Source organism: Eucalyptus grandis, chromosome 4 (assembly GCF_016545825.1).
Source record: "Eucalyptus grandis isolate ANBG69807.140 chromosome 4, ASM1654582v1, whole genome shotgun sequence".
NCBI classification, from domain to species: domain Eukaryota; kingdom Viridiplantae; phylum Streptophyta; class Magnoliopsida; order Myrtales; family Myrtaceae; genus Eucalyptus; species Eucalyptus grandis.
The window spans coordinates 37022150-37092888 of record NC_052615.1 but is presented as its reverse complement, the minus strand read 5'-3'; the positions used below and the strand labels follow the sequence as shown (position 1 = coordinate 37092888).

The 70739-nt window shown below is 38.8% G+C and overlaps 6 protein-coding genes, 1 long non-coding RNA gene and 2 pseudogenes across 11 annotated transcripts in view; 6 read left to right on the top strand and 3 right to left on the bottom strand.

The window, feature by feature from the left end:
* The window catches only part of LOC120292652 (disease resistance protein RPV1-like), a 5165-nt gene extending 1463 nt beyond the window's left edge, over positions 1-3702 (top strand). Inside the window, exons 2-4 of the mRNA XM_039310943.1 lie at positions 1-439; positions 1225-2237; positions 2346-3702. The exon at positions 1-439 is cut by the window's left edge and continues 657 nt beyond it. Of these exons, the coding sequence (XP_039166877.1) occupies positions 1-439; positions 1225-2237; positions 2346-3702 (2809 nt within the window). The remainder of the gene's footprint in view (positions 440-1224; positions 2238-2345) is intronic.
* Positions 3703-4994: 1292 nt separating this feature from the next.
* On the top strand, positions 4995-7986 carry LOC104443228 (protein SUPPRESSOR OF npr1-1, CONSTITUTIVE 1-like). The gene is made up of 2 exons (XM_039310942.1): positions 4995-7284; positions 7895-7986. The coding sequence occupies exon 1, from the start codon at positions 4995-4997 to the stop codon at positions 6540-6542; it is 1548 nt and encodes a 515-aa protein (XP_039166876.1). The 3' UTR covers positions 6543-7284; positions 7895-7986.
* Positions 7987-8144: 158 nt separating this feature from the next.
* Positions 8145-14428, top strand: LOC108953875. Of its 4 annotated transcripts, XR_005550335.1 has the most exons (12): positions 8150-8254; positions 8362-8505; positions 8765-8883; positions 8997-9135; positions 9809-9962; positions 10158-10251; positions 10537-10644; positions 10925-11044; positions 11735-11875; positions 12660-12755; positions 12853-13050; positions 13823-14428. XR_005550335.1 is itself a non-coding variant. In XM_039311120.1 (5 exons), exons 3-5 carry the CDS (start codon positions 8990-8992, stop codon positions 10380-10382), a joined length of 579 nt encoding a protein of 192 aa, XP_039167054.1. In that variant the 5' UTR covers positions 8145-8254; positions 8362-8505; positions 8765-8989; the 3' UTR covers positions 10383-10510. The 4 variants fall into 4 exon arrangements, 1 of the variants encoding a protein (XP_039167054.1); XR_005550334.1 differs by having other exon boundaries at positions 8148-8254; positions 10537-11044; XR_005550336.1 differs by lacking the exon at positions 10158-10251 and having other exon boundaries at positions 8149-8254; positions 10537-11044.
* Positions 14429-16145: 1717 nt separating this feature from the next.
* Positions 16146-18682, bottom strand: LOC120292651 (annotated as a pseudogene).
* Positions 18683-30637: 11955 nt separating this feature from the next.
* Positions 30638-36352, top strand: LOC104443232 (disease resistance protein RPV1-like). The gene is made up of 6 exons (XM_039311756.1): positions 30638-31347; positions 31542-32655; positions 33173-33457; positions 33541-35321; positions 35421-35901; positions 36268-36352. Exons 1-4 carry the CDS (start codon positions 30788-30790, stop codon positions 35185-35187), a joined length of 3606 nt encoding a protein of 1201 aa, XP_039167690.1. The 5' UTR covers positions 30638-30787; the 3' UTR covers positions 35188-35321; positions 35421-35901; positions 36268-36352.
* A 1127-nt stretch (positions 36353-37479) lies between these two features.
* Positions 37480-41384, top strand: LOC120293014. 2 transcript variants are annotated; one of them, XR_005550677.1, is made up of 4 exons: positions 37480-37725; positions 39553-39925; positions 40168-40285; positions 41227-41384. It is a non-coding gene; the product is annotated as an uncharacterized LOC120293014 (long non-coding RNA). The 2 variants fall into 2 exon arrangements; XR_005550676.1 differs by lacking the exon at positions 41227-41384 and having other exon boundaries at positions 37485-37725; positions 40168-40511.
* Positions 41385-41477: 93 nt separating this feature from the next.
* LOC104443240 lies at positions 41478-47239 on the bottom strand (annotated as a pseudogene).
* An 8045-nt stretch (positions 47240-55284) lies between these two features.
* LOC120292650 (disease resistance protein RPV1-like) lies at positions 55285-56916 on the top strand. Its single transcript, XM_039310941.1, has 3 exons — positions 55285-55844; positions 56055-56239; positions 56465-56916. The coding sequence occupies exons 1-3, from the start codon at positions 55285-55287 to the stop codon at positions 56914-56916; spliced, it is 1197 nt and encodes a 398-aa protein (XP_039166875.1).
* Positions 56917-68313: 11397 nt separating this feature from the next.
* On the bottom strand, positions 68314-69506 carry LOC104442197 (peroxisome biogenesis protein 16). The gene is given in 5 exon segments (XM_039310940.1): positions 68314-68375; positions 68477-68533; positions 68627-68705; positions 68870-69138; positions 69221-69506. Coding segments are annotated over 5 exon segments (753 nt in total).
* Positions 69507-70739: the final 1233 nt, after the last annotated feature.

Below are 70739 nucleotides of genomic sequence, written 5' to 3'. Positions count from 1 at the left end.
TGCCGGAGGGCTACCCTTAGCGCTTGAGGTTATAGGTTCATTTCTATGTGGACGGAACCAAGCATTCTGGCAAGATGCGTTAAAGAAGTTACAAATAGTACCGCATGAGAAAGTGCAGGAGAAATTGAGAATAAGTTATGACACATTAAACTATGAGGAAAAGCAGATATTTTTGGATATTGCCTATTTCTTTGGAGGATATCATTTCAAATGTGCATTCTGCATGTGGGATGCTTGTAATTTTTTTCCAAAGATGGGGCTTGAAACATTGAGTTTTATGTCACTGATAAAAATAGGAGATAATGGCATGTTGAAAATGCATGACCAACTGAGAGACCTTGGTAGGGAAATTATTCGTCAAGAAGATTACCATGCTTTTATGAATCGAAGTAGGCTATGGCTTCAAGAGGAAGCCTTGAAAATATTTCAGAGAACTAAGGTAATTGTAACCTCTATCATTGTTCTACTCTCTTTTGACATGAATTATCTTGATTGGAATAAACTGTTAGACCTCACAGCCGAGATTACTCTCCTTGTATTATTTCCTGATCTAATTAGGTAGTAATGGGCTTTGCATCTATACATGGTCGACATTTTCTATTAAGTTGGAAAAAAAAAGAAGAGAAAATGAAAACTTTTGGTTTAAACAATAAACTCCATGCCGCTTAGTGGTTACTTGTGCACTTGGTGTTAGTATTGATTGATTAAGGTATTATTCAATGTAATTATCCCGCGTGTTTCCCCCTTGAAATGACCTATTGTTGGCCTCACCTTGAGCATCAACTTCACAACTATAGAATGAATGCAAAGTGATAATGGGTCCACTTAAGCTGACTTGACGCAACATTTGTGAAGGGAATTGAAAATCTTAACATTCAGGCCCTTTTTCTCGAAGGAGATAGCTCACGGAGTGAATTCACAAATGAACAATTTGAGAAACTGCCGAACTTAAGATTCCTTACGATGACTAATGCAAAACTAATTGGAGATTCCAAAATCTTGCTTCCCAAGTTACGATGGCTTGGGTTGGACGGATGTCCTGCATCCGTGGCTATGAAATTTCATCTAGAGAAATTAGCCGTACTTTCATTATCAAGAAGTGACATTTCAGAGCACTGGGAAGGTTGGAGTTATCTCAAGGTCAGATAAAGAACATGTTGTTTTGTCTTTTATTTTTATTGACTTATTCTTGGCGAAAATTTATCAAATCATTTTGTTTTGTAGGTGGTGAAGGAATTGAAAGTTCTAGATCTTGGAGGTTGCCTTAATTTAAAAGTTACTCCTAATCTCTCGGCCTTTCGACATTTAGAGGTATTAGTCCTCAAAAAATGTGATAATCTAGAGCAAATCCACCCTTCTATTGGAGAAGCCAAGGGTCTCGTTGTTTTGGACTTGCAAAGATGTGTAAAACTTCGAGAGCTACCCCAAGAAATGGGCAAGTTGGAGGAACTGAAGGTACTTCGCATAAGGCAGACTGCTATAGAAGAAATTCCTTCATGTATAAGTTCTTTGAAAAAGTTGGAGAATCTTTATGCCAATGATTGCCAATCATTGGCTGGAATTCCCGACTCAGTTAGCCATCTAGTAAATTTGTCAATCCTTGACCTAACTAATTGCTTGAAATTATGTAGACTTCCAAAGAGCATTGGATCCCTCGTGAACTTGCAGCAGCTATACTTAAGTCGAGCGCAGTTTTCAAGAAATTTACATATCCCCAACTCAATTGGGAAGTTGGAATGGTTGACTATATTGGACTTGTCATTTTTAGGCATTTGTGAATTGCCTGAGTCCATTGGGGATTTGAAAAAATTGAAAAGATTTAGTATTAATTATTGCAAGAAACTGAGTAGTTTACCTAGTACTATTAGCAAGTTGGGCAACCTTGAAGAATTTAATTTCATAGGATGCAAGAGTCTAGGGAGGAGAATTCATATAGATGGGTTGTCTTCACTGAAGATCCTTCGATTAAGTGGGACACTCATTTATGGCTTCCACGATGGATTCAATAAGCTTTCTCGTCTTGAGAAACTAGAAGAATTAGATGCCACAGGATGCAAGAATCTACGAGAGGAAATTCTTATAAATGGGTTGTCTTCACTGAAGATCCTTCGATTAAGTGGAACAAGCGTTTTTGGCTTCCCCGACTTATTCAATAAGCTTTCTCATCTGGAGAAACTTGAAGAATTAGATCTTTGCCGAGGATGCAAGAATCTAGGAGGGGAAATTCTTATAGATGGGTTGTCTTCACTGAGGATCCTTCGATTAAGTTGGACAAGCATTTCTGGCTTCTCCAATGGATTCAATAAGCTTTCTCGTCTTGAAAAACTTGAAGAATTAGATGTCAGTGAATGCAAGAATTTAGAAGGGGAAATCCCTATAGATGGGTTGTCTTCACTGAAGATCCTTCGATTAAGTGGAACAAGCGTCTCTGGCTTCCCTAACTTATTCAATAAGCTTTCTCATCTGGAGAAACTTGAACAATTAGATGTTAGTGAATGCAAGAATTTGGAAGGGGAAATCCTTATAGATATGTTGTCTTCACTAAGGATCCTTCGATTAGGTTGGACAAACATTTCTGGCTTCTTTAATGAATTCAATAAGTTTTCTCATCTTGAGAAACTTGAAGAATTAGACGTCAGACAATGCATGAATCTAGGAGGGGAAATCCCTATAGATGAGTTGTCTTCACTGAAGATCCTTCGATTAAGTGGAACAAGCAATTTTGGCTTCCTCGATGGATTCGATAAGCTTTCTCGTATGGAGAAACTTGAAGAATTAGATGTCACAGGATGCAAGAATCTACGAGGGGAAATTCTTATAGATAGGTTGTCTTCACTAAAGATCCTTCGATTAGGTTGGACAAGCATTTCTGGCTTCTCCAATGAATTCAATAAGCTTTCTCATCTTGAGAAACTTGAAGAATTAGACGTCAGACAATGCATGAATTTGGGAGGGAAAATCCCTATAGATGGGTTGTCTTCACTGAAGATCCTTCGATTAAGTGGAACAAGCGTTTTTGGCTTTCTCGATGGATTCGATAAGCTTTCCCATTTAGAGAAACTTGAAGAATTAGATGCCACGGGATGCAAGAATCTAGGAGGGGAAATTCTTATAGATAGGTTGTCTTCATTGAGGATCCTTCGATTAGGTTGGACAAGCATTTCTGGCTTCTCCAATGAATTCAATAAGCTTTCTCATCTTACGAAACTTGAAGAATTAGATGTCAGACAATGCACGAATCTGGGAGGGGAAATCCCTATAGATGGGTTGTCTTCACTGAAGATCCTTCGATTAAGTGGAACAAGCATTTCTGGCTTTCCTGACTTATTCAATAAGCTTTCTCATCTTGAGAAACTTGAAGAATTAGATGTCAGACAATGCAAGAATTTGGAAGGGGAAATCCCTATAGATAGGTTGTCTTCATTGAAGATCCTTCGATTAAGTGGAACAAGCGTTTCTGGCTTCCCCGACTTATTCAATAAGCTTTCTCGTTTGGAAAAACTTGAAGAATTAGATGCCACAGGATGCAAGAATCTAGGAGGGAAAATTTTTCTAGATGGGTTGTCTTCACTGAGGATCCTTCGATTAGGTTGGACAAGCATTTCTAGCTTCTCCAAAGAATTCAATAAGCTTTCTCATCTTGAGAAACTTGAAGAATTAGATGTCAGACAATGCAAGAATTTGGAAGGGGAAATCCTATAGATGGGTTGTCTTCACTTTGAAGATCCTTCGATTAAGTGGAACAAGCGTTTCTGGCTTCCCCGACTTATTCAATAAGCTTTCTCGTTTGGAAAAACTTGAAGAATTAGATGCCACAGGATGCAAGAATCTAGGAGGGAAAATTTTTCTAGATGGGTTGTCTTCATTGAAGATCCTTCGATTAGGTTGGACAAGCATTTCTAGCTTCTCCAATAAATTCAATAAGCTTTCTCATCTTGAGAAACTTGAAGAATTAGATGTCAGACAATGCAAGAATTTGGAAGGGGAAATCCCTATAGATGGGTTGTCTTCACTAAAGATCTTTCGATTAAGTGGAACAAGCATTTCTGGCTTCCCCAACTTATTCAATAAACTTTCTCATCTAGAGAAACTTGAAGAATTAGATGCCACAGGATGCAAGAATCTAGAAGGGGAAATTCTTATAAATGGGTTGTCTTCATGAGGATCATTCGATTAGGTTAGACACGCATTTCTAGCTTCTCCAATGGATTCAATAAGCTTTCTTATCTTGAGAAACTTGAAGAATTAGATGTCACCGAATGCAAGAATTTGGAAGGGGAAATCCCTATAGATAGGTTGTCTTCATTGAAAATCCTTCGATTAAGTGGAACAAGCGTTTCTGGCTTCCCCGACTTATTTGATAAGCTTTCTCATCTAAATAAACTTGAAGAATTAGATGCCACAGGATGCAAGAATCTAGAAGGGGAAATTCTTATAAATGGGTTGTCTTCACTTGAGGATCATTCGATTAGGTTGGACAAGCATTTCTAGCTTCTCCAATGGATTCAATAAGCTTTCTTATCTTGAGAAACTTGAAGAATTAGATGTCACCGAATGCAAGAATTTGGAAGGGGAAATCCCTATAAATGGGTTGTCCCCACTGAAGATCCTTCGATTAAATGGAACAAGCGTTTCTGGCTTCCCCAACTTATTCAATAAGCTTTCTCATTTTGAGAAGCTTGAAGAATTAGATGTCAGTGAATGCAAGAATTTGGAAGGGAAAATCCATATAAATGGGTTATCTTCATTGAAGATCCTTCGATTAAGTGGAACAAGCGTTTCCGGCTTCCCTGACTTATTCAATAATCTTTCTCATCTAGAGAAACTTGCAGAATTAGATGCTGCAGGATGCAAGAATCTAGGAGGGGAAATTCTTATAGATAGGTTGTCTTCCTAAGGATCCTTCGATTAGGTTGGACAAGCATTTATGGTTTCTCCAATGGATTCGATAAGCTTTCTCGTCTTGAAAAACTTGAAGAATTAGATGTCGGTGAATGCGAGAATTTGGAAGGGGAAATCCTATAGATGGGTTGTCTTCCCTGAAGATCCTTCGATTGAGTGAAACAAGCGTTTCTGGCTTCCCCAAATTATTCAATAAGCTTTCTCATTTGGAGAAACTTGAAGAATTAGATGCCGCAGGATGCAAGAATTTAAGAGGGGAAATTCTTATAGATGGGTCATCTTCATTGAGAATCCTTCGATTAGGTTGGACAAACATTTCTAGCTTCTCCCATGGATTCAATAAGCTTTCTCGTCTTGAAAAACTTGAAGAATTAGATGTCAGTGAATGCAAGAATTTGGAAGGAGAAATTCCTATAGATAGGTTGTCTTCATTGAAGATCCTTCGATTAAGTGGAACAAGCATTTCTGGCTTCCCCGACTTATTCAATAAGCTTTCTTGTCTTGAGAAACTTGAACAATTAGATGCCGCAAGATGCAAGAATCTAGGAGGGGAAATTCTTATAGATGAGTTGTTTTCACTGAGGATCCTTCGATTAGGTTGGACAAGCATTTCTGGCTTCTCCAATGGATTCAATAAGCTTTCTCGTCTTGAGAAACTTGAAGAATTAGATGCCGCAGGATGCAAGAATCTTGGAGGGAAAATTCTTATAGATGGGTTGTCTTCACTAAGGATCCTTCGATTAGGTTGGACAAGCATTTCTGGCTTCTCCAATAGATTCAATAAGCTTTCTCGTCTTGAAAAACTTGAAGAATTAGATGTCAGTGAATGCAAGAATTTGGAAGGGGAAATACCTATAGATGGGTTGTCTTCACTGAAAATCCTTCGATTAAGCGGAACAAACGTTTCTGGCTTCCCTGACTTATTCAATAAGCTTTCTCGTTTGGAGAAACTTGAAGAATTAGATGCCGCAGGATGCAAGAATCTTGGAGGGGAAATTCTTATAGATGGGTTGTCTTCACTAAAGATCCTTCGATTAGGTTGGACAAACATTTCTGGCTTCTCCAATGGATTCAATAAGCTTTCTCGTCTTGAGAAACTTGAAGAATTAGATGTTAGACAATGTAAGAATCTGAGAGTGGAAATTCCTATAGATGGGTTGTCTTCACTGAAGATCATTCGATTAAGTGGAACAAGTGTTTCTGGCTTCCCCAACTTATTCAATAAGCTTTCTCGTATGGAGAAACTTGAAGAATTAGATGCCGCAAGATGCAAGAATCTAGGAGGGGAAATTTTTATAGATGGGTTGTCTTCACTAAGGATCCTTCGATTAGGTTGGACAAGCATTTCTGGCTTCTCCAATGGATTTGATAAGCTTTCTTGTCTTAAGAAACTTGAAGAATTAGATGTTAGTGAATGCAAGAATTTGGAAGCGGAAATCCCCATAGATGGGTTGTATTCACTGAAGATCCTTCGATTAAGTGGGTTAAGCGTTTCTGGCTTCCTCGATGGATTCAATAAGCTTTCTCATCTTGAAGAACTTCAATTATATGACTGCAAGATGCTTCAATCGTTGCCGCAAAGCATCGCTTATCTGCCTTCTCTGCAACTCCTTCAATTAAGAAGGTGTCGCAATCTTTGATCACTCCCACAAATTCTTGTATGCTTAACTGATTTAAGAGTCACTTGTCAACATCACACATTGCCTCAACTTTCTCATCTAGTCCACCTAAAATTGCTCGTTGTTGATTTTTGCCAACTGTTGAAATCCATGCTGGAGCTTGCCTCTAGATTGTTGGAGCTTTGTGTTTACAATTGCAATGAGTTGAAAGAGTTACCAAGTCTGTCGAGATTGGAATTCTTGTCAAAATTAGTTATTTCTCGTTGCAATGAGCTGACAGTAATCAAGGGTCTGGGAGCATCAAAATCCTTAGCTAGGTTCTTTGTACATAGATGCCGAAAGTTGTCCAACCTTGACGGCCTTGAACATCTATCGAAAAACTTAGAAAAATTGAATTTACCTGGGTGCGGATCCATTGAAACATTACCAGACCTCTCGTGCTTCGATAACCTGACATATTTGAACATTAAAGGGTTCTAAAACTTCGGATGTCAAGGGACTGGAGAAAGTCGCAAATGTCTGCAAATGAGGGATTTAGCTCCGAGCCTCAGCAAATTGTCCCCATCTGTGGAAATTCGAAGTTTTAATGGAAAGATGGGGGTCAATCTAGCATAAACTCGTGGAGATCACAGAGCTCTAGGAATCGAGGTGTTCGACTCTAAAAGATGTTCGGCGATGCGACTTATCAGAATTCCATTCGTTTATTGCACTACTGCAGCAGAGAGAAACAATTGGTCCCCGAATTCACGTTTTGCTTTGAAAGGTAAATAAGGCAGGTAACACTGTTCATTGTCCAGAACCGTTGCCAAATTTCATCAGCAGTTCCTACTTGATAACTCCATTTTGCTTGATAGCCCGAATTCTTCTACATTTGTCTTTTAAGTAGTTCGAGGAATGTTGACTCTGGTCGTGGAAGTTGACACGATGCTTCAGGGGTATCGTGCTATGGATCTTGGAAGGAGTTAATAACACATTTACAAGGAAAAGTAGAAGGATTTACCAACGTTTTAATAGATCAGAAGATTACCGATGTCTTTCAGATTTTATTGGCGTGGTTAGTAAACTACCAACTCAAAAATGATTTTACTATCGTACTCATATATTAGTTAGTGACCAATTTTTTCAAATTGTACAAGTGTAGCACTTCAATAGATCTACAAATCTGTCAATAAGTACGTAAGATACGATTTTCTGCGACTATTAAATATTTTCACCGACTAACAAGTTTCTGTTCTTAATGTATTAACCATTTGATATTAGCAACCTGTGCATGAGAAGGTTTGCTTTTTGTCTCCTTTCTTTTACATGAAACAACTAGGGCGAATTTATTCAATTTTCATGGGTGTTGTTTTCCTTCTCTTCCGTAATTCAAGGAACGAGGAAGCTGATGAAGGAATATGATATGATGCTTCGGAGAAATCACTCTCTTGATAATGCCAACGGTCAGATGTCATAGCTATCAAGAAAGATTTGCTCACCCTAGATAAGTTATTAATGACTATCACAAGCAAATCGGAGTAATAATTTTCTGGAACTACTGACCTTGAAGAACGATTTGTTTCCTCAATTAACATCTATGCGGTTTTGTTTATTCGCCTATTCAGATACTTTCAATTTCATCTTATACGTGAAGATGCTCAAATGGAAGAACAGTTACCTCAAATGAGCTATATGTACTTTTCAGGAAATCCCTCAACTAAAATTACCTCAGTCCCTTAACAATTTTTTTCGTGGTAAGTTATTACCGTGTTTTTTATACATTGTTATATTCTCTTCACAAGATTCCCTAGCCATTTTGGATTCGTGATGAGATTTATGTGTCGAATTTGACTAAAAACAGAGATTCAGGGCCTGTGGAGGTGTCTTCGGGCAACCAAAGCAGCTTCAGTGACAAGGCAGAGGACGTTGACGACATCCTCGACTTTGCATTTGCTTCCTTTAAACGTTCGCCCTTTGTAGTTCTCGAAGTTGGCCATGCAGCTCAGTAAGTTTTGACTGCACTCCTGGCTGAAATTGTCATCTGTACAACGCCCGCTAGGTCTCAATGTCCAGATTCCTAGGGGTGAGCGATTTCTGGGAAGAACCGGGAATCAGAGAACCACACCGGAGGATCTGGTTCGGTTCCCGATTCTAAAGGGACCGGTTCCGGTTCCCGGTTCCCTTTTTCTGGAACCGGTTAGGTTCAAAAAAAGCCCTGACAATTTCTCAGTTCTCTTCTCACTCAGTTCACTTCACACTCACAGTTCTCCACTGTCTGTGCCCGACGCTGCTCGCCCTTGACGAGTTCCTCGACGAATCTCCACACGGAGTCGGGCCTCAAGTCCCTCGACGAGTTCCTCTCCGGCAAGACCTACATCTCCGGGTAACACTTCAATCACTCTCTCTGTTCTTCGCGCGGGGGATCGATCGGTCGATTCGGCATCTTGGGCCCCCTTGCTTGTTCGGGATGTTTATCGGCGTCGTTTTCGATGGCAGAGATCAGCTCACGAAGGAGGAAGGACGACATCAAGGTGTACGCCGCGGTTCTCGAAAGCCCGGAGGCTCGTTCCCGAACGCCGGCAAGTGGTACCGTCATTTGTGCTCTCCCACAAAGGAATGCGCAACAATTACAAAGGTGTGTGATCTTGTCTTTATTGATTGCGTTTCTGGACAAGAGAAATAGATCATCGCAGCCCTGTTAGCAAGGTTAAGTAGTTTGTAGTTTAGAGGTGTCAAGCCTGGACTCATCTTTTTGGCTGCTTAGAATACCGGAAGTGAATGCTTCGTGAGAAATCGATACAACTGAAATCGTATGCATCAAAATCTGCACTCGTGAGTTTTAAAAGCCTATTTGGGTAGCCAGCGTATTGACACTTTTAACAACTATATGCAGGCGTTTTTCTTCTCTGCAGTCAAAGCTGAGACACACTGATGTTATCTTTTGTTAAAATCAAGACATTTCATGTGGAGAATCTAATTTCCCCTTCAAATGGTGTTCGTAGAATTATTGAAATATGTAGGATGGAATTTATTCACTGGTCAAATTACTCTAATTGTCTCTATGTGCGCGTGCACTTTTTTTCAATAAACACACATAACAAAAGAACACAATCTAACTCAACATGAATTGTAATTAGCTGGGCCTAGGATGGATCTTTCACTAGCTGCCTCTGTCTGATCTGGGATGGCATGCATGTTTTGATTAGTAAATGTGCTTCCTGCTTGCTTGCCTACTTATGTTTTGCTTGTCCCGATTTTCTTCTGTCCTGTGTCCCAAGCATTTTGAAATATCAAATTGTTGGTTTCAGTTCAGCTGCAAATTCGAAAGTACATTTGCAAACCAATTCGGTACCAAAGACAGAACTAGGAGGGTGGACGTCAGTGAAGTCAGAAAAAGCAACTTTTGCTTCTAATATGCCAATTATGAAGCACGGGCAAAAAGATGTGTTATCAAACAGAAAGGTGTTTCTGCTTTTTCGAGTTTCATTTTGCTCACCATGTGGCAATCGATAATAAGACATGCTTGTCAATTCTTCAAATGAAGGATTGGTACAAGCTGTCTTGAGTTGCTTGAAATCATCTCAGTGATTTTGTTGCACATAGGTCTTATCACCTGGTCAAAGGGCAAGTTCATCTTACTCGTGGCATTCTCAGCAGGTCAGGGTGGATGAAAGAAGCTGTCGACTTGCTATTGAGTCAGATGAGGAGATTGACAGTGGATTTCCTTGCTTGCTTGATGACAGGGAGACGGGTAAAACTAATTTCTATTCCTTATGGAATGATAAGTACCCGTCAGCTGCTACTAGTTGGGAAGTAAATGGAAGTATCACCAGATTTACAAAGGCATTCGGGACCAAGATTAAGTCCATCAGCTCCACTTAAGATTGACATGTAGAATGTTATTATTTTCCACAAACCTGATACCATTCATGAAAGCTAGTAAACAGATTAATTTTAAAGATATCTCCAACTTTGTGCAGCTATATAGATGTTTATAAAAAAAAAGCACTATCCCTCATCAAAATTCCTTGGGCAGATAAGGGTAGCTCCATAACAGATGAAGTCAAGGTAGAGACGGCGCGTATTCTAAGGAAAGCAAGGAAACAAAAGTGGAGGTCTTCCAAAACTATAGTCATTGTTGAAGGTCAGTAACTCCTTTTCTATATGAGTTGCCACACATTTAGTAGTTCCTGCCCGTAGACTAGTAGATGTCTGCAAATAATATTCTCTCCAGCCTTGTGCTTCAAGTCAGGAAGAATTATAAGTCATGGCAGATACAATTACATCTTGTAGTACCCTTATCATTGTAATTCAAAGCATTATCGAAGATTCGTTTGTTGTTTATTGGCCAATGATACTGCAGTAGACAAAGTGGTATTTGTTTGTAATGCCTAATTCATGCCCACTGGGGGGTTACTGGATAGGCCAATGCTTCTTCCATAGTTCACCGTAGCTTGGTGTTGGAAATAAGGCTCAATTCCTGGCAGAGAGGAGACAAGCTTCTTGGAAAAGCAGATACAGTTCTGCCGAATAACCACCATAAGGTATCTTCTCACCTGACCGAGCATTGTAAACTGCTGTAATCGTTAATAATATATGTAAATCTGGTGTAACCATGTCACGGACATTTACCTAGTTGTTTGCTTCTTCTTCTTTTTTCCATTTACTTCATAAAAATAATAAATAAAAATCTACTAAGATGTACACACTGAATATATCTGTAGCTTTTCATGATTGATATTCTGGAGAATGGAGTTGTCTATTAGACTGTTGCTCAAGATAACAAAGCAGTGGAGTGATCAGCTGAATTATGAGATGAATTTCTGCCAATTGATAGTGGAATATGATCTCTAGAATGACGCATGCCAGTAGCACCCTGTCTAGCCCAAAATAAAATCCACGATCCCTCCTCTGCTTGAGATTTTCTCCCTTTTGGGCCAACCCCTTCGCTCCAACCTTTAAAACAGTTGCATCTTTTGCCATTATTTTTGAAGTTTTCCCTAACTGACCTCTTTACATATTACTGCTGATCATAAGCATTCATTCCAACTCTTGCCTCTATTCTGCTGTATCATAAAACTGAAGTCATCTCAGAGTATTCTGCTCATTTTACTAATGTCTTCCTTTGTTTTCAATTGCCACTGCTTTAAGATGCTAGCATATATTCTTACTTGTTGTGCTAGCATGTTATCGAGGTCCTTACTTATACAGCCATTCCGATATTGTTATTGCAGGTGACAGAAATACACAATTTTAGTCATGATGATTTGATGACCGAAGATATATTTGTCTTGGATTGTCACTCAGCAATCTTTGTCTGGGTGGGACAACAAGTTGACTCCAAGATGAAAATGCATGCTTTAACCATTGGAGAGGTATGGTATGGTTCAACTTGAGGCATAGAGGTGGCATAGTATTTTGAGTCCCATGTATTTTTACATGTTCTTCTGCTCAAGTGTTTAGGTCCATAATTGAAAGCCTTTGCTGCATGAGCAGTTTTTGAGTTGTAAATTAAAAATCATTGTTTATGGTTCATAAAAGATGATGAACACCAACCGTAATAGAGCCTGTATGCGGCAGAATGTTTCTGCATAAACAGAATGAAATTATATATGGCCCAAGACTTGTAAATGCTAATGATAGCCAAATGTTGGGAAATCCGCATCATAAAGTAAACAATATGCACCTGCCTTGACTGATTATGATACTCATCTTAGCACCGTGAAGGGAAATAAAGAAACAGAATGTCAAGATCAAATTTGATGTAACAGGTGCTATTCTGGAAACAGAAGCCTTATATGGTTAGATGCAGAGTAGATTCTTTCTTATATTCTCTTTTTGATGTTCTTAAGTTGATGCTTGAAGGTTTGGTTTGTATTGTTGCTTTACCTTTTCCTGCTCCATTGGATATTCATAAGTTGGCTGCGATGAAGGTCTACAAGAACGGTTTATCTACTTTCAATGTGTTTTTCAGTATCTGATGAGATTTCATAATACAGATTATTGGAGGTGGTTTGCAAGTTATCTTGTGGTTACATGACCTTATTGTGATATTTAGATTATTTTGTGTTATTTCCTATTTTCACTTTCTGGTCATTCTCTGCTCCCCATATAGACATGTTCTGTGCCCCTTCAGTAAATATTGCTTTTCTTTCACAGCTTTCAGTGATCACTGAGGAGCGGGATAAATATCAAACTCTTGTCAATGAGCTGAAGAAGCCAGAGAAAGATGAAACTGGGAGTAAAGTGGCAAATGTAAACTTCTGCAATCTGCGGTTCACCGTCATCTTTGTCCCTCATTTTAATGCTATTGCCACATATCCTGACAATCCTCTGTGTTTATATGGAACAGGAGTTGCAGTTGTCTCTTGCCAAGAAGGAATGCTGTATCAAAGAAATGGAGAGCAGTTTAAATGAGCAAAAGGAAGCTAATAATCGGCAACGGGAGGAGATTTAAATGAGAGGCTAAATAATGAAGCAAGAAGGATAAAATCAACCGGAAAGGGAAAGTGATTGGCTTAGATCAGAAATTTCTCTTTTGGAGTCAAAGGTAAGGTCTTTTAGGAGTTTGCAAATTCGCATCATTTTCTGTTGGCTCAACTCTTTTCCTTATTAGAGTGAAGTATCTGGCTATGCTAAATGATCTGTGATCTGGGCAATCACACCATTTGTTTTTGTGGTTAATACTGCTGCTGTTTGCTCTGTGGTTTTGTGTGCATAAGACTGGTGTCTTCATCTTTAATAGGTCCATATGCTTATACAGGTTGCACGTGCATCTTGATTTGATGTATTTATTAGAAACAGTGAGAGATTTGTGTGATGAAGTAGCTTTTGGTTCATGCTAGCCTCACCCATGATAGTCTTGAACCTGCATAAAATAATAATGGATGTGAATTTAACATCTTGCAATTGTTGTGGACATTTCTGTGACCTACGTAGATACAGAGTGCAAAAATGAGGAAATATATCCTGGCATCTTTTATGGGGCCAAAAAAAAGGAAAAGTGTTTTCCCATCAGGCAATTGCTTTGCCTTTAGGCAGTGGTTATGCTTCCACCAATACAAATGTTGTATCCCTAGAGGAATCTAAAGATGTGTTGCGTCATCTTTTATGATCAAAGATCTGGTTTGACTCAATGAAAGCCTTCATGTAACTATTACACAGTAATGCTCACTTTGGGACTCATTTTTGCTTCTTTCTTTTTTATATTTCTTTTTCACTTTTCTTTTTTATATTTGTTTTTTTTTTTTTTGGTAAGAGTATTCTTTTTTATATTTGTTTATTGCTTCACTTGACTAAAAACATGTCTGCCTTTTCTTCAGCTGGGTCATGGTGATTTTTCTGCCACAAGTACAAAAGTACTGCGCATGGTGAATACTCTTGCAATTGATAATGAGGCAAAGCAAACCATTCAAGGGGCAGGTCTCCTGCTTTCAATGCACTAGTTGCTAATTTTGAGAATCAATTGCAAGAAATCTCTCAACTCCACCACCAGTTGTCAGGAAGATCTTTCCAAAGTCTGTCACCCTTGATTCAACGAAACTGGCTTCCAAATCTTCAGCTATAGCAGCTATCAGTTCCACTTTTGAGAAATCACCACCAGGCTTCCAAATCTTCAGCTATAGCAGCTATCAGTTCCACTTTTGAGAAATCACCACCAATACGAAGTCATCATACCCAAATCTATCAAAGGTACACCATAACTTATAAATTAATGCTTAGGGAAATACACCAACAGCCGACTATTGTTTCTATGGAGTTTTATTTGATCATCTTGTTTTACCGGGCAGTGAATCCTAAGACACCAAAACAGAATTCAGAGCCTAATAACAAAGAGAACTCATGCTTGGTCGAAGTTTGTTGCTTGCATCAGTGATTTTCTTGTATTTGTCACAACAAAAGTTGCTAAGTTGCCATCATTTTTCTGATCTCGGCTTGAGCTGACATAGAAGCTTTGGTTTGTGTCTTTCCTTCTTTGTTATTGTTCAGATCTGAAAATGAAACCAAAAAAAAAAAGAACCCGTTGGAACCTGGAACCGATCCTAGAAACTGTGACAGGGTAGGTTCTAAGTTTTTGGTTCTGATGGGTAGGTTTCAGGTTCCAAAAGATGAGGAATTTGTACCGAGGATAGGTTTCAGGCTCCAGACGGAACCTGTAAGGAACCGGGAACTGCTCACCCCTACAGATTTCGATATATTTATGTGGGCGATACGACCTGTTTATGAATAAAAGATCAAATTAAACCATCACGCAATATAATTTCTTCATCATTGCCATCCCTTCAGCCATTTGACAAGCCAAAATATATGTGATGTTGTTCCGAAACGGTCGATGAGAATGACTGTAATTAAAGTTGGCTTGTGAATCTGGAAAAAAGAAAAAAGAAAAAGTTGGCTTGTGAATGAAGAGTAGGTTTAGCGAAATTGTGAAACCACATAGCCTTTGCAGGCACATTGATTTTACTCTCAGATGTTTTCACCACTTGGTGTCTATTCTTTCTTTTGACCCGTTAGTCTCTTACGCCATTTTCTCTTAATCCACTCCGCCATACACTTTTTCATGAATATACATCCATGCATGTATAGAGTCTATAGACATGTAAAGATATCATTCGCCAGTGAAAAACTATCCCACATTCATCCTCATAAAATGTCCATGCTAATGCGGGGGCCAACAACTAGTCGTATTAAGCGATTTGATGAAGAACAAGCTGGATATACTGATGTCGAAACTCATTGTTTTGGCTTGAATGCAAGCGTCATGCTTCATGCAACAAGCATCGAGGCCATCGCAAAGTCTCTCCCCCAAAAGGAAAATTATCCAATCAATCCTATATATTTCAATTTAGTTCTAAATTTTTCATTTTTGTCAATTTAGTTATAAACCTTTGCCTGTTGAAAGTCATGACTTAACAATGTACCATATAAGATAATCGGCAAGGACTAGACTGACATTAAATAAATTAAAAGTCTAAAATGACATTACACATCGAGTTAAAATTCATACACTATTTGTATTATTATCCTAATTTTTCTCCTTGCTTATGAATTTGATAATGACCAAGTGAGACGTCATTGATTTCCTACCCATTTTTCTATCGCTAGCGTTCAGTAACCCAACATATAGACACATGACCTTAACTCCAATTCCAGACCATCAGATCTGGGAGACCTACACGAGACTTACACAAATCTTGTCATCGTCGGTATTCAGGCTCAATTTAATATATGTACTTGATGCGTGTAAGAGGAGAAAGTGAATATAACACCTTGGCACTTACACGAATCCCAGAGGATCTTAACCATAGGATGGCAAAAGAACGAATCTCAATTGTTCATTGAAAAACTTTAAAATATTTGTGTGGTACGACACTTCAATAGAAAGTACGATAAAATACGCTAGGATACAACATTTTTATGATGGAGAATCAATCCCTCCAGACATCATAGAACCCTGTGACTTCTAAGTCTTTTAACACGCATGGGAAGTGTTGTGTGGACTCTTTGAGATGTTAATAAGTAGTGAGAAGATAGACAAACTCTGATCAATAATAGAACAAAATCCACTTACTCAAATCTAAAGGTTTCTTTCATCTGAACCGAAGAAACGATGTCACTCCATTATCAAACAGACTGCAATATTCTTCTGTACGTAGGGATCTAAACAAAGGGCTTGGCTTAAAAATAAACAAGGAAAGAAACGAAAGGGAAGAAGAATTAGTGGACGGCATAAAGGGGTTACAAGATTTTCTTCCTCAAACCCCCCAAGAAAATTGAACATGATCGAACCCAACTCTGAAGTGAAGTCTGCACAATGAGAACTTACTCCCAGATGCAATCCAAGCTAGAAGCAAAATCTATTTCCAACAAAACCAAGAAACCAGTGTACAATTGGGGATCTGCAGCAGAACTCACCAGTTATTGCGTTATTTTCCAAAAACATCAAAATGTCAATCTTCGTCGCCAAGACATTGTCCCTCAACTTCTAGTAACTCACAAGGATAGTGGATACAGTCCTTGTATTCTGTTTCTGGTGGGTGTGGCGGCTCAAAGTGTAGCACGGCTATCTAAGGCTTCACCCTTATGAGCCCGACATGTATGTATACCGTGTTTGAGCTCCCACGATCAGCTCTATGACTTTCGCTGCATGAGTAAACATAATAAGTAGCCTTATCTTAGCCAACGTGAAAAGTAGAAGCAAAATGGACACAAATGAACACCTGTAAGAGCCCCAACAAGGGGAACAGGTTCCAACAATTTCTCTGCTTTGTCGAGCCTTTCCCTGAAATATCAGAGAAGGAACGTGGTTTTCCATGAGGAGATTCATCCCAGAAATGTAAACTTCGCACTGGATATAATTTCTAGTAGCTATAAGTATACCTTGTGTATTTGCTAAAAAATGGATCTCTCATGAGGTAGAGTGCCCAGAGTAGCTTTCTTCTTTTCAACTACTTAACAGGGAAAAAGAACACAAGTTGACAAATCTTGAGAGAATCATTAATCTGGACATTAGATGGCTGAAGAAAGGCCAGTCCAAAAGCATTGTGATGCAAGCCAGGGCATGCATGCTAAATGGACAAATTCAAATGAACGAATACATAACTATAGACTCTAACCTCATCTTTTTCTGAAGTGGTGTACTGAAACTTACGGTCTTTACTACCCCACCCAGACAAAGTAACTTGAGGAAAGACGCCAACGCCAACCACATCCATGGCCAGTGAAAGAAACCAAGGAGTCCAGGACTGAGTTCCATACTTTCTAATAAACAAAACATAGATTAGTGGCCTTGCAATAAATAGGATCTCCCCCATGAGAAATAAAGATCCATGAACACCCTTCTCGGACAAAATAGATGACAATGTTGATTTCTCTTCCTTTGGAGCTGTCATAAAAAAAAATGTATCAGCAAAAGTACATCATACAACTTTACCAAGGTTCAACTAACAACCTCCTGACATGCCTACCAAGAGATTCCATAATAGCATTCTGTTGCTACGCCCTGCGCAACCACAGTGGGTCAGAAACCATTCTAGCATTCTCTCCAAATCTACTTAACGCTGACAGTGCTCTTCCTTCCAGATTCCACCCATTCTGCCCAAAGCCGTTCCTGAAAGAACCAGGCCCACTATAAAATCCAGGTTTTCTGGAATCTCCAGGTCTGGACTGTGAGGAGGAAACTTCTGATGCCTTCTCAGAATTTAGAATCTCTCCGCCCTGTAGAAGCATCTTATAGCCACCATTCCTAAACATGGCTAACCTAACCAAAAACCTGGTTCAAACAGACTACCAGAACATCAGGAAACTACACAAACTATGGCTACATGAAAATTTAGCTAACATCATCTAAACTCACTTAATAGCCTCTGTAGCTGCAATGAAGTTCCACTTCTTGGTATCACCATAGTAATGTTGTGCGACAACTTCAACAAGTGTTTCCAAGTCCTTCAATGCAGATATGCATAACGAATAAGGAAATGTAGAAGGCTCAAGATGACGAGTGTGGATCTGAGATGCGGCGGTATCAATTATGTGTTCATTGACGGCAGTTATGACACCCAAGATAGCAGTCACTGCAGTAAAATGACAAACTTTCCCAATAAACTTCAAATTCTTTCATTACACATGAGGAAAAAAATGTGGAAAACAATAGTCAAAATTCTATAAGAACAGCAGCCTAAATTTTAATTAACATGGGCTCCCGTGTGCACAGTTTACTCCTTGAATAAAGCCCCACAATTTAAGGAAGTGATGGCCTATTGGTCAAACATGCTTTCTTGAGGTTCTGTATATGTGGAAATTTAAATCAATGACAATACGGAATGTACGGTTCCACTTTGACCAAAAAATCTCTCCTATTCTCAGTGGATGCTGAAAAGGTCCTAAAAACCTAAATTGAAAAGGAGTAGTTTTTTTTTTGGTCGGAGAAAAGGAGTAGTTAAATGTAAACAAATTCTCGCACTTGTATGTTCAATTTAACCCAACTACATCTCATAGGGCAAGCATAAAGGCATTTGATGCAGAAAAGGTTTTTCAAACCCTAAGTTGAAACACCTAGCTAAAAGTTACCAAATTTTCACAAAACCTGCTTCTGGTCCTATCTCTGAAGAAGAGAATCGCTCAGGCAGCAGCCATGTCAAACCCTGATGCACGGTTAAAACGGGCAGATGACATGAGGGCATAGGTAGAGAAGAGTCTGCTTTCATCAGAAATCAGCACCCATGACATTATAATTTACCGAAAACTGTACATAGAATAGTCCAAACCGATCTTAAAAAAAGCACACAGATAGAGCTTTTGTATGTTAGATCAAGGATATCTAGTTATGGCTGAAACAATTTATACATGCCAAATATTCTATGGGTGAAGCAAATAAGACTTTTTTTCCCCACCCAGACAGAGAGGTATTGATACAGATAGATCAAGGGGGAATATAGATTGTAAGCAACGAGATGCACATAATTGAAATAGAAGCTAGGCAGCATCCAAGTTAATGCTAGGCTCTAAATGCATAATACTACCATTTTTCTTGTAAATTTAAATCAAGTTCTGAATATGCTATAAATAAAAGAGGGTGAGCAGGGAAAAAAAAGCCAAAATGCAGATGTCGGTCAAAGACATATCTTCTCGCTTTTTTAATAACTTTCAGTTGTCCAGCTCACATAGAGCTTTATGTCAATGCAATTGCAGACAATAGATCACTACAAGTTAGTCAACCGCGAAATCTTCCAAGTAAAAACTATATTGAGAAAGGAGATACAACAACATGATAAAAATTTATGCAAGAAGATCCACAAGATCCCAAAAGACTCGACTATAGAATTGATCCTCCACATGATGGCATTTGAGAGCCATCAATTAATTTACTTAGGTTAAGATTGCCAAAGATAGTGTGTTGTGCTCTTCGACAAACCACGCCCCTTAAAGAAGTATAATAACAAGACAATGGAACTAATTAAATGGCTTCTTATCCTCTCTGTACAATGTTTTTCCTTCCAGCACATATAATAATCCTTCTTCCCAAACTGAAGCTTCCACCACCCAATAAAGACCCACAATGATATGAACCAAAATCTATGGCAACCCATTCACAAGGAGTGCAATGAAAGATGGCTTAAGCCTTCTTATGGATATGACACGTACACATCAGCCAACTAGGATAATTCCAATAGAAATATCATTAATGACAAAGTCCTCCTCACCCGGATGCCCAGGAACGGGCTGCATCAACACTAAATAAATACTGATGAAAGGAATGCAATGGGCCCTGTTACGATCGATCATCTTTCGTCATACAACTTCGAAGACCCATCAAATCACAGAATGATATAGAAAGGAACAATACCATATGGGAACATTTGTCAGGTCACTCATCCTAATAGTACTAATTCAATCTTGGTTACCTTTTGACGAGGGATCTACTGAAAAATGCTATAATGGGGGAAAAAAACGAAATACCAAGTGGAAGTTCAGTAAACTTAACTTTGAATTTGGTCCTTTTATGTGTTCTACACACTTGCTTTCAAGTAAAAATAATCCGTTTCGCTCGATCCAATACAACATCTTCTAAAAAATTTCCTTCTAATGTCTATTTGAACTTTTAGGTACTCATTTCTTTCCACATGCTTACCCCAAAAGTTTCTCGTACAAGTTGAAAACAGAAAAAGAAGTCTTTTCACTTGCATATAATTTGATTAGCAAATACTCCATTTTTCCCTAGCTTAAGCCTAGACCTTTCCATACAATCAGAGAAGTGGCCAGTCAAAAACATCATATTTTTTACATTTCCTACAGTTGTCAATTGGTAATGGTGGGCACTCGATTCATCTTTCTAAGTAGACAAGACTTAGCAATATCGCTGAAACTTTTATGATGGTCATGACTCTCATAAACAAGAGCAGTCACTTTCTGACGAAAATTAAGATTACCCACATACAAACTAGCTCACTGAGGGAAACTTTAGCAGTTCTTTTATGCCTCCGAGAACTTGCGACTGCCCCAGTAAAGCATTTTGCGGATTACAAATAGTAGAAGCACATAAAAGTACAAGTACGCCTAAATTTATACGACTAGCCAATCAAGGGTGCTTCTTCAGCTCTTGCTTCTCGAGAACTTCTACTGAAACTTCCCTTTTACACTCGTACTATTTGAACAAAATCACGAACAACAAGAATCCCCCTCGACGGCTGAGAAAATTTACTTCACACCAAACTAACCCACCAAAAGAAAAAAAAAATAATCAAAGAAGAAAGGAGTGGTCATGAAGTGAGTGAAGGGATGGAGGTAATATAATCATTGAACGTGGACAGAGATTCAGGCCCGTGGAGGTATCGTTTGGCAAGCAAAGCTGCTTCCATGACAAGAGAGAGGACGTCCATGGCATCCTCGACTTCGTATATTCATCCTTTGCATAATCCATCTTCTTCAACCTATGCTTGAAAACTTTTCTCATTTCAAATTCCAGATTTCAACCATAGTTCTCTCTCTCCTCCAACTCCAACGGTCCCAACTGTCAACGCTCCCAGTTTATTCAACTATTGTCCCGAGACGTACATTGTTGGCTTCGATGGTCTTCAGGAGTTGGAAGAGAAAGGCAATCTCTCTTCAATTTAGGGACGACCCCGAGGATGGCTCTGATCAGGTTATTCTTCTTCCTTACTTCAAATCTCTTCATGTTCCTCATCTTATGATCAGTGCTTTCCCAGTCAGTCTCAAGAGATCCTTTCCATTCACCAGGATTCCATTCTAGCAAATGTTTGGTCGAAGAAAAGTTGTAGATTTAGGTGTTGTTCCAGTTTTGGACTCTAAATTCTATCAGTGGTACCTGAGGCTAAAACCTCACATGATACATCTCCGGGAAGGAGCCCGAATCGACCTAGCTTTGGAATTTTCTTGCTTCGAACTTAATCCTAGAACCTGGCTCGTTAGGTTTTCCTTTTACCTTCTGGTCTTCCTCGGCTAACTGCGTTTTTCTCCACCCCCGAAAAAAAAAAACCCACCCCGGGGACCTCTATCCATCACCCTTCTGGACATATTTGCTATTACTGATTCATATGTTAATGACCCGACCAATAAAAAAACTTTCTTATGATCCATTCATTGAAAAATTTGGTGAGCTTGATTTTCATATGTAAGAAATAGAAAAGGTAACTTCGTGAGCTTGATTTCGTTTATGATGGACAACATGTACGCTTGCTGTCATTTTTCAGATAATGATGTTGCAAATGCTTGGACTTTTATTCATTAGATACCTAAACTTATCTTTACCTAATAAGTATCTCAACATGTTAAATTTTGCTCTATGAGAGATTTCTGCACCATGTCACAAAATTATTAGCAATGCATTACAAGTCTAACTAGGTGAAAATGTCGCATCAATCTTTTTAAACTCAGCCTGTCACATATTTGTTCTTTTTGCGCTTTGGTCTTTCTTCTTCTTCCGCACTCCATGGCCGCTGACTTTGCTCCGCTCCTCCACGGCCACTGTCATCAGGTTGCAACAGCACCACCACAAACTCCAAAACCGAATCAGTCGACCGTACTCAACATAATGGATAGCAGGCAGCAACGGCTGCTTATAAGGTTCCTGCGTGGGAAGTTCTCTTTCGGTCTACACAATATTGTACAGCATCCCTATATAGCAGCAGCTTTTTGCCATGCCGTCGTTTCTAAGTTCTTCTACGTCAAAGAGATGATGTTACGATTATTGATCTCAAAGGGTAGTCAGCAAAATTGATTTGCAAGGTTTGCATTTATCAAATTTTTGTTGGTCGTTTAAGCCCACCCATCAAAGACCAATGCAACATTTGATACACTCAACGAGCCAAATTTATAAAGGCAGAATTTTCTTCAACCATACCTCTTATTGGTGGGTTATAAATTATGTACATGAGCTGCATATAAATTTAATCAAAATTGAATTTGAGATCTATGCTTGTAATCCACCAATCAACATTCTAACTGGGTTGTAGGAAATATTTTGTAATCATGAAATTACTCTTTTGATGGAATTACTATTTTCTCCTCTAATAATGTACCTTCAATTATCATGAATTCGACTTTTCATTCCTTAATATCATACCAAATCAATTAAGTTCAATTCTCCGTTCTCTCACTTGATTCCATCGGAAATGGATGAGTTCTACTTCACATTCAAGAGGGAATTTATACCTATTAATTTGGCGATGTTATGTTGAGCGAAATCAGAATAAATGACATGTTGGATGTCAAAAATCTACATTTACTAATTTATCAAATTAAGTTAAGTATCAAAGAAAATCATAGAACTGTCTTTTTCTTTTCTTTTCTTTTTTCTATCTTTCACTTTGCCAATACCAAATAGCTCAATTTGCAAGTAGCAAAATCCTCTTAAATCTTACAAATAGATATCAATTTAAGTCGGTACCATGCACTAAATCATTGATAGAGTTGTTGCCTCATGCTATTATGTGCTCCTGGAAACAACACGTCATCTCTTCACAGGGCATACACGCACACGTAATCTTGTATCAAACTTCTTGAATTCCTTCATTGTCTTCGGGATAGAATACTCACACGAAAATTAACTTTTGGTAACCTAACATTGACGGATCAGGCGACTAATTGACAGGGTTGTCCGAGAGAGCGTAAATATTTTTCATCTTGTGGGGAATAACATTGCAAGTTTCGCTGGAGTCAATCCACCAACCTTCATCATCGTTCGCCATGAGAACCCCATGATCATCGCAACCACGTCATTGTCCTCCGCCAATTGGCTTCATTCTTCTTTCGTCATAGCAAAAGGAAGCCCCATGATCCATTTTGCCACTCCGAAAGCAAGTCTCGTTCAAATATTCCCTAAATTACTAGATGCCGGTTTCTCAACATCATGAACTTTGTTCACTTTTTGCTTGGTTTTCAAATACATCATGATTTCTGGCCTAACTTTCAACTTAAATGCATTGAAGCGATCGATCCAAACTCAAAAGACTCTTTCTAATGCTTAAAAGCTTTTGGCAGTCTTTCCATGGAGATGGAAGTTTACCAACAATAATAGAAACGAGAAAAGTCTTGGAGATTGATTCATCCGCATCTGCATACGCAGTTACAATATCTCTCAATTCGTTGACTTCATCGGTGATAGGCATAGAATAATAATTTTATAATTGAGGTTCTTGTTAACCAAGAAAGATGTTACTGGTGTTCTCATTTATGTGCCTCTATCGGACGCCTTTCCGAACATCATTAGCCGTCGATTCATGTGAGGATGTTGAAAAGAGGGTTGTCCATTGCGTCGTGGATCATGAATAGGCTGTTTCGGTCATTTTCCATTCGCTTCTTTGGATCTCGATGAGTTTCCTATTGGAAGATTCATCTCGTACATGTAGTTCTTAGAGCATAGCCAAACTGTGCAACAATCAATTGGCAGCAAATCTTCGTGCTCCATCTCCTGTGGTTGAAAGCATTGAATTTCTCGAGCTTTTCCACGTCTTGAACTTGTGCCTTCGGGAAGACGTAATCCATTTGAGACAATAACTATGTTAAACTTGCCGTGGAATAAAGGTCGCAAATTCAAGTCGAACAAAATTGAAACAGGAAATTATAGAAGAATTGGACGGAGACACGGCATTACCTGTTCAAACTCCACCGTTCCAACAGAGGATCATTTAATTTGCTCAAAGCTGGTCAAATTTGTCTCATGGCACCAGTCCCTTCTTCTTATTTGCTTTTCTTCCTTCTTCAGTATGTAAGTCAATAAATATATAAATATCAAATATCAAATACATCAAGAATCATATAAAAAATATTATTAGCAAATACACACACACACACACACACACACACACACACACACACACACACACACATATATATATATATATATATATATATATATATATATATCTCTCTCTACAGGTTGTGCGAAAATCGCCCTAGAGCTCAAATTACTCATGCTTCCTGAAATGGATTAATATCTCGTTATTTCCTCATAGGTTATTGATCTCACCTGACAGACTAAATGTGCAAAATGCATTGCCTGAAAATAACTCCAGCTAAGTCTCATGTGTTGGAGCTATGCGAGGCTATGGAAGCCTGCATTTGTGGCTAGAAAACTTTGTAATTGCCTAAAGTACTCGTTGATGCCATCAAAGCGCAAGCGCACAAACATATAAAGTGGGTAAACCTCACATGAGGTTGAGTAACATAGCACATTCACATAGAAATTTTACACGGCTATTTGCTTTTAATGGTCACTTTAACAAATCTCTAGTTCTTCATTTATGATTCTTAACCATACCTTTGATAGATGTCCAAGTTATGACTTGTAAATTTAAGTAAAATTAAATACGAGTATTTTGCATACTTGTAACCCATCAATTAGAAGTATGACGTGGAATGAGGAAAACATGACCTATTAGACAATATTCTGTAATATAAGTATTTTGGTGCATGGAGAGGGAGCCTCTGAGGAGTTGATGTGCCTTTATTGACACCTAACTCACTTTGCTTTTTGTTTTCTCCTTTTTTCTTAATTTCTCAACTATGTCATATTTTGTGTTGCTTGCTTCCTTTTAAATATTGCAGATTGCCTCAAGAAAAATTAAGGACAAGCAGAACAAGAGATCCCATAATTTGTTGTCTAATATTGAAAATAAAAAAAAAACTGCAAAGCCAATAGTATTGATAACATTTGGGCCAAAAGTTGAAAAAAGAAGAAGTAAGAACATGAGTGTCCGATAATCAAATTTATTACTTTTGGCGTCCTAAACTTATTAATTTTTCTTTAAATTAATAAGTTAATGAAAAGCAAATCGCGGATGTGCTCCGCGGAAAAAGAAACCATTATTTTTAGAGCTTAGAATTAAGCTTATAAAATAAATAGTGTCTAATGTATGATCTAAAATAGATGTGGTGAATCTAAAATAGTGGCCACTCAATGAAAGTGCTTTGGAGCATTTTTTTTTTTTTTTTTTGGTAAAGAAGTGCTTTGGAGCATTACTTTACATTTATCTAACAAATTAGATTCACTATATCTACTTTAGATCTATACAACAGACATAATAGATTTTTATGAGCTTAATTCTAAACTCCAAAAAATAATACTTTCTTTTCTTTGCACTAGAACATCAACAATTTGATTTTTTTTTAACTTATGAACTTTAATGAAATAATTACTTACCAAAAAAAAAAACTTTAATGAAATAATATGACAAGTGTACTGGAAATCCTAAAAATTTGTCACAAACTCCTTAGAGGTTCTCTATCCATGCACCATAATACTTACATCATAGATTACTATCTAATGGGCCATATTTTCCTTATCACATGCTATGCCTCTAATTGGTGGGTTACAAATACGAAGACCACTCACATTTAAATTTAATTAAGTTTACAGTTCATAATTTAGACACCAATCAAAGATATGATTGGAGGAAATTTTCCTAACCAAGTACGGAAGAAAATATTAACAATGATTAAATGCAACTACATCGTTAAATAATGAGGAAAATCACTTCAAATTAGATAAATTATCATGACACTCTTAAGGTTCCATGAACGTGAAACCTCATTCTTACATTTAGGGAAAATGTTATTTTACCCTCATAACTTTGAAGTTCTTCATTAATTTGCATTCCCCCTCCCCTAAACCTGAACTCGTATAATTATACACTAGTTAACCCCAATAACCTTTTTCCTTAACATGTACCGTGCACATGCCACATCTGAAAGTTCCAATTTCAATTAATAATATGTAGGAATTTGAAGACAATAAATATCATAAGTGGAAATTTCAGTTGGATTATTAACGTTGTAGTGAAGGAAAGTCCGAATTATTTTTTCCATGTTCATAATTATTAAGTTGCTTGATTGATAAGTCAAATTATCATACATTTCAATTGTCCATATTAGAACTCTAGAGACCTTCAAATTTCAAGCAATACAATTAGATAGTTCTACTTCTACATTATAACTCGGAAGTTATTGGTAGTTGGAGAATTCCTCTCTCTCTCTCTCTCTCTCTCTCTCTCTCTCTCTCTCTCTCTCTCTCTCTCTCTCTCTCTCTCTCTCTCTCTCTCTCTCTCTCTCACAGATAAAGAAAAAAAAAAGAAGCCTTCCCATTGCTCGAGAAGAAAAAGAAAGCAAGTTGAACTAAATATACTATAGTATAGCTGTCTGAATGAGTTTGAACACATGTGAACATGTTGATAACTTGCTATAGCATCTAAAGCGAACATATTATTGAACTAGACTTACAGGCCAAATTACATAGCTTTCTAAATGACTTTAGGCCCATTTGAAAAAAATTGAGCAATTTGAACTATACTTTCCATTAAAAAGGAAAATTTAAAGTGGCCCTACTCATGTTTTGGGGGCCAGCAAGCGCACAGAGTCAATTAGAGTTGGCCGCTCTAATTGACCCTTTACACTCGTAGGCCCCCAAAGAATGACCAACATCTTTCCGTAGCGTAAGCAATGCGGCAAGTTTTTATTGGGTGTTAGGTAGAGATACCAAGCATCGATCTTTTTGCTTGCAATGTTTGTTCCTAGAATGGCATACATTTTTAGGTTGCTGAGCCTAGGAAGATCTTAGAGTGGACCAAGATGTAGATCCTCCGTTGCATGAGGAAACTCTCTTTCCTTTGCCTTTTGTTTCTGAAAAAAAAAGAAAATTATTATCCTGCTATGCACGAAAATAGACTTATAAAACCAAGGAGAAAGGAAGAAAGAGTAAAGCGTGATAGATCGCATTATACTAGCCCTACAGACCCATTCTTTACGCAATGGAGGACCTCCATCTTGGTCCACTTGAAGATTCCTTCAATTTGCGTAGGCTCAACAAGTTAGCAACGTACCTCATTCCAAGAACAAACACTGCAAGTGCCAGTTTGTTGAATAAGCTTTTCATTCCACATAAACAAAATGATCAATGCAAGATATCTCTACCAAACACCCAATAAGAGCCTGCGACATTGCTTAAATTTGCCGATCTTAGTCTTTTGATTTAGCCCAAACATATAAAATAAAATAAAATAAAATTGCGTTTGGAGCACTAATTCTAAAAGTCTCCATTGGGGAAAAAGCAAGATGCTAGTCATTCTTCGAGCCTACAAGTGCAAAGAGTCAAAGAGTGGCCCACTCTAATTGACTCTTTTGGATTTGCTAGCCCCAAAAAAATGAGCAAGGCCACTGTAATTTTCCTTTTTGACGGAAAGTCTAGTTCAACTAGAGTTAAAATGTCCAACTATCATCACCTTCTGAGTTAGAACCGCTATTGGGCATATTTGCCTAAAGTAGTTGCCTAAAATTTAAGGTATCTCTATATTCCCAATATGGACATATGAAATGTATGGTACTCTAATAGATTTTTTGAATTATCAATCAAGCTCTTTAAACGAATTCGGCTTTGGTTTTGGGTTATATATAAAAGTGTTGTAGGCCATCCATAAATTATTAAATGAGTTTCGACTTTGAGATTGGTCTTGATAAATCGCATTTCAATTTGAGACATTAATCTCAATAGTTTGTTTAAGAAATGTATATCTCGCCACTAAAGTATGATTTTTATTTCGTAGACGCTTGCAAAGCTTAATCTTGTCCAAATATATCTGGATAACACGACAATTAAGCATTAAACATCTTTTAGCTACTCAATTTGATATGCTGGATAAAGGTGAAGATTCAATTAAGGAGTGTCTGGTATGAATTACAAAGCTATGAATTATATCTATCAAGCTCAACGTTTGTTGTGTTTTTTTAGAATTTTTATAATGGAAATGTGGCCACAAAACCTTAAGGACATTTTATTTGGAAAAAAAAAACTTGAGGACATATGTAATCGCGTCTAAAGTCACCCGAAAGTTTACTTTCGCAATTTTTTTTTTTATATATTTAATGATATTTCTATTTTAGCAGAAAATTTAAAAATGAAAGTGAAGATAAGGGCTACGAGTATACGACTTTACGAGGGCCTTCCGGAGATATTTTATTGTGGGGCCCATCGTTCTGACAGCCGTGATGGCCGTTTCACACCCTCTGGCATATCATGCACGCAGCTAGATCTTAATATTTTAAATCTATTTTCACCAAACCGTTAAAATGTCCAACAACTCATTAAGAGCCCAACCCCAGACGTATGAGTAAAAAAATTGGGTCTGTCTTATTTTGACACTTCCAAAATGCGTCTGAGTTTCTCTCTCTCTCTCTTTTTTTTTTCCTTCTGGTTTAATGCGAGTGTTGCAAAATGATTGCACATAACCTAAATTAAATTTTTAAGCGAAAAAAGACGGCTAAAATAAGACAAGAAGACCAAACTTGACCTTTCGGTCGCTCCTCGCGCTGAATTTGGGATACATGGCTGGAAAAGTTTGCTGTCACTGACCGTTAGCCTAGCGGCACCCCGGAGTTGCTGGAGGCGTGAAATTGAGGTTCTGGTCTTATGGGTGCGGATCAAAATCGTTCAAACGTCAATTTGGGAAAGGATGTTTGTTGCATTTGCTCAAAATATGGGTGAATCTGGAAGGCGATCGGTGATTTATTCAGCCTTGTGCCGGGGAACGTACATTTCGTCCAGGTTGAGCCCCTACCCCGTGACCAAGAGCGCAGAACGAAAGCGAGAGGAAAGAGAGGGTAACGAGAGCAGCCAGAGAAGAAACAGAATAGCGCGGGACCACGTTGACATGACAACTCGGGACTGCGTCATATTTGCTCCGGCCGGGGCCAGGAAGAATCGGACAAAAACAGCTGGAGCTCACTTTGCAAAGCTGACCCGCTAGTCAAAAAGATATTTTACGGTCCGGAACTGACGGTGGTGAAAAAGCAAAAAGAGCCTCTGTCTACTTCAATAATTGTACTCTTCTGCATAGAGCTCATCTTATCGTGCTCTGATAATTTGTCTCCTGGTTCGTCGTGCTGGGCAACCCGAGGATCGAGAGGCTTTCTGCGCTTTCTGCGCTTGCATATCGATAGAGTGACTCGGTCGGTGAGTCATGGAGAAAAAATGAAACGTGACCTAGTGCCTGGACGTTCTTTTGCAGTGTTGGTTGGGTCGATTCTTCTCGCACGCAATTCTGTCAAGAGCAACAAGAAGAGCACACGTCGTGATGATTAAGTGTTTTTTTTTTTTTTTTATGTCGGTATGATTAAGTTCACTTTAATCCAATTTAATTTCTTTCCTTTTAGTCCAAGGGGCGTATAATCACTTTTCATATAACTTTAAGTACACTTCTGGAATAATTATTCACTGCAATCTATTTTACGAGCTCCTTTCTCATGCATAGCACGGGTCCATCGCCTAGTATAATGTCATTTATTAAATTCATTTCTTTCTTGTTCTTTATTTTTTGATGCAAATATTAACGTGGGGGCCAAAAAGGACTGTAATTTACAGAGGTAATCTCCGTCTCAGTCCATTCACAGAGCTTCCTTGGATTAGTGCAGAATCAGCAACCTAATAAACAGTGCAAGTGCCGATTTGCTTAAAGACCTCTCATTCCATAGAAACAAAAAGATCAATGCTTGTTATCTCTACCATAACACTAAATAAGGGCCTACCCGCCACATTGCTTACTCTGCTGATCTAACTCTTCTGATTTAGCCTCAAAATACAAAACTAAAAACGTTTGCGTCCGTAGCGCAAACTCTAAAAGTCATCCATCGGAGAAAAGGCAAGATGCCAGTCATTTTTGGGATGCCTACTACAAGTGCAAATTTGTCAACTAGAGCAGCGTCCAGTAATTTTGTGGGGATCTACGAGTGCGAAGAGCCAGTTAGAGCGGCTCGCCTTCGAACAATAATCTGTCATTTGCATTTATCAATGACCATAATTACGAGCTCAATATTTTATGCCATCGCTATATATCAACCATCCCCGCTTTAACATGGATCATTCATCCAAGGCGAACATCTAGCTCAAAAACGTAAGCTCCATGTATAACAAGAACAGCTGGAGCACACTCTACCGACGAGACACACCAGTCCCAGATATTTAGGGTCTGGTACGGACAGTTATGAGTAAAAAAATTGTACCAGTCATTGCAAATCGGTGGGCCCCACCGACGGCTAGATCCCACTTGCATGGGCGGTTCGCGAGGACGCCCACTTCACACGCAAACGGCTAAATCCAGTCTCTCTCTATAAATCTGTCTACTCGTTCGTTCGTCCCGATCCATGTGCACCATCGTCTTGTAGCGTAAAGCACCAAAAAAAGAACCCTCTGCACGGTCGTCTTGTTGGGCAACCCGATTAGAGGCATTTCGTTCTTTGATTTAACCAGAGAGATCGGTTCAAGAATCATCCAAGGAGTAAAAATGAAACGTGATCTAGCGCTCGCACACGATTCTGTCCAAGGCAACGAGAAGAGCGCGCGTCGAAAAGCTGATGATGCCAGTGCGTCTAGCTCCTCCGCCGCTTCGACGGGCAGTGACAGCTACGATGTGTTCTTGAGCTTTAGTGGTCAGGATACTCGCAAAACCTTTGCGGATCACCTCTACAATGGCCTCTTCGATGCCAGCATCCGCGTGTTCAGAGACAACAATGAGCTTCGCGAAGGTAAGAAGATCGGCACCAACCTTCTCCAGGCCATTAAGAATAGTAAAATCTCGATCCCGATTCTCTCTCAGAACTATGCTTCGAGCAAATGGTGCCTTCAAGAGCTCGTTGAGATGACAGAGTGCATCAAAAGCGGGCACGTTGTTTTGCCCATATTTTACCGTGTTGAACCGACCGATGTGCGAAACCAAACAGGGAGCTTTGGAGAGGCTTTCTCCTGTTTAAGTAGGAAGTATCCGGAAGATGTTGAGAAATGGAAAGTAGCACTTCAAGAAGTGGCTTCCCTAAAGGGATGGGAATCGGAGAAAACTGCTGACGGGTACTTCATTTTCCATCGAAGCTTTGTTTACTTTCTTGCAACAGGATCTTGCTTGTAGAGGAGCCTATACATTCATGTGTTTCTCTACTTGTGCTTTCTTTCTTTCACTTTTATATGCTATAGTGTTTTGATAATGAGAAAATAGAATACGATTGTTCTTCTAATCCTTTTTGACTCGACTGTTTTGTAAACAGCCACGAAGGAGATCTGGTGAAAAAGGTTGTCAGAAAAGTTTTGAACGAGTTAAAGGAGGCCTTTCGGCTGGATGTGACCAAACAGCTTGTTGGAATCGATAATGCTGTGGAGGATGTCTTGAGATTGCCGGATGATAACTCTAGTGCTACCCAAATTGTCGGTATTTATGGAATGGGGGGCATTGGTAAGACAACTTTAGCCAAGGCCGTCCACAATAATCTCTCCAACCAATTTCAGTATCGTAGTTTTATTGCAGATATTCGAGAATCCTCGCGATGCAAAGGCATTTTTTATTTGCAGAATCAATTAATACATGATCTGAAAGAGAAAGACCAAGCGTGTAATAAGGATGAAGGAATCAGCCTCTTGGGATCTAGATTTAAACGTAAGAAAGTCCTAATTCTTCTAGATGATGTGGATGATATCGAACAGGTCAGAGCATTGGTTGGGGAATATGACTGGTTTGAGATGGGAAGTAGGATAATAATCACCACGAGAAGCAGGTCTGTTCTTGATAAAGCTGAGGTATGCAAGTACGAACTTGAGGAAATGGCTGAGGATGAATCTTTGGTATTGTTTAGTAGACATGCCTTTAGAAGGGACTCTCCTCCGTGTGAATTTGAGTCGCTCTCTCGTGCAGTCGTGTCCACTACCGGAGGGCTTCCCTTAGCTCTCGAAGTTATAGGTTCGTTTTTGTGTGGGAAAGACCGAGCTTTTTGGCAAGACGCGTTAAAGAAGTTACAGAAAGTACCACATGAGGAAGTGCAAGAGAAGCTCAGGATAAGTTATGAAGCGTTAAACTATGAGGAAAAACAGATATTTTTGGACATTGCTTGTTTCTACGTTGTTGGAATCGATGTAGATGATATTGGAAGGGATGTAGATGAGGTATCACACATTTGGGATGCTTGTAATTTTTTTCCGAAGATGGGGATTGAAACATTGAGTTTTATGTCACTAATAAAAATTGAAGGTAATCATGTGCTGAATATGCATGACCAACTGAGAAAACTTGGTAGGGAAATTGTTTGTCAAGAAGATTACAATACGCCTATGAATCGAAGTAGGCTGTGGGCCCATGAGGAAGCCTTGGAAGTACTTCAGACAAATAAGGTACTTGTAACCTCTATCATCATTCTACTCTCTTTGACATGAATTCTCTTAATTGGAATGAAGTGTTAGACCTCATAACCCAGATTACTCTCCTTATATTATTTCCTTGATGTGATTTGGGAGTGATGTGCTTAGCATCTATACATGGTAAGACATTTTCTATCGAGTTGAAAAAAAAAAAATTGGGTTTAAACATTAAACTCACTGTTGATTAGTGGTTACATGTGCACTTGGTGTTAGTATTGATTGATTCTAAGTCTTTATTCGATGTAGCCATCGCATTTTCCCCATGAAATGATCTGTTACCCTGATTCTCTAATTGGATAAGAGAAGAAAAAAGGAGGAGGAGCTAACGGCATAAACAAAAGAAGGGAAGAATTTCATCTTAAAAAATAAATAATCACATATATGATAATATCTAGTCTGATCTGAGCATCAACTTCACACTATAGAATGAAGGCAAAGTGACATATATGGGTCTTTTGTTTGCTGATTTGATGCAACAACATTTGTGAAGGGAATTGAAAAAGTTCGCGTTCAGGCCCTCGTTCTCAACGCAATTGAGTCGCCGAATGAAATCACAACTGAGCAATTGGAGACGCTACCAAACTTAAGGCTCCTTGAAGTGAGTTGTGCAAAACTGATTGGAGATTCCAAGTGCTTGCTTCCTAAGTTACGATCGCTTTGTTGGATGGGATGCCCTGCATTCGTGCCCACTCGTTTCCATCTAGAGAAATTAGTCATACTTAATTTACAACAAAGCGACATTTCAGAGATTTGGGAAGGTTGGAGTCATCTCCAGGTTAGGGGGAGAGTATCTTGTTTTGTCTTTTGTTTCTAATGATTTATTCTTTGCAAAAATTTATCAACCACTTTGTTTTGCAGGTGGCGAAGCAGTTGAAAGTTCTAATTCTTAGGTATTGCAATAATTTAAAAATTACTCCTGATCTCTCACCCTTCCGAAATTTAGAGATGTTAAACTTGTGTGGATGTGAAAACCTAGAGAAAATTCATCCCTCTATTGGAGAAGCCAGGGGCCTCGTTTTTTTATTATTGATGGGATGTAAGAAACTCTCAAAGCTACCGCATGAAATGGGCAAATTGGAAGAACTGAAGGAGCTTCACATATGGGAGACTGCTATACAGGAAATTCCTGCATGTGTAGGTTCTTTGAAGAAGCTGCAATTGCTTGATGCCAAGAATTGCAGCTCATTGGTTGCCCTTCCCGACTCAATTAGCCATCTGATAAATTTGTCGGACCTTAACTTGAGTGGTTGCTCCAGGTTATGTACACTTCCAAAGAGCATTGGATCACTCGTAAAATTGCGGTCCTTGTCATTAAGCAGAACGGGGGTTTCAATAGATTTGCGGTTTGATTATTGTATCCCTAACTCGATTTGGAAGTTGGAATGTTTGACTATACTGAACTTGTCTTATTCGGGCATTTGTGAATTATCTAAATCCATCGGGGATTTGAAAAACTTGGAATTTTTGGATATTTCTCATTGTGAGAAATTGAGTAGTTTACCTAGTACTATCGGCAAGTTGGGCAACCTTGAAGTATTAGATGCCTCAAATTGCAAGAATCTAGGAGGAGAAATTCATGTAGATGGATTGTCTTCATTGGAGTTTCTTCTTTTAAGTTCAACAGGTGTTTCTGGCTTCCATGGCACATTCGATAAGGTTTCTTGTCTTGTGCAACTTATGTTAGATGATTGCCATATGCTTCAATCATTGCCGGAGCTTCCTACCTCTTTAATAGTTTTGGAAGTCAGCGGTCAGCATCGCACATTTCCTCAACTTTGTCGTTTAAACCACCTGAGAAAGCTCACTGTTAAGGATTGCCCATTGTTGAAATCCATGCCGGAGCTTCCCTCAAGACTATTGGAACTTTCTGTCCGCAATTGTGGTGAGTTGGAAGAGTTACCGAGTTTGTCAAGATTGGAATTATTGATAGAATTAGTTATTGACTCGTGCGGAGAGCTGACAGAGATTAGGGGTCTAGAGGGATTAAAATCCTTAGCATCACTTATTGTTCCTGAATGCTCAAAGTTGTCCAACCTTGACGGCCTTGAACATCTAGAATCTTTGAGAGCGTTGCATATATGGACAAGTGGTCCAATATTGAAAGATGATCAAGTTCGAGGTTTTGAAAAATTGAAAAACTTGGAAAGTCTAGTTATAGTGGGGTGTGAGTCCCTTGTAAGAGTGGACGTTTCGCAATTAACACATTTAGAGTGGTTAGATTTTTGTGGATGCTGTAATCTACTCGAAATTAAAGGCCTTGAGAGATTGAAAAACTTGACAACGTTAAATCTCGTGGGGTGCCCATCTATTGATACATTACCAGACCTCTCGTGCTTACATAACCTGGGATTTGTGATTGTTGACAACCGCTCGAACATCCCTGATTTTCGGGGAGTGAGGAGAGCCAACTATTTGGGCAACGAATTGGCGCTAACCTCAGTAAATTTTCTACGTCCGCCAAATTTCAAAAGATTCATTGAAGTAATGGGGGTCAATCTCGCATGAACTTCCGGATATCGCGGAGCTCCGAGACTCGAGGTGTCCAAACTCTAAAAAGGTGTTCAGCGATGCAACTTATCGGACGAGTCAAGAGGTACTTGGCCACAACGTCCGGAACGATTCACGTTTCATAAGAGAAGGTAAATAAAGCAAATCACGCTATTCATCGTCGTTCTCTCCATGTACCACCACTTTACGGCCTCAGTCTTCAATCTCACTTTTCAAGTCTTGATGTTCAGGAGGTCAAAGTTGAGAAAGCAGAGGAGATCGAGTTCGAAAACAGCACACGCGGCAACGTCATTCTTCGCGTCAAATGCAGATAAGTTGCACCAGCTCCTCCGGTGGGCGATGATGCTTCGAAGAGGCACGACAAGCAGGAACAAACCGCGAGTCTTTTTGTGTGGTGAAAATTGCTGAGAGCTTATTCATTCACGATTCTTGTTCAAAGGAGCTTTCGAAGGACGGGTTGCACAAAGTACTTGAATCTGATGAAGCCTCCGGTACATGGGCTGTCTCCAAGAGTTACAGTGAATGACGCCGTGAAGTTGCCCTCTCGGTCGAGTTGCTGCTGGAATCGTCTCCGGCAACGGCAGGCTCTTCACTGAGGATGGGGGAAGGGGTTTCGAGCGAGGCCAAAGCACCTGCCGGAAAAGATCAAGTCGAGGACTCTGTCTACGGCGATTGTTTTTAGCCATATCTTCTGCGGACATCATGACGCAGGTGCGGTTAGTAAAATGCCAACTAAAAAATGATTTTACCAACGCACGCATAAATTAGTTAGTGACCAATTCTTTTTCCCTTCAAATTATACGAGCGTGCACTACAATAGAATTACAAATATGTCAATAAAATCAGTAAGTTACAAATTTCTTCTATTACAAAAGATTTTCCCCAACTAAAAATGTTTATAGTTAATGTATTAACCATTTGATATTAGCGACGTATGAAGAAGGAGGTTTGATAGTTAATCAGGATTATTTTCCTTTTGTCTCCTTTCCCTTTGCATAAAATAATGAGGTCAAATTTGATCGTTTTCCAAGAAAATAGCGTATTGTTTTTCCTTCTCTTACGTGATTCAAGCGCCAGGGAAGCTAATGGAGGAGGATGGCATGATGCTTCGGAAAAATCACTCTCTTGATAATGCCAAAAAGTCATCGGAATGCCTTCTAAGGGGCTGTTTGGTTCAACTTTGGGAAAATGGCTTTGCATTTCCCCAAGTATCTTCATAAGAATGGGCATTTGGTGAATGCTGAAGTGTTTGGGAACTCTTATTTTGATGTAGCATTTTGCAAAATAGCTTTGAGGTGAAAAGAAAAGGAAAAAAAAGAAAAGGAAAGAAGGAGGAGATGTTGACGCAGAGGAGCGGAGCGAGAGGGGAGGCAATCGGAGCTAGTGGGGAGGCGGCCGGTGGGCGTGGTGGGAGAGGCGGCGGGTGGGCGTGGTGGTGGGGAGGTGGTGGGTCGCGCAACCCACGCCTTTGCCGGGCTGTGGGTCGCGCGGCCTCGGGCGGCGGCGGATCAGCCGCCCGGCTAGCACCGCTCGGCTTGTCTCGTGGGTCGCGCGACGCCGCTGAGTCGCGACCCACGCGACGGCGGTGCCGGATCGGTCGGCGAGCACCGCTCGGCTGTGTCTCGTGGGTCGCGCGGCGCCGCCCGAGCCGCGACCCACGCGATGGCGGTGCGTGGCCACCGGATGCGCGGCTAAGCGGCGTGGGTCGCGCGACGCGCCTAAGGCCGCAACCCACGCAACGGCGGTGCCGGATTCGGTCGGCGAGCACCGCTTAGCTCGCGTGGGTCGCGCGACCGGGCGGCGCCGGCGAGGTCACGACCCACGCGACGGTGGTGCGTGGCCACGGCGGTGTGTGGCGACGGTGGTGCGTGGCCATGGCGATGTGTGGCGACGGCCGTGCGTGGGCGACCGGCTCCGGCGGTTGAGCTCCGCCCGGGCGAGCTTTGGTCTTGAAGAAACAAGGAAGACGAGGAAGATGATGAATAGTTATTTTTGAGGGTAAAACAAGAAAACCCAATTATCGGTGAGGGCAATATTGGAAGAAAAAAATTCATTAAACCCCCTCGGCATTTTCGGAATCTTTGAATGCCCAACAGCTCCCACACTTTGGGCTTTCAAAGATTCCAGAGCATTCTAAATGTTAGCATTCTCTCAAGTATGGCTCCAAATCTTTGAACCAAACGGTTTAAATTTTTCCCAAGGGCTTTGGTGAAAGCCCCTTGAATCTTGAACCATAAGAACATTACATGTCGTAGCCATCAAGTAAGATTGCTGATGTTAGATGACCTATCAATGACTATCACCCACAAATCCGAGTTGTAATTTTCTTGAAAAGTCTCTGCGTTTCGGGATGATTTGCTACCTTCCTTGACATCTATTTGGTTATGCTTATTCGCCTACGCAGACACTTTCGATTTCATTTTATTAATGAGGATGCCCTAATGGAAGAACGGTTTGCCTCAATTAAGCCGTATTAGACTCTTCAAGGCAACCCTTGGCTTCAGTTGTCTCAATCCCTTAAGAATTCTTTTCATGGTAAGTCATTAAGGGCGTGCATGGAAACGTTTCTTAGAAACGTTTCCGGCACACTTTTTGTACGGAAAGTGTGCCGGGAACAAAAAGAACGAGAAACGCGTTTGGTTGCGTTTTTGTTCCTTTTTGTTTTTTTTTGTTTCGGAACGAAATAGGAACGAAAAAAGAAACAAAAAAGTTGTTTCTCCGAAAAGAAACACTTCTCGGAAGAACAAAAGAACAAAAACGACTCTTCTCTCTCTTCTTCTTCTCTTCTTCTTTTCTTCTTTTTTTCTTATTTTTCTTTGGCCGGTCGCCGCCTCGGCCATGGCCGGCGGCCGACCGTCGAGGCTCGGCGTCGCCGGATCAGGCGAGCCCGAGCTCGCCCGGCCAAGGCGAGCCGAGCCTCGCCCAACCACGGCCGGGCTCGGCCTCGCCCGTGGGCAGGCGAGCCTCGCCGTGGTGGGCGAGGCCGAGTGCCCAGGCCCCGGCCCGGTGACCGAAAAAAAAAGAAAAAATAAAAAGAAAGGAAAAAATAAAAAATAATAAAAAATGTTTAAAAAATTAAAAGAAACAAAAAATAATAAAATTTAACCAAACGTGTTTTCTGTTCATTTTTATTCCGGACAAACGTTACCAAACGCGTTCTTTTATTCAAAAATTGTTCCCAACAAAACACTTTTTTTTTGTTTCCCGGGAACAAAAAAGTACAGAAATAAATCCATGCGCACCTAACATGTTATCGATACACTGCTATATTCTCTTCACAAGATTCCTGGCCATTTTGGATTCTTGATGAGATTTACGTGTCGAATTTGACCGAGGGCTGAATATCGATCAAATTCATCCTGTCTGGAAAAATGAGCTTCAGATTTTATTCATCCAAGTATTAGGATTTTTTATGCTATGTAACGTGGATTTGTTCCGCTGATGCTTATTCTGGACCTTCGGAATAGCAAGATATACAATAGCATGCTAGTACGATGAAGGAAACGATGCCTTTTTAGTCTAGGACATATAAACCAAAGAGAACCACACGTGGAGGTAGTTCTGATGTGAGATTAAGAATGAAGTAACTGTGTAATGGATTGTTTGTTTTGGCACCGGAATGAGGGCAGAGCTGGACGCGTTCTTGCTTTGTGAGAGTTTTGGTGTCAAGACTACTCTAAAAGATTTGGTAGTAACCGAATCAGTGGATGACAAATTGATCTCATGATGTTGCACCAATTTGCAGGAGCTGTTAATGCCCTTTTAGGGATGGTTTTTGGTTTTTGAAGCAGCTATTTGAATTGATGCAGTTTATGAAGGTTGCAATTCATAATTACAGTTCTTGACAGTTCAGGCAGCTTGAGACTCTGGAATTATATCCTTTAACTCCTGATTTGTCTAAGGATTAGCACTTGACAGCAATTTCCTTATGATCTCGAGGAAAATATCAATCATAATGTGTGATTCCTAATGCTGAAGATTGAACATTTTAACATTAGAAACAGAGGACGCATATGCGGAGTCTAAGGATTTCTGTTCGATATTCTTTTGTTCCAGAGAGAACTTACTTTTTTAGCTAGGACGTTCCTGGCTAGATGCCAAGGATGCTGTTGGCCAACGATTCAAATATCTTTCTTCGTCATCCTTATGGTAAAATCAAGTTCGCTCCCCCTAATCATGATATTGTTAGCATTAGTTAATTAAGTATAGAGGTATAGAGTAGTATGTTCGATTCGCATTACTTAGCATTCTAAATTTGTCCGCAGATCTAGGGTTTTGAACCTCTGTGGCCGCTTTATGTTCTTGTTCCTGCAATTATAGTTGAATTCCATTGTCAGTTTCCATTATTCTCCCAATCTACAGGAAAGGAAAAACAGAGGCACTTCATAGTACTCTCTTTTTCTTTTCCCATTTGTTGCAACAGAACGAGAACAGAGACACAGACAGCAGGAAGAAAAAAAAGTTACAGAAGAAAGGGGTGATCGTGAAGTGAGGTGAAGGGATCTGAGTTGATGCATCCACTGAACGAGGACAGAGAATCAGAGGGCTTGTGCACATATCTTCCGGCAAGCAAAGCGGCTTTCATGACAAGAGAGAGGATGTCGACGACATCCTTGACTTATGCATTTGCTTCCTTTAAGCGTTCGCACTCTGGAGTTCTTGACGTTGGCCATGCAGCTCAGTGAGTTTTCGCTGCGCTCCTGGCTCAGATAGTCATATGCACAAGCCCCACCAGGTCTCTGTCACTGCTCCTATATATTTATGTGGGGGGTACGAGCCGTGTTTACATAAAAGATCAAATTAAAACATTATTTGATTTCTTCATCATTGCCGTCCCTAATGCCATTTTCCACTCCGCAATATGCTTTTTCATGAATGCGAATCCATGCATGTACAGTCTATAGACGTGTAAAGCTAGCGTTCACCAGTGAAAAACTTTCCCTCATTCATCCTCATAAAATGTCCTTGCGAATGCAGGGGGCCAACGACTAGTCATATCAAGCGATTTGATGAAGAATAAGCTGGATACATTGATGTCGAAACTCACTGTTTTGGCTCGAACCAAGGAGTCATGCTTCATGCAGCAAACATCGAGGTGACAGAGTCTCTCCTCCAAAAGGAAAATTGTCCAATCAATCCTAAAGATTCCAATTTACTCCTAAATTTTTCATTTTTGCTGATTTAATCTTGAGCATTTGCATAAAATTTCAATGTAATCATTCTAACCAATTTTCGCCAAAAATTATAACTTTGATGATACGATATACTGGATAACCAACAAGGAAGGGACCGACATTAAATAAATTAAAAATCAAGAATAACGTTACACCTTGAGCCAAAATTTATGCACTATTTGTATTATTTTATGATTTTCCCCCTGTAACTTTGACCAATGGCCAAGTGACACTTCATTCATTCCCTACTCATTTTTCTATCGCTAGCGTTCAGCGAACCCAACATGTACAAACGCACAACCTTAACTCCAAGTACAGACTGTTAGATCTAGGGAAACTTATACGAGACTTACATGAACCTTGTCATTGTTGGTGATTCAATATAATTTATAAAATTGGCATGTGTAAAAGGAGTAGAAAGTTAATTGTAACCCATTGGCCCTGGTACAAATCCCAGAGGATCTCTAATCATTGGATTGCAAGAACAAATCTCAATCATTCATTGAAAACCTTTAAAATATTTGTGTGATACAACACTCCAGATAGAAAGTACATAAGATGCATTGGGATGCAACATTTTTATGATGGAAGGGAGGGATTCCTCGAGAGACCATAGAACCCGGTCACCAGAACAGTGGTGACTTCTCAGTCTTTACCATGCATGGGAAGTGTTGTGTGGACTCTTTGAAATGGAAACTTCTTAACGGGTAAGACAAGTAATGTGAAGAGAGACTGGGGGGAACTCTGATCAATAATAGAACAAAATCCACTTACTCACATCTAAAGGTTTCCTTCATCCGAACCAAAGAAACAATGTCACTTGATCATAATCAAACTGACTGCAATATTCTTCTGTACGTAGGGATCTAAACAAGGGGCTTAGCTTAAAAAGAAACAAGGAAAGAAACGAAAGGGAAGAAGAATTAGTGGACAGCATAGAGTAAAGGGGATACAAGATTTTCTTCCTCAACCCCCCACGAAAATTGAACAAGATCGAACCCCAACTCTGAAGTGAAGTCTGCACAATGAGAACTTCCTCCCAGATGCAATCAAGCTAGAAGCAAAATCTATTTCCAACAAAACCAAGAAACCAGTGTTCAATTGGGGATCTGCAGCAGAACTTCACCAGTTATTGCGTTATTTTCCAAAAAATCAAAATGTCAATTTTCATTGCCAAGACGTCGTCCCTCAACTTCTAGTAACTCATGAGGATAGTGTATACAGTCCCTGTATTCTATTTCTGGGAGGCGTGGCAACTCAAAGTGTGGACCAGCTTTCTAAGGCTTCACTCTTATGAGCCCGACATGTACGTATACCGTGTTTGGGCTCCCACAATCAGCTCTATGACTTTTGCTGCATGAGTAAACATAAAGGAATGAGCACAATTGCCCATGATAAGTAGCCTTATCTTAGCCAACGTAAAAAATAGAAGCAAAATGGACACATAGGAACACCTGTAAGAGCCCCAAAAAGGGGAACAGGTTCCGACAATTACTCTGCTTTGTCGAGCCTTTCCCTGAAATATCAGAGAAGGAACATGATTTACCATGAGGGAATTAATCCCAGAAATGTAAACTTCACACTGGATATAATTTCTAGTAGCTATAAGTGTACCTTGTGTATTTGCTTAAAAATGGATCTCTCATGAGGTAGGGTGCCCAGAGTAGCTTTCTTCTTTTCAACTACTTACAGGAAAAAGAACATAAGTTGACACGTCATGAGAGAATCATTAATCTGGACATTAGATGGCTGAAGAAAGGCCAGTCCAAAAGCATTGTGATACAAGCCAGGGCATGCATGCTAAATGGACAAATTCAAATGAGCGAATACATATTTAGATTCTAACCTCATCTTTTTCTGAAGTGGTGTCCTGAAACTTGTGGTCTTTACTACCCCACGCAGACAAAGTAACTTGAGGAAAGATGCCAACGCCAACCACATCCATGGCCAGCGTAAGAAACCAAGGAGCCCAGGACCGAGTTCCATACTTTCTAATAAACAAAACATAGATTAGTGGCCTTGCGATAAATAGGATCTCCCCCATGAGAAATAAAGATCCATGAACACCCTTCACGGACAAAATTGATGACAATGTTGATTTCTCTGCCTTTGGAGCTGTCATAAAACAAAATGCATCAGAAGAAGTACATCATACAACTTTACCAGGGTTCAACTAACAACCTCCCGACACACCTACCGAGAGATTCCACAATAGCATTCTGTTGCTGCACCCTGCACAACCACGGTGGGTCAGAAACCATTCTGACATTCTCTCCAAATCTGCTTAACGCTGACAGTGCTCTTCCTCCCAGATTCCACCCATTCTGCCCAAAGCTATTCCTGAAAGAACCAGACCCACTATAAAATCCAGGTTTTCTGGAATCTCCAGGTCTGGACTGTGAGGAGGAAACTTCTGATGCCTTCTCAGAATTTGGAATCTCTCCGCCCTGTAGAAGCATCGTATAGCCACTATTCCGAAACATGGCTAACCTAACCAAATACCTGGTTCAAACAGACTACCAGAACATCAGGAAACTACACAAACTATGGCTACATGAAAAGTCAGCTAACATCGTCTAAACTCACTTAATAGCCTCTGTAGTGGCAATGAAGTTCCACTTCTTGGTATCACCATAGTAATGTTGTGCAACAACTTCAACGAGTGTTTCCAAGTCCTGCAATGCAGATATGCATAACGAATAAGGAAATGTAGAAGGCTCAGGATGACGTGTGGATCTGAGATGCGGCGGTATCAATTATGTGTTCATTGACGGCAGTTATGACACCCAAGATAGCAGTCTCTGCAGTAAAATGACAAACTTTCCCAATAAACTACAAATTCTTTCATTACACATGAGGGAAAAAATGTGGAAAACAATAGTCAAAATTCTATAAGAACAAGCAGCCTAAATTTTAATTAACATGGGCTTGCGTTTGCACAGTTTACTCCTTGAATAAACCCCCACAATTTAAGGAAGTGATGGCCTATTAATCAAACATGCTCTCTTGAGTTTCTGTATATGTGGAGATTTAAAGCAATGAAAATACGGAATGTACGGTTCCACTTTGACCAAAAAATCTCTCCTTTTCTTAGTAACTTTTCTGTTGTCCAGCTCACGTAGAGCTTTATTTCAATGCAATTGCAGACAATAGATCACTACAAGTTAGTCAACTGCGAAATCTTCCAAGTAAGAACCATATTGAGAAAGGAGATACAACAACACGATAAAAATTTATACAAGAAGAAGATCGACAAGATCCCAAAAGACTCAACAATAGAATTGATCCTTCAAATGATTGCCTTTGAGAGCCATCAATTAATAAAGTTAGGTTAAGATTGCCAGAGATAGTGTGTTGTGCTCTTCGACAAACCACGCCCCTTAAACAAGTACAATAACAATAAATGGAACTAAATAAATGGCTTCTTATCCTCTCTGCACAATGTTGTTCCTTCCAGCACATATAATAATCCTTCTTCCCAAACTAAAGCTTCCACCACCCAATGAAGACCCACAATGATATGGACCAAAATCTATGGCGACCCATTCACAAGGAGTGCAATGAAGATGGCTGAAGCCTTCTTCTGGATATGACACGTACACATCAGCCAACTAGGATAATTCCAATAGAAATATCATTAATGACAAAGTCCTCCTCACCCGGTTGCCCAGGAACGGGCTGCATCAACACTAAATAAATACTGATGAAAGGAATGCAATGGGCCCTGTTAGGATCGATCATCTTTTGTCATACAACTTCGAAGACCCATCAAATCACAGAATGATATAGAAAGGAACAATACCATATGGGAACATTTGTTAGGTCATTCATCCTAATAGTACTAACTCAATCTTGGTTACCTTTTGACGAGGGATCTACTGAAAAATGCTATAATGGGGGAAAAAAACGAAATACCAAGTGGAAGTTCAGTAAACTTAACTTTGAATTTGGTCCTTTTATGTGTTCTACTACGCACTTGCTTTCAAGTAAAAATAACCCGTTTCACTCGATCCAATACAACATCTTCTAAAAATTTTCCTTCTAATGTCTATTTGAACTTTTAGGTACTCATTTCTTTCCACATGCTTACCCCAAAAGTTTCTCGTACAAGTTGAAAACAGAAAAAGAAGTCTTTTCACTTGCATATAATTTGATTAGCAAATACTCCATTTTTCCCTAGCTTAAGCCTAGACCTTTCCATACAATCGGAGAAGTGGCCAGTCAACAACATCATATTTTTTACATTTCCTACAGTTGTCAATTGGTAATGGTGGGCACTCGATTCATCTTTCTAAGTAGACAAGACTTAGCAATATCGCTGAAACTTTTATGATGGTCATGACTCTCATAAACAAGAGCAGTCACTTTCTGACGAAAATTAAGATTACCCACATACAAACTAGCTCACTGAGGGAAACTTTAGCAGTTCTTTTATGCCTCCGAGAACTTGCGACTGCCCCAGTAAAGCATTTTGCGGATTACAGATAGTAGAAGCACATAAAAGTACAAGTACGCCTAAATTTATACGACTAGCCAATCAAGGGTGCTTCTTCAGCTCTTGCTTCTCGAGAACTTCTACTGAAACTTCCCTTTTACACTCGTACTATTTGAACAGAATCACAAACAACAAGAATCCCCCTCGACGGCTGAGAAAATTTACTTCACACAAACTAACCCACCAAAAGAAAAAAAATAATCAAAGAAGAAAGGGGTGGTCATGAAGTGAGTGAAGGGATGGAGGTAATATAATCATTGAACGTGGACAGAGATTCAGGCCCGTGGAGGTGTCGTTTGGCAAGCAAAGCTGCTTCCATGACAAGAGAGGACGTCCATGGCATCCTCGACTTCGTATATTCATCCTTTGCATAATCCATCTTCTTCAACCTATGCTTGAAAAATTTTCTCATTTCAAATTCCAGATTTCAACCATAGTTCTCTCTCTCCTCCAACTCCAACAGTCCCAACTGTCAATGCTCCCAGTTTATTCAACTATTGTCCCGAGACGTACATTGTTGGCTTCGATGGTCTTCAGGAGTTGGAAGAGTAAGGCAATCTCTCTCTTCAATTTTGGGACGACCCGAGGATGGCTCTGATCAGGTTATTCTTCTTCCTTACTTCAAATCTCTTCATGTTCCTCATCTTATGATCAGTGCTTTCCCAGTCAGTCTCAAGAGATCCTTTCCATTCACCAGGATTCCATTCTAGCATATGTTTGGTCGAAGAAAAGTTGTAGATTTAGGTCTTGTTCCAGTTCTGGACTCTAAATTCTATCAGTGGTACCTGAGGCTAAAACCTCACATGATACATCTCCGGGAAGGAGCCCGAATCGACCTAGCTTTGGAATTTTCTTGCTTCGAACTTAATCCTAGAACCTGGCTCGTTAGGTTTTCCTTTTACCTTCTGGTCTTCCTCTGCTAATTGGGCCTCTATGGATCACCCTCCTCGACATATTTTCCACTACTGGTTTCTCTCCTTAGGGTGCGAAGGCTCATGAGATAGAGGTCTCATGATCCATTCATCGAAAAATTTTGTGCTCTTGATTTTCATATGTAGGAAATAGAAAAGGTAACCTTGTGAGCTTGATATCGTTCATAATGGATAACGTATTCACTTGCCCATCATTTTTAGATAATGACATTGCAATTGCTTGAACTTTTATTCATCATGACACCTAAACTTATCTTTGCCTAACAAGTATCTCAACGTTCTAAATTTTGCTCATTGAGAGACTTATGCACCATGTGACAAAAATATTAGTGACGATTGACACGAGATGTGCGTTTATAGTGATAGTTTTTCAGTTTCTGAAGCAGCTTGTTGAATGGATGCAATTTATGAAGGTGGCAAAATTGTTCTTGACAATTCAAAAGCATGAGATTATGGAATAATATATCCAACTACTGATTTGTAAGATTGACACTTGACAGCGAGTTCCTTATGAACATCTTAACATTAGAAACCGAGGGCGTACATGCGGAGTATCAGGGCTGGGCATGAACTAAGTCAATATTCAACGATTTCCATTCGAAATTCTTTTGTTCAAGAGAACGTATTTGGAAGCTAGAACAGTTGCTGACTAGATGTCAAAAAGCTGTTTGTTGACGATTCAAATGTCTTTTCTGGACGCCCTTATAGTAAAATCAAATTCGTTTGTCCACATCGTGAGACTGTTAGCATTAGTTAATTAAGTACCGAAGTACAGCGTAGTTTGTTTAATTCACATTATTTGGCATTCTAAACTTGTACACGGGTCTTGAATTTTGACGTCCATGGCCAATATAGGTTCTTGTTTATGGAATTATAATGGAATTCCATAGTCAGTGTCCATTACTCTTCCAATTCTGCAGGAAAGGAAAACAGGGGCGCTTTACAGTATTCTCTTTTCTTTTTCCCATTTGTTGCAACGGAACAAGAACAGACAGACAAACAGCAGGAAGAAAAAAAAGAATTAAAGAAGAAAGGGGTGATCATGAAATGAGTGAAGGGATGCTAGGTAATATATTTCGGCAAGCAAAGCAGCTTCCATGACAAAGAAGAGGACGTTGATCGCATCCTCGACATCAGAGCATAGATTTCACCTTTCCATCTTCATCTTTTGCATACTCCATCGTCTTCAACCTCTTCTCCCAAATTTTTCTCGTTTCAAATTCAAGATTTCAGCCATAGCTCTCTCTTTTCCTCCAACTCCAACAGTACCTACTGTCGAAGCTCCCAGTTTCTTCAACTCTCGTCCAGTGCCGTACATTGTTGGCTTCGATGGTCTTCAGGAGTTGGAAGAGCAAGGCAAGCTCTCTCTTCAATTTTTGGACAACCCCGAGGATGACTCTGATAGGGTTATTCTTCTTCCTTACTTGAAATCTCTTCATGTTCCTCATCTTATGATCAGTGCTTTCCCAGTCGTCTCAAGAGATCCTTCTCGTTCACCAGGATTTCATTCTAGTATACGTTTGGTCGAAGAGAAGCCGTAGATTTAGGGCTTTTTCCAGTTTTGGATACTAAATTATATCAGTGGTACCTGAGGCTAAAACATCACTTGGTACATCTCTTGGAACAAGCCCGAATTAACTTAGCTTTCGAAATTTTCTTGCTCCAACTTACTCTTAGAACCTGGCTTGTTAGGTTTTCCTTTTACCTTCTGGTCTTCCTCGGCTAACTGGGTTTTTCTCCACCCCGGGGACCTCTATCCATCATCCTTCTGGACATATTTGCTATTACTGATTCATATGTTAATGACCCGACCAATAAAAGAACTTTCTTATGATCCATTCATTGAAAAATTTGGTGAGCTTGATTTTTCATATGTAAGAAATAGAAAAGGTAACTTCGTGAGCTTGATTTCGTTTATGATGGACAACATGTACGCTTGCTGTCATTTTTCAGATAATGATGTTGCAAATGCTTGGACTTTTATTCATTAGATACCTAAACTTATCTTTACCTAATAAGTATCTCAACATATTAAATTTCGCTCTATGAGAGATTTCTGCACCATGTCACAAAATTATTAGCAATGCATTACAAGTCTAACTAGGTGAAAATGTCGCATCATTCTTTTTAAACTCAGGCTGTCACATATTTGTTCTTTTTGCGCTTTGGTCTTTCTTCTTCTTCCGCACTCCATGGCAGCTGACTTTGCTCCGCTCCTCCACGGCCACTGTCATCAGGTTGCAACAGCACCACCACAAACTCCAAAACCGAATCAGTCGACCGTACTCAACATAATGGATAGCAGGCAGCAACGGCTGCTTATAAGGTTTCTGCGTGGGAAGTTCCCTTTCGGTCTACACGATATTGTACAGCATTCCTATATAGAAACAGCTTTTTTGCCAGGCCGTCGTTTCTAAGTTCGTCTACGTGAAAGAGATGATGTTGCGATTATTGATCTCAAAGAGTAGTCAGCGAAATTGATTTGCAAAGTTTGCATTTATCAAATTTTTGTTGCTCGTTTAAGCCCGCCCATCAAAGACCAATGCAACATTTGATACACTTAACAAGCCAATTTTACAAAGGCTGAATTTCTTCAATCATATCTCTGATTGGTGGGTTATAAGTTATGGATATGAGCTGCATATAAATTTAATGGAAATTGAATTTCGGTGAGGTATGTGCTTATAACCCACCAATCAACAGTATAAAAGGAAGGACTTCTGTCCGACTAGGTTGTAGGAAATATTTTGTAATCATGAAATTACTCTTTTGATGGAGCTACTATTTTCTCCTCTAACAAAGTACCTTCAGTTATCATGGTCTTGACTTTTCATTCCTTAATATCATACCAAATCAATTAAGTTCAATTCTCCCTTCTCTCACTTGATTCCATTGGAAATGGATGAGTTCTACTTCACATTCGAGAGGGAATTTATACCTATTAATTTGGTGATACTAGGTTGAGCGAAATCAGAATAAACTACGTGTTGGGATGTCAAAAATCTACATTTACTAATTTATCAAATGAAGTTAAGTATCAAAGAAAATCATAGAACTAAGTTTTCTTTCTCTCATTCACTTTGCCAAACCAAATAGCTTAATTTGCAAGTAGCGAAATCCTCTTAAATCTTACAAACAGATATCAATTTAAGTCGGTACCATGTACTAAATCATTGATAGAGTTATTGCCCTCGTGCTATTATGTGCTCTTGGAAACATGTCATCTCTTCACGGGGCATACACGCACACATGATCTTGAATCAAGCTTCTTGAATTCCTTCATTGTCTTTGGGATAGAATACTCGCAAAAAACTTAACTTTTGGTAATCGAACATTGACGGATCAGCTGACTCAATGACGGGGTGGTCCGAGAGAGCATAAATATTTTTTGTCTTGTGGGGAATAACATTGCAAGTTTCACTGGAGTCAATCCACCAACCTTCATCATCGTTCACCATGAGAACCCCCATGATCATCGCCACCACGTCATTGTCCTCTACCAAATTGGCTCCATTCTTCTTTCGTCATCGCAAAAGGGAGCCACATTATCCATTTTGCCACTCCGAAAGCAAGTCTCGTTCAAAAAGTTCCCTAAATGGTTTCCAAATACATCATGATTTCTGGCCTGACTTTCGGCTTAAATGCGTTGAAGCGATCGATCCAAACTCAAAAGGCTCTTTCTAATGCTTTAAAAGCTTTTGGTAGTCTTTCCATGAAGATGGAAGTTTACCAACAATAATAGAAACGAGAAAAGTCTTGGAGATTGATTCATCCGTATCTGCATACGCAGTTGCAATATCATTCAATTCATTGACTTGATCAGTGATAGGCATAGAATGATCATTTTATAATCGAGGTACTTGTTAACCAAGAAAGATGTTAGTGGCGTTCTTATTTACGTGCCTCTCTTGGACGCATTTCCAAACATCATTAGCCGTCGATTCATGTGAGGATGTCGAAAAGAGAGTTGTCCATTGCGTCGTGGATCATGAATAGGCTGTTTTGGTCATTTTCCATTCACTTCTTTGGACCTCGATGAGTTCCCTATTGGAAGATTAATCTCGTACATGTAGTTCTTAGAGCATAGCCAACCTGTGCAACGACCAATTGGCAGCACATCTTCGTGCTCCATCTCCTGTAGTTGAAAGCATTGAATTTCTCGAGCTTTTCCACGTCTTGAACTTGTGCCTTCGCGAAGACGTTATCAATTTGAGACAATTACTATGTCAAACTTACCGTGGAAGAAAGGTCAGAAATTCAAGTTGAACAAAATTGAAACAGGAAATTATAGAAGAATTGGACCGAGACATGGCATTACCTGTTCAAACTCCACCGTTCCAACGGAGGACCATCTAATTTGCTCAAAGCTGGTCAAATTGTCTCATGGCACCAGCCCCCCTTCTTCTTATTTGCTTTTCTTCCTTCTCCGGTATGTAAGTCAATAAATATATAAATGTGAAATATCAAATACATCAAGAATCATATAAGAAATATTATTAGCAAATATATATACATATATATCTAATCTATAGGTTGTGCAAATTACTCATGCTTCCTGAAATAAATTAATATCTCGTTATTTCCTCATAGGTTATTGATCTCATCTGACAAACTAAATGTGCAAAATGCATTGCCTGAAAATAACTCCAACTAAGTCTCATGTGTTGGAGCTATGCGCGGCTATTGAAGCGCATTTGTGGTTAGAAAACTTTGTAATTGCCTGAAGTACCCATTGACGCCATCAAAGCGCAAGCGCACAAACATATAAAGAGGGTAAACCTCACATGAGGCTGAGTCACGTAGCACATTCACATAGAAATTTTACACAGCTATTTGCTTTTGATGGTCACTTAAAAAAATCTCTAGTTCTTTATATATGATTCTTAACCATACCTTTGATAGGTGTCCAAGTTAGGAACTGTAAACTTAACTAAAATTAAATACGAGTGTTTTGCATACTTGTACCCCATCAATCAGTATGACGTGGAATAAGGAAAACATGGCCTATTAGATAATATTCTATAATGTAAGTATTTTGGTGCATGGAGGGGGAGCCTTGAGGAGTTGATGTGCGTTTATGGACACCTAACTCACTTTGTTTTTTTTTTTTTTTTCTCCTTTTTTCTTAATTTCTCAACTATCTCATATTTTGTGTTGCTTGCTTCCTTTCAAAAATTGCAGATTGGCTCAAGAAAAATTAAAGACAAGCATAACAAGAGATCCCATAATTAAACTATTTATCATTATAATAAGTTGTCTAATATTAAAAAAAAAAAAAACTGCAAAGCCAATAGTATTGAAAACATTTGGGCCAAAAGTTGAAAAAAGAAGAAGTAAGAACATCACTGTCCGATAATCATATTTATTAATTTTGGAGTCCTAAATTTATTATTTTTTTATTAAAATTAATAAGTTAATGAAAAGCAAATCGCGGATGTGCTCACGCAAAAAAAGAAACCATTATTTTTTGGAGCTTAGATTTAAGCTTATAAAATAAATAGTGTCTAATGTATAGATCTAAAATAGATGCGGTGAATCTAAAATAGTGGCCACTCATTGAAAGTGCTTTGGAGCATTACTTTACATTTATCTAACGAAATAGATTCACTATATCTATTTTAGATCCAACGGACATAATAGATTTTATGAGCTTAATTCTAAGCTCCAAAAAAATTGCTTTCTTTTCTTGCGCTAGAACATCAACAATTTGATTTTCTTTAACTTATGAACTTAAATAAAATAATATGACAAATGTACTAAAAATCCTGAAATTTGTCACAAACTGCATAGAGGTTCTCTCTCCATGCACCAAAATATTTACATCATAGATTACTATCTAATGGGCCATATTTTCCTTATCACATGCTATGCCTCTAATTGGTGGGTTACAAATATGAAGACCACTCACATTTAGATTTAATTAAGTTTACAGTTAATAATTTAGACACCAATCAAAGATACGATTGGAGGAAATTTTCCTAACCAAGTACAGAAGAAAATATTAACCGTGATTAAATGCAACTACATCGTTTAAAAATGAGGAAAATCACTTTAAATTAGATAAATTGTCATGACACTCTTAAGGTTCCATGAACGTGAAACCTCATTCTTACATTTAGGGAAAATGTTATTTTACCCTCATAACTTTCAAGTTCTTCATTAATTTACATTCCCCCTCCCCTAAACCTGAACTCATATAATTATACACTAGTTAACCCCAATAACCTTTTCCCTTAACATGTGCCGTGCACATGCCACATCTAAAAGTTCCTATATCAATTAATAATATGTAGTAATTTAAAGACGATAAATGTTACGATTGGAAATTTCAGTTGGATTATTAACGTTGTAGTGAAGGAAAGTCCAAATTGTTTTTTTCCATGTTCATAATTATTAACTTGCTTGATTGATAAGTCATAAAAGTTCTCAAATTATCATACATTTCAATTGTCCATATTAGAACTCCAGAGGCCTTCAAATTTTAGGCAATGCAATTAGATAGTTATACTTCTACATTCTAACTCGAAAGTTATTGGTAGTTGGATCCCCTCTCTCTCTCTCTCATAAAGAAAGAACATGAAGAAGCCTTCCCGTCGCTTGGGAAGAAAAAGAAAGCCAGTTGAACTAGACATACTATAGTGTAGCTATCTGAATGAGTTTGAACGCATGTGAACATGTTGATAACTTGCTATAGCATCTAAAGCAAACATATGATTGAACTAGACTTCCAGGCCAAATTGCATAGCTTTCTAAATGACTTTAGGCACATTTGAAAAAAGTTGAGCAATTTGAACTATACTTTCCATTAAAAAGGAAAACTTAAAGTGGCTTTTCTCATGTTTTGGGGGTAGTTGGTGGGCTCTTATTGGGAGTTAGGTGGAGATACCAAGCATCGATCTTTTTGCTTTCAGCGTTTGTTCCTGGAATGGGGTGCATTGTTCAGTTATTGAGCCTGTGTGGATCCAAGGAAGATCTTAGAGAGGACTGAGATGGGGATCCTTTGTTGCATAAAGAAATTCTCTTTCCTTTGCTTTTTTTTTTTTTTTTTTTTTTTTTGGTAAAGGTAAGATATCTCTTTCTATTGCTTTTTGTTTCTGAAAAAAAAAGAAAAAAGAAGAAGAAGCAATTGTACGATAATAGACTTGTGAAACCAAGGATGAAGAAATAAAGAGCAGAGCGTGATAGATTGCATTATACTAGCCCTACAAACCCATTCTTTACTGAACGGAGGACCTCCATCTCGGTCCACTGGAATATTCCTTCGATTTGTGCAGGCTTAGCAGCTTAGCAACGTACCTCATTCCAAGAACAAACACTGCAAGTGCCGTTTGCTTAATAAGTTTCTCATTCCACAGAAACAAAAATATCTCTACCAAACACCCAATAAGAGCCTGCCGCCTTGCTTAATTCTGCTGATCTTAGTCTTTTGATTTAGCCCAAAAATATAAATTAAAAAATTATGCGTTTGGAGTACTAATTCAAAAAGTCATCCATTAGGGAAAAAGCAAGATGCCGGTCAATCTTTAGGGCCTACAAGTGCAAAGAGTCAATCAAAGCGACCCACTCTAATTGACTCCTTTGCATTCGCTGGCCCCTAAAAATGAGCAAGACGATTGTAATTTTCCTTTTTAATGGAAAGTCTAGTTCAACTTTTCTTAATTTTTTCAAATGCGCCCAAGCTCATTCAGAAAGCTACGCAATTTTTGGCTAGGAAGTCTAGTTCAATTGTGTGTTTAGAGTGTATGCAATAGCTTCCGAATTAGAATATGTAGGTAAAACCACCACCAGGTGTATTTGCCTCAAGTAGTCACCTGAAACTTGAAGGCATCTCTAGATTCCCAACGTAGACAAATGAAATGTACAATACTTTGACAGATTTTTTGAATTATCAATCAAGTTCTATATGCACTTCATCCTCCCACCTCACCTCCTACTTTCCCTTCTTCCTCTTTATCAACGATACTTTGAATCTAGTGTGGAGATACTCAAGTGTCGTTTTGAGCTCAAAACCATCCAAAAGAGTCAAGTAACTATCTTACTTTACAAGAAGACAACTGTAGTTTCCCCGCCTTGAAATATAAATTGTGAAAAACTCGGTTCTACATGATCATAAAAAGTCTTGACTCCACATAAATGTCATACTAACAAAGCAAACACCATGTATTATGTATAATGAGAAAATAGGGACAAATTGAACAACGACTATAATTATTTGAGGGCTCAATTATGTATACCATCACTAAACACGCATCTTTCATTTATAGCATGAGAGTTTAGAAATACAAGCTCTACTATGGATAGTCATATTATTATTATTATTATTTTTTAAGACGCATAGATAGTGTCCTGGAAGAATTAGAACAAGAACAGCTGGAACTCATTTTACAATATTAAAAATTCCATAAAAGTTTACCAAATCCAGAAAGCTGTTGTTTCGAACGAAAGTCGTACTTGAAGGAAGGGGCTAAACATTCCCCAAACGGCACGCACACTTTGATCCAAGGAATTCATGTCGTAAGAGTCTTCTTCTAGGGGTCCATTCAGGTCAGATCATAATCATCAACAAACTCATAATTAGAAAAAATAGATTCAAGTTGAAAATTTAATTATTTTAATTGGGGCGTGGCATGTAATGTTTTGTTAGAATATTTAATTAGCAAATTACACCTTAATCTAATGACTTAAGTTTTTAGAATAGTGGATTGTGCTCCCTCAAATCCTGAGTTCAAATTTTTACATACCCCGTTTGTCTCCAAATTAAATTTCCATGTTTACTATTAGGCAAAAGACCGGACTGAATTTGAGGGGGATTGTTAGAATATTTGATTAATAAATTACTATTTCATCTAATAACTTAAACTTTTACAACAATCAATCGTGCTCTCACAAAATCTTACTTATTTCATTGCGTTGTTGCTTAAACAAATCGTATGCAATCGCGTATAATGAGTTCATCAAATCTATGGCGCAATTATGCACAGCCGTTTGTTGAATGATAAGTATTATTATATCCTATGGAAGTGGTTAGGGCAAAGACATGATACGCGGTAATTATTTATAAAATTAAATTAGCGATTTAACAAATAACAGCGTAATCGATGCAAATCGGTGGGCCCCACCGACAACTAAATCCCACTGTGCCAGGAGAAAGGGCATGGGTGGTTCGCGAGGACGCCGACTTCACACGCAACGACTAAGTAGAGTGAAAAAATTGTACCAGTCGATGCAAAACGGTGGGCCCCGCCCACAGCTAAATCCCACTTGCCCTAAAGGAAAGGCATGGGGGTTCGCGCCAGCTTCACGCGACGACTAAATCCAGTCATTTTCTAGTAATTTGTCTACTTTTTTCCTCCCGATCCATGTGCATCTTGAAGGTGTGAAGTTCCAAAAAACTCAGATCTCCACGGTCATCTTGTTGGGCAACCCGAATAGAGGAATTTCATTCTTCGATATTCACGGAGAGATCGGTTCAAGAATCATCGCAGGAGTAAAAATGAAACGTGATCTAGTGCTCGCACACAATTCTGTCCAAACCAACGAGACGAGCGCACGTCGAAAAGCTGATGATGCCAGTGCGTGTAGCTCCTCCGCCGCTTCGACGGGTAGTGACAACTATGACGTGTTATTGAGCTTAAGTGGTAAGGATACTCGCAAAACCTTCGCGGATCACCTCTACAATGGCCTTGTCGATGCCGGAATCCACGTGTTCAGAGACAACAATGAGCTTCGCGAAGGTGAGAAGATTGGCACCAACCTTCTCCAAGCCATTAAAAATAGTAAAATCTCGATCTCGATTCTCTCTCAAAACTATGCTTCGAGCAAATGGTGTCTGCAAGAGCTCGTTGAGATGACGAAGTGCATCAAAAGCGGGCACGTTGTCTTGCCCATATTTTACCATGTTGAACCGACCGATGTGCGAAACCAAAAAGGGAGCTTTGGAGAGGCTTTCTCCTGTTTAAGTAGGAAGTATTGGGAGGACGTTGAGAAATGGAAAGTAGCACTTCAAGAAGTAGCTTCCCTAAAGGGATGGGAATCGGAGAAAACTGCTGACGGGTACTTCATTTTCCATCAAAGCTTTGTTTACTTTCTTGCAATAGGATCTTTCTTGTAGAGGTTCTACATTCGTGTGTTTCTCAACTTGCGCTCGGTTTTTTTTTCTTTTTTTTTTTTTCAACTCTTATATGCTGTAGTGTTGTAATGATGAGATATAATAGGATATGATTGCTTTTCTAATGCATTTTAGCTTGAATGCCTTATAAACAGCCATGAAGGAGAATTGGTGAAAGTGGTCGTCAAAAAAGTTTTGAGTGAGTTAAAGAAGGCTTTTCAGCTAGTTGTTACCGAGCAACTTGTCGGAATCGATAATGTTGTGGAGAAAATTTTGAGATTGTTGGATGATAACTCTAGTGCTACCCAAATTGTTGGTATATATGGAATGGGGGGCATCGGTAAGACAACTTTAGCCAAGGTCGTCCACAATAAGCTCTCCGACCAATTTCAGTATCGTAGTTTTATCACAAATATTTGAGAATCGTCGCGATGCAATGGCATTTTTAACTTGCAGAATCAATTAATATTTGATCTGAAAGGGAGAGACCAAGTGTTTAATATGGATGACGGAATTAGAATTTTGGAATCTAGATTTAAACGTAAGAAAGTCCTAATTCTTCTAGATGATGTGGATGATCATGAACAGATCAAAGCTTTTGTTGGGAAACATGGCTGGTTTGCGATGGGAAGTAAGATAATAATTACCACAAGGATAAGGACTGTTCTTGATGATGCTGGGGTGAACTGCAAGTACGAACTCCAGGAAATTGCTAAGGATAAGTCATTGATCTTGTTTAGTAGACATGCTTTTAGGAGGGACTTTCCTCCATGTGAATTTGCATCTCTCTCTCATGATGTCGTGTCCACTACTGGAGGGCTCCCCTTAGCCCTTGAGGTTATAGGTTCGTCTCTGTGTGGGCAGAACCAAGGATTTTGGCAAGACACCTTAAAGAAGTTGCAGAAAGTACCACATAAGAAAGTGCGAGATAAGTTGATGATAAGTTATGACGCATTAGAAAAGGAGGACAAGCAGATATTTTTGGATATTGCTTGCTTCTTCATTGAGATGATTTAAGATACGCATTCTACATGTGGGATGCTTGTAATTTTTCAAAAAATGGGGATTGAAACATTGAGTTTTATGTCGCTAATAAAAATCGGAGATGATGGAAAGGTGCAAATGCATGACCAACTGAGAGACCTTGGTAGGAATATTGTTTGTCAAGAAGATTACGTGCCTATGAATCGAAGTAGGTTATGGGCGCATGAGGAAGCCTTGGAAGCACTTACAAGAAATAAGGTAATTGTTACCTTTATCATTCTTCTCTCCCTTTTGACATGAATTTTCTTGATTGGAATGAATTGTTAGACCTCATGGCCGAAATTACTCTCTTTACATTATTTCCTTGATATGATTAGGAAGCATCTGTACATGGTAGACATTTCCATCGAATTGGAAAAAAAAGGAAAAAAAGGAGAAAACTTTAGGTTTAAACAATAAACTCACTACTATTTAGTGGTTATTTGTGCAATTGGTGTCAGTATCGCCTTTTTTTCGCTTGAATTGACCTATTGCGCTGATCCTCTAATCGGATAAAAGAAGGAATGTAAGCAAGGGGAATAATTTCATCATAGAAAAATAAATAATCACATATATGATAAAAATGTGGTCTGAATTGAGCATCAACGTCACCACAATAGAATGAAGGTAAAGTGGTATATATGGGTCCACTGTTAGTTGATTTGATGCAACATTTGTGAAGGGAAATCAAAAGGATCGCGTTCAGGCCCTACGTCTTACTTTTTTAGGAAGATCGGAGAGGGAATTCACAACTGAACAATTTGAGACACTACCAAATTTAAGGTTCCTTTCAGTGCGTCGTGCAAAAGTGATTGGAGATTCCAGAAACTTGCTTCCGAAGTTACGATGGCTCGAGTGGAGAGAATGTCTTGCGTCCGTGGCCACCAATTTTTGTCCAGAGAAATTAGTGATACTCAATTTATCAAGAAGTGACATTTCCGAGCTTTGGGAAGGTTGGAGTCATTTTAAGGTTAGAAAGGAGATCATCTTGTTTTGTCTTTTGTTTCTAATGACTTATTCTTATCGAAAATTTATCAATCATTTTGTTTTGTAGATGTTGAAGCTGTTAAAAGTTCTAGATCTTAGCTATTGCAACTGTTTAAAAGTTACTCCCAACCTATCAGCCTTCCAAAATTTAGAGATACTTCGTCTCAAGGAATGTAGGAGTCTGAAGCAAATTCACCCTTCTATTAGAGTAGCCGAGAGCTTCATTTTTATGGACTTAGAGGAATGTTATAAACTCCAAGAGCTACCCCAAGAAATGGATAAGTTGGAAGAACTGAAGGAACTTTACATAGCCAAGACTGCTATAGTGGAAATTCCTCCATTTATAGGTTCTTTGAAGAAGCTAGAGGTGCTTAATGCTGCTGGTTGCAAATCATTGGTTGGACTTCCCGATTCAATTAGCCTTCTGGTAAATTTGTCGACCCTTGACCTGAGTTTTTGCCCCGGGTTATGTAAACTTCTAGAGAGTATTGGATCCCTCATGGAATTGCGGCGATTATCATTCGGATTTAAATATACCTCCCATCATATCACCGACTCTAGTATGTGGCACCAGTCGGATGAATTGAGACAGTTTGATGCAATTAGTTGTGATTCACCTGAATTCACTGGGAATTTGGATATGAAATTTGATCATATTTATAGGAGTAATGAATTGAGTAATTTACCTAGTACTATTAGCAAGTTGGGCAACCTTGAAGAATTAGACGCCTCATATTGTGAGAGCCTAGGAGGGAAAATACATATAGATGGGTTGGCTTCATTGAAGATCCTTAGATTAAGTGGGATAAAAGTTTTGGGCTTCCATGGCACATTCAATAAGCTTTCTCGTCTTTAGAGACTTGAATTAGACGGCTGCAAGATGCTTCAGTCGCTGCCATAGCTCCCTGCCTCTTTAAAAATTTTGAAAGTCACCGGTCAACAACGTACATTTCCTCAATTTTCTCATTTAATCCACCTAGAAAAGCTCTATATTAGTAGTTGCCCATTGTTGGAATCCATGCCGGAGCTTCCCTCAGGACTATTGAAACTTTATGTCTATGGTTGTCTTGAGTTGAAAGAGTTCCCGAGTTTGTCAACATTGGAATTCTTGTCAGAATTAAATTTTTTTTGTTGCAAGAAGCTGACAGAGATCAAGGGCCTAGAGGGATTAAAATCCTTAACAAGACTTATTGTAGGTGACTGCTGGAATTTGTCCAACCTTGATGGCCTTGAACATCTAGAATCTTTGAAACTCTTGATTTTACGGATTTTACGGTCAACTGATCCAATATGGAAAGATGGTCAAGTTCCAGGCTTTGAAAAATTGAAAAACTTGGAAAAGCTATCTGTACAGATCTGTGACTCCCTTGTAAGAGTGGACGTTTCCCAATTAACACATCTAGAGACATTAAGAATTCATAATTGCAAGAATCTACTCCAAATTAAAGGTCTTGAGAGATTGAAAAACTTGACACACTTAAGTCTTGTGGAGTGCCCATCCATTGAAACTTTACCAGACCTCTCGTTCTTCCATAACCTGAAATATATGTGGGTTGGCGGGTACTCGAACAACCCTGTTGTTTTGGCGAGGGTCAATCTCGCATGAACTTCCGGATATCGCAGAGCTCCGGGAAGGCATTCAGCGATGCAACTTATTGGACGAGTCAGAGGTATTTGGCCACAACGTGCGGAACGATTCACATTTCCTTGGAGAAGGTAAATGAAGCAAATCACGCTACTCATTGTCGTCGTCTCCCACCACTTTACGGCCTTAGTCTCCAGTCTCACTTTTCAAGTCTTGATGTTCAGGAGGTCAAGTCCAATTAGGTGCTGTTGGATATATGCCCTAAAGCTATTATGTAATAGTTATATATTAGGGATTTCAGTTGTAATATCATTATTATTATTTAATCAATGGCAATGACGTATTTATTCACATGTCCAATTATTTTATATTTATGAATGATTCTATAAGATCAGTTGCAATCAGTTGCAACTAGACATATTCTTGTGACAAGTTCATAGTTAGACTGAATCTTTAAATTGTTCCCGGTCGATAGATTATTGAGTGGATATTAATAATCCTGTTGAGACCAGTGTGTTCTTAACTTCATCATTAATTATTGGATATTTAAGGGAATTGTGAGTCACAAGTTATTGGGTATTATGATGCCTGAGTTAAAAACACAAGTGTTTGTATTAGATAAGTTCACTGAACGTAACGCATATGAAACGATTAGCGACATGGAAGCTTTTAACAATGTCAATGTCTAATTGTTCATGCTTTGATCTTGTGTAAATAATCCTTAGACCTGAGGAACAATGTTAACTTGAGTGTCGAACAACTATGGTTTACGGGTGCACATAATGCCTAGTCATTGATTCGTCTTTATACCTAATGGTCATAGTTTGTTCATATACGAAGTTGCACATGTGCGCAATATGGAATCTGTCTTCTTGTTGTTAGGGAAATCTCTTATGATGTTTTGAAGATGACAAAATAAATCAAAGGCTACTAATATGTTTGATGGTTGACTAATAGATCATGCAGATAATAGAACATGTAAATGATATTATCAAAGTCAGAAGACGGCCAGAAAACTGAACGTAACACATGTCCAAAGTATATTCTGAAGATTTCCAGACTTACGTGTCAAAGTCGAAGACCGCCCGACTCAAGACTCAAAGTCGAAGATTGCCAGACTGCGGACTTTAGTGTCAAAGTCTTTCTACACATCGAAGTCGTCAACTCTAACTAATTCCGGGCCGAATGTGAATGATGAACCGAGAGACGAGACTCTATCTTGGCGGGCAAGCAGAAGACAGACTCTATCTTGAAGGCGAACCTGGTACGTCTGACCTTAAAGCTAAATCTGTTCGAAGCGAGATATGTTCGGGCTGTTTGTAAAGTCTACAAACTCGGATTGTAAAGTCTATTGCTCTCGGACTTTACATCCGTTCGATGAATCATAACTCAAGCCCAATCATATAACGGCTAGTGATCTGGTTTGGATTCCACATCAAGATTGATTTGATTGACTCAATCTATTTGATTGACGATTTGATCTTGAAGACAAGATCTTTCTATACGAAGAAGCTTTACTTATGGAAACCAAGATTCTGTTTGTATGGGCGATCGGAATCAATTTGGGATTCTACCTTTGTCACTCAACGGCTACCAAATCTTCTAGATACAGAGTTGTCCAATGGGTATATTGGAAGATGATTCTGGGATCTTTGTCCAACGGGTAGTTTGGAAGTGGAGGAGTATTTAAGGAGGTGAAGGACTGATGAGCAAGTAAGAGATAGAGCGTAGAATTTATAATTCCAAAGTCTGAGCGACTTTCGATCATATACTTGTCTCTTGAGAGCTTAAACGTTTGTAATCGTGAGAGAAATACCAAAAGAGTGACTTAGTGAGATAGTGTGATCTACTACTAAGTGTTTGCACTCGAAGTTGTAATCTCTTGTTGATTGCATAGTGGAATCCAGCCAAGAAGGCTGTTAGCGTGGGAGAATGGACGTAGGCTTGAATTAAGCCGAACCACTATAAATCTTGTGTTCTTATTCTCTTCCCTAACTCCTTTGTTTTATTTGAAGTTTATTTTATTCTGCATATATTTGCCAAGATTTATTTTAAGCACCTATTCACCCCCTCTAGGTGTTCATACTAGCTTTCACAATTGGTATCAGAGCCAAGTGCTCGGTTTATAAAAGTGTTTTTACTTTTGAGCTAAAGATTCTTTATGGCTAGTATCTTGGCACCAGGACTTATGGAGGGACAAAGCAACACAATGCCACCATATTTTGATGGAAAGGAATACGACGTATGGAAGAACAAAATGAAAGCATTCCTAAGATCCAGAGATCTCTTACAATGGGATGTTGTGGAAAGAGGAATCAATCCCACTACTACGTCTACATCAAATAAGAATGGCAAAGACAAAGAAATCAAACCCCCCGCTCCTATGTCTCAGATGGAGATGTCCAAAAGAGAAGCGCTTGATGCGAAAGCAATTTATTCTTTATATTGCGCTTTGTCTCCTGCTGAATATAATAGAATCTCTTCATGTGAAACAGCAAAAGAAGTTTGGGATAAACTTCATTTTACATATGAAGGGACCGATCGTGTAAGAGAGACAAAAGTAAACTTCCTGCTCGGCAAATATGAATCCTTCAAGATGAAGCAAGGAGAGTCAATTGGAGATATGTTCAGCCCTTTTACAGAAATTGTAAATGGTTTAGCATATCAAGGTCAGCAAATTTCTGCCCCGATGAAGGTCAACAAACTCTTGCGAGATCTCTCAAAAGATTGGAATCATGTCAAGACCTCAATCCGGGAGACTCAGAGGATTATGCCACTCTCTGTTGATGAATTGATGGGCACTCTTCAATCCTATGAAGTGGAACAACTTAATGACGAAAATTCCGAAGGTAAGAAGTCCATCGCTTTAATATCTAATGCTGTTTTTGATGAAACAGATTCAGAAAATGACATGGACGACGAAGAACTTGCCTTTATGGTCAAGAAATTCAAAAAGCTGAGTAGAAAAGGAAGGAACTTTGATGGAAGAAGTCAATACAAGCATAATGGCCATAAAAGAATCATGAAAGAAGATGGTGATCAAGAAAATATATGCTTGATGGCACATTCAAAATCTGAGTTTGATTCGGACACGGACTCGAGAATCAAAGTCGACTCGGACACAGACTCAGAATCCGATGAGGAAATTGAGGATATAAAGAAGAAAGAAGAAAGGGGATTTGGTAAGGAATTTTTTTTTATTCTCAATTTGATTTGGGCAATAATTCTCATTATGCTTGATATTCGATATAACATTGATTGATTCAGATTTTATAATTATCATATTTTGTTTTATTGAAGAAAGAATCGCATGATTTGTTTTTGTGATTCGAAATTTAATTTGATACGTGTGATCATTTTTGATATCATGCTTAAAGACAAAATAATTTATTTGGTTTAATTTTATACCCTCAGATTTGATTTAACAAGAGTGATTATTTGAGATAATTCAAATTATTTTGTCTAAATTTATGCTCTCAAATTGTCATATTTTGCAAAGTAAAAATCTGATTCTACGTGATACTAATTTTGCAAGATATTGTTTCTGAGATACTCAAAGATTTTATTTTCTCTGTTTTTATCGTACTATGACTAAGTGAGAATTTATTTTTCAAAATATCATTGTGCATAATATTCTTTCTTTGAATACTTTGTTATGATGAATTAAGAAAGAATATTTGTTTATGGAGATTTTATATTTTACTCTAACGTCAAGGAAGGATTCAAATTGATTGATATCAAAAAGGGAAATGAGTTGATTGCAGGAAATTCAATAAGGCAAGAATGATTACAAATCTACGCAGATTTTGGATCAATCAGAAAATATCTCCTGCGACAATTGTTTATGCAGGTTGAATTCAAGACGAGCTTGATTGAAGAAAATAAAATTTTGCCTCGAATTTCAAAATGCAAGTGATCGTTGTGGATGTTGTTGCTACAAAGGAAATACTGGAAATATATTCTGTTCAACGTGCACAAGCAACAATTGTTTCTATTCACAAATGTTGTCGTGATGACAGGGGGAGAAATCAAATCCAAGAAAAATGAAAGAATCGTGATCATCTCAAAAAGGCAACAAATTGAGGGGGAGCTTTGATCAATTTTGAAAAATCCTTTTGAATTAATCGTGATCTTATTATGAATGGAATGAAAGGTAAATGTGTCAAAATTTGTTCAAAAAATCCGGTTAGTGCATCTTTTATTACTTTTTGTCATTAACAAATCTCTTATTGATATTATCATTTTATTATGACAAAAAGGGTACGTGCATTTTATGATGCATCCGTGATTTTTATTGGATATTTGCTGATATATATGATCGAAGTGAGCTATATTGCATATCTTTAATATTCGACTTGTTTTATAAAAGCTGATCTTTTTGGAAATTATATGTCATTTTATATTCTTTACGTGAATCCATTATTATCACTTTTTGATTATGACAAAAAGGGGGAGAAGATATGAATATGCATATGTGCTGATTGATTTGATATTATTGCATAATATTGAGCTGTGATTATTTTTCTATATATTCTTATGCTCGATCTATTTGTTATCTTCTGATATCCTTTGATTTAAAAGTATGTTTACAAATCTGCATATTCAAAGATTGTTTTGTCATCACCAAAAATGGGGAGATTGTTAGGGAAATCCCTTATGATGTTTTGAAGATGACAAAATAAATCAAAGGCTACTAATATGTTTGATGGTTGAGTAATAGACCATGCAGATGATAGAACATGTAAAAGATATTATCAAAGTCGAGAGACGGCCAGGAAGACTGAACGTAACACATGTCCAAAGTATATTCTGAAGATTTCCAGGACTTCGTGTCAAAGTCGAAGACTGCCGGACTCAAGACTCAAAGTCTGAAGATTGCCCAGGACTGCGGACTTTAGTGTCAAAGTCTGTTCTACATCAGAAGTCTGTCAACTCGACTAATTCCGGGCCAACATGAATGATGAACCGGAAGACGAGACTCTATCTGAAGCTGAACCAGAAGACAAACTCTATACTTGAAGCTGAACCGGGTGCGAGACCTTAAAGCTAAATCTGTTCGAAGCGGATATGTTCAGACCCGTTGTAAAGTCTACAGACTCAGATTGTAAAGTCTATTGCTCTCAGACTTTACATCCAGATTCGATGAATCGTAACTCAAGCTCAATCATATAACGGCTAGTGATCTAGTTTGGATTCCACATCAAGATTGATTTGATTGACTCAATCTATTTAATTGACGATTTGATCTTGAAGACAAGATCTTTCTATACGAAGAAGCTTTACTTATGGAAACCAAGATTCTGTTTGTCTGGGAGATCGGAATCAATTTGGGATTCTACCTTTATCACTCAACGGCTACCAAATCTTCTAGATACAGAGTTGTCCAATGGGTATATTGGAAGACGATTCTCCGGGATACTGTCTAACGGGTAGTTTGGAAGTGGAGGAGTATTTAAGGAGGTGAAGGACCGATGAGCAAGTAAGAGATAGAGCGTAGAATTTATAATTCCAAAGTCTGAGCGACTTTCGATCATATACTTGTCTCTTGAGAGCTTAAACGTTTGTAATCGTGAGAGAAATACCAAAAGAGTGACTTAGTGAGATAGTGTGATCTACTACTAAATGTTTGCACTCGAAGTTGTAATCTCTTGTTGATTGCATAGTGGAATCCAGCCAAGAAGACTGTTAGCGTGGGAGAGTGGACGTAAGCTTGGATTAAGCCGAACCACTATAAATCTTGTGTTTTTATTCTCTTCCCTAACTCCTTTGTTTTATTTGAAGTTTATTTTATTCCGCATATATTTGCCAAGATTTATTTTAAACACCTATTCACCCCCTCTAGGTGTTCGTACTAGCTTTCACACTTGTTACATGCAATGTATAATAATGATGTCTTATGCAATTTGATTATGACAATGCATTGAAATCTTCGATCAGGATTGTAACCGAGAATAAATTGTTTATGTCTCAAATAAAATGTATGTCAATTAAATTTGTGCATATGATCGAATTTGTGACTTGATAAATATTCCATGATCTTTGTTTGATCGGGACATAATAAGACAGATGAATTGAATTGCATTACAGCCAAATCTGATAGGTTCATTATGTTTTTAAAATATTCACACTATCTGGGTAGCCATAACATATTGCTAGATGTCAATCATGGCTTGTAGGACCTAAAAGATTAATCGAGACAAATAATTTTTTTGGGAGTACTAATGTGTTAGTACAAGTCTTACTACCAACTTAGTGATGAACTTAGAGATGTCACACACCATAAACAATTATGAAGAGAAATATTGTTGCAAATGTGTTTACAATTATTGCAATCGAATTCTGTCGATTTGAAATTAAATTAAATGAGATTTATTTTAATTTGTATTATAGTCACAAGCCTATTTACATATGATGCACATATATGTCCAAAATGAATATATGTTAATGTATTTTCAAATGTACACATAAAGATTATGTCATATACATATATATATATATATATATATATATATATATATGTGTGTGTGTGTGTGTGTGTGTGTGTGTGTGGATTGATTAATTATTTTTATTAATTAATCTATGTGTGTTTCTTTTAATTATAATATAAAACAAAATAAAATAAAAATTAAAGGGAGAGAATCATGCATGAATGGTTAGCAATTGCTGACCAACCGCTCATGCACGATGGTCGTGCATGAGCGGTTATATAATTTTTATTTAAATTCTATTTTTGAGGATAGAAAAAGGTGCTCCTGAAAATAGAGAAAAAGGGTTTGTGTTCTTGTGTTGTCTTCAAGATGCAAGAAAGAAAAAGATTTTCTCTCATCCGAGCCGTGACTAAAATATCAAGAACACGGCAGATTGTCTCCATGAGATTGCTAGCACAATCATAGTGGTGATTATCTGAAAGTTCTCTCTTTCGTTTGACATCAATTGTTGGTGTGTCTAAACTAAAAATCCGACGTTTGTGGGCTCAAACTGTAGAACATCTTAATCAATTTGTATAAAGCGTGCCTCGAGAGATAATTCGCTTAACTCCTTTTTATATTCAAATTTTTTATTAAAACGCACGAACAACGCCTTCGGAGAATCCTGTATAAAATATCTTTTTTTTTTCGCTGTGTTCTTTTTGTTAATTTTACCTATACATGATTCATGAAACACCAATAGGTGCCACCCGTAACATCAAAGTTAAGAAAGCAGAGGAGATTGAGTTCGAAAACAGCGCACGCAGCAACGTCATTCTTCGCGGTGAAATCCAGGTAAGTCCAATTAGCGCCTCCGGGGGGCGATGATGCTTCGAAGAAGCACGACAAGAAGGAACAAACGGCGTGAGTCTTTTTGTGTGGTGAAAATTGCTGAGAGCTTATTCATCCACGATTCTTGTTCAAAGGGGCTTTTGAAGGACGGGTTGCACAAAGTACTTGAATCTGGTGAAGCTCCTGTACATGGGCTGTCTCCAAGAGGTACAGTGAGCGACGCCGTGAAGTTCCCCTCTCGGTCGAGTCGCTGCTGGAATCGTCTCTGGCGATGGCACGCTCTTCACCGAGGATGGGGGAAGGGGTTTCAAGCGAGGGCGAAGCACCCGCTGGAAAAGATCAAAGTCGAGGACTCTGGCTACGGCGATTGTTTTTAGCCATCTCTTCTGCGGACATCATGATACAGGTGTGGTTAGTAAAACACGAACTAAAAAATGATTTTTCCAACGCACCGATAAATTAGTTAGTGATCGTTTTTTTCTTTTTTTCAAAATATACGAGCGTGCACTACAATAGAATTACAAATATTTCTATAGAATCAGTAAGTTACAAATTTCTTCTATCATTAAAAATTTTCCCCAACTAAAAATGTTTATAGTTGATCATGATTATTTTCGTTTTGTCTACTTTCCCTTTGCATAAAATAATTAGGTCGAATTTAATCATTTTCCACGACAACAGCGTAGTGTTTTCCTTCTCTTGCGTGATTCAAGCACCAGGGGAAGCTAATGGAGGAGGATGGCATGATGCTTCGGAAAAATCACTCTCTTGATAATGCGAAAAAGTCATCGGAATGCCTTCTAAGAACATTACGTGTTGTAGCCATCAAGTAAGATTGTTGATCCTAGATAACGACTATCACTAGCAAATTTGAGTTGTAATCTTCTCGAAGTATTGAGTTCGAAGATGATTTGCTTCCTCCCTTGACATCTATTTGGTTATGTTTATTCGTCTACGCAGATACTTTTGATTACATTTTATCCATGAGGATGCTATGTTGTACTCTTCAAGAAACCCCCCAACTTCAGTACTTCAGTTATCTCAATCCCTTAAGAATTTAAGAATTCTTTTCATGGTAAGTCATTAACATATTTTTGATACACTGCTACATTCTCTTCACAAGTTTCCTTGGCTATTTTGGATTCTTGATGAGACTCGCGTGTCGAATTTGACCGAGGGCAGAATATCCATCAAATCAATCCCGTCTGGAAAAATCAGCTTCAGATTTTCTTCCTCAACCCCCCACGAAAATTGAACAAGATCGAACCCCAACTCTGAAGTGAAGTCTGCACAATGAGAACTTCCTTCCAGATGCAATCCAAGCTAGAAGCAAAATCTATTTCCAACAAAACCAAGAAACCAGTGTGCAATTGGGGATCTGCAGCAGAACTTCACCAGTTATTGCGTTATTTTCCAAAAAATCAAAATGTCAATTTTCATTGCCAAGACGTCGTCCCTCAACTTCTAGTAACTCATGAGGATAGTGGATACAGTCCGTGTATTCTGTTTCTGGGAGGCGTGGCAGCTCCATGTGTAGACCAGCTTTCTAAGGCTTCACTCTTATGAGCCCGACATGTACGTATACCGTGTTTGGGCTCCCACAATCAGCTCTATGACTTTTGCTGCATGAGTAAACATAAAGGAATGAGCACAATTGCCCATGATAAGTAGCCTTATCTTAGCCAACGTAAAAAATAGAAGCAAAATGGACACATAGGAACACCTGTAAGAGCCCCAAAAAGGGGAACAGGCTCCGACAATTTACTCTGCTTTGTCGAGCCTTTCCCTGAAATATCAGAGAAGGAACATGATTTACCATGAGGAAATTAATCCCAGAAATGTAAACTTCACACTGGATATAATTTCTAGTAGCTATAAGTGTACCTTGTGTATTTGCTTAAAAATGGATCTCTCATGAGGTAGGGTGCCCAGAGTAGCTTTCTTCTTTTCAACTACTTACGGGAAAAAGAACATAAGTTGACACGTCATGAGAGAATCATTAATCTGGACATTAGATGGCTGAAGAAAGGCCAGTCCAAAAGCTTTGTGATACAAGCCAGGGCATGCATGCTAAATGGACAAAATCAAATGAGCGAATACATATTTAGACTCTAACCTCATCTTTTTCTGAAGTGGTGTCCTGAAACTTGTGGTCTTTACTACCCCACGCAGACAAAGTAACTTGAGGAAAGATGCCAACGCCAACCACATCCATGGCCAGCGTAAGAAACCAAGGAGTCCAGGACCGAGTTCCATACTTTCTAATAAACAAAACATAGATTAGTGGCCTTGCGATAAATAGGATCTCCCCCTTGAGAAATAAAGATCCATGAACACCCTTCACGGACAAAATAGATGACAATGTTGATTTCTCTGCCTTTGAAGCTATCATAAAACAAAATGCATCAGCAGAAGTACATCATACAACTTTACCAGGGTTCAACTAACAACCTCCCAACATGCCTACCGAGAGATTCCACAATAGTATTCTGTTGCTACACCCTGCACAACCACGGTGGGTCAAAAACCGTTCTGACATTCTCTCCAAATCTGCTTAACGCTGACAGTGCTCTTCCTTCCAAATTCCACCCATTCTGCCCAAAGCTATTCTTGAAAGAACCAGACCCACTATAAAATCTAGGTTTTCTGGAATCTCCAGGGCTGGACTGTGAGGAGGAAACTTCTGATGCCTTCTCAGAATTTGGAATCTCTCTACCCTGTGGAAGCATCATATAGCCACTATTCCGAAACATGGCTAACCTAACCAAATACTTGGTTCAAACAGACTACCAGAACATCACGAGTGTGGATTTGAGATGCGGCGGTATCAATTATGTGTTCATTGACGGCAGTTATGACACCCAAGATAGCAGTCTCTGCAGTAAAATGACAAACTTTCCCAATAAACTACAAATTCTTTCATTACACATGAGGGAAAAAATGTGGAAAACAATAGTCAAAATTCTATAAGAACAACCTAAATTTTAATTAACATGGGCTTGCCTTTGCACAGTTTACTCCATGAATAAACCCCCACAATTTAAGAAAGTGATGGCCTATTAATCAAACATGCTCTCTTGAGTTTCTGTATATGTGGAGATTTAAAGCAATGGAAATACGGAATGTACGGTTCCACTTTGACAAAAAAATCTCTCCTTTTCTTAGTAACTTTTCTGTTGTCCAGCTCACATAGAGCTTTATGTCAATGCAATTGCAGACAATAGATCACTACGAGTTAGTCAACTGCGAAATCTTCCAAGTAAGAACCATATTGAGAAAGGAGATACAACAACATAATAAAAATTTATACAAGAAGAAGATCGACAAGATCCCAAAAAACTCGACAATAGAATTGATCCTTCAAATGATTGCCTTTGAGAGCCATCAACTAATAAAGTTAGGTGAAGATTGCCAGAGATAGTGTGTTGTGCTCTTCGACAAACCACGCCCCTTAAACAAATACAATAACAAGAAATGGAACTAAATAAATGGCTTCTTATCCTCTCTGCACAATGTTGTTCCTTCCAGCACATATAATAATCCTTCTTCCCAAACTGAAGCTTCCACCACCCAATAAAGACCCACAATGATATGGACCAAAATCTATGGCGACCCATTCACAAGGAGTGCAATGAAAGATGGCTTAAGCCTTCTTATGGATATGACACGTACACATCAGCCAACTAGGATAATTCCAATAGAAATATCATTAATGACAAAGTCCTCCTCACCCGGATGCCCAGGAACGGGCTGCATCAACACTAAATAAATACTGATGAAAGGAATGCAATGGGCCCTGTTACGATCGATCGTCTTTTGTCATACAACTTCGAAGACCCATCAAATCACAGAATGATATAGAAAGGAACAATACCATATGGGAACATTTGTCAGGTCATTCATCCTAATAGTACTAATTCAATCTTGGTTACCTTTTGACGAGGGATCTACTGAAAAATGCTATAATGGGGGAAAAAAACGAAATA

What these genes read in the sequence shown, in the direction of transcription:
- LOC104443228 (XM_039310942.1), top strand. Translation starts at nt 4,995, where the DNA reads ATGCGAGAATTTGGAAGGGGAAATCCTATAGATGGGTTGTCTTCCCTG.
- LOC108953875 (XM_039311120.1), top strand. Translation starts at nt 8,990, where the DNA reads ATGGCAGAGATCAGCTCACGAAGGAGGAAGGACGACATCAAGGTGTAC. An exon ending in AATGCGCAACAATTACAAAG is followed by an intron (nt 9,136 to 9,808) that starts GTGTGTGATCTT and finishes TGTTGGTTTCAG; the next exon opens with TTCAGCTGCAAATTCGAAAG. An exon ending in ATGTGTTATCAAACAGAAAG is followed by an intron (nt 9,963 to 10,103) that starts GTGTTTCTGCTT and finishes TGTTGCACATAG; the next exon opens with GTCTTATCACCTGGTCAAAG.
- LOC104443232 (XM_039311756.1), top strand. Translation starts at nt 30,788, where the DNA reads ATGAAACGTGATCTAGCGCTCGCACACGATTCTGTCCAAGGCAACGAG. An exon ending in TCGGAGAAAACTGCTGACGG is followed by an intron (nt 31,348 to 31,541) that starts GTACTTCATTTT and finishes TTTTGTAAACAG; the next exon opens with CCACGAAGGAGATCTGGTGA. An exon ending in AAGGTTGGAGTCATCTCCAG is followed by an intron (nt 33,458 to 33,540) that starts GTTAGGGGGAGA and finishes TTTGTTTTGCAG; the next exon opens with GTGGCGAAGCAGTTGAAAGT.
- LOC120292650 (XM_039310941.1), top strand. Translation starts at nt 55,285, where the DNA reads ATGAAACGTGATCTAGTGCTCGCACACAATTCTGTCCAAACCAACGAG. An exon ending in TCGGAGAAAACTGCTGACGG is followed by an intron (nt 55,845 to 56,054) that starts GTACTTCATTTT and finishes CCTTATAAACAG; the next exon opens with CCATGAAGGAGAATTGGTGA. An exon ending in ATATGGAATGGGGGGCATCG is followed by an intron (nt 56,240 to 56,464) that starts GTAAGACAACTT and finishes TAATTCTTCTAG; the next exon opens with ATGATGTGGATGATCATGAA.